General features: G+C 40.0%; 2 protein-coding genes and 3 non-coding genes across 5 annotated transcripts; 1 reads left to right on the forward strand and 4 right to left on the reverse strand.

The window, feature by feature from the left end:
* Positions 1 to 32633: 32633 nt before the first annotated feature.
* LOC141607323 (uncharacterized) lies at positions 32634 to 37203 on the forward strand. The gene is made up of 8 exons (XM_074426680.1): positions 32634 to 33107; positions 33731 to 33809; positions 35352 to 35401; positions 35489 to 35628; positions 35739 to 35856; positions 36249 to 36432; positions 36528 to 36649; positions 36831 to 37203. The coding sequence occupies exons 3-8, from the start codon at positions 35359 to 35361 to the stop codon at positions 36935 to 36937; spliced, it is 714 nt and encodes a 237-aa protein (XP_074282781.1). The 5' UTR covers positions 32634 to 33107; positions 33731 to 33809; positions 35352 to 35358; the 3' UTR covers positions 36938 to 37203.
* Positions 37204 to 37363: 160 nt separating this feature from the next.
* Positions 37364 to 41462, reverse strand: LOC141607329 (dolichol-phosphate mannose synthase subunit 3). The gene is given in 3 exon segments (XM_074426686.1): positions 37364 to 37654; positions 38008 to 38115; positions 38226 to 41462. Coding segments are annotated over 3 exon segments (270 nt in total). The 5' UTR covers positions 38328 to 41462; the 3' UTR covers positions 37364 to 37594.
* Positions 39115 to 39208, reverse strand: LOC141622601 (small nucleolar RNA Z161/Z228). Its single transcript, XR_012533031.1, has one exon. It is a non-coding gene; the product is annotated as a small nucleolar RNA Z161/Z228 (small nucleolar RNA).
* On the reverse strand, positions 40135 to 40229 carry LOC141622614 (small nucleolar RNA Z161/Z228). Its single transcript, XR_012533035.1, has one exon. It is a non-coding gene; the product is annotated as a small nucleolar RNA Z161/Z228 (small nucleolar RNA).
* LOC141622606 (small nucleolar RNA Z161/Z228) lies at positions 40696 to 40790 on the reverse strand. Its single transcript, XR_012533033.1, has one exon. It is a non-coding gene; the product is annotated as a small nucleolar RNA Z161/Z228 (small nucleolar RNA).
* Positions 41463 to 72089: the final 30627 nt, after the last annotated feature.

Here is a 72089-nt window from a genome sequence, read left to right on the forward strand (position 1 = left end):
CTTCTTAGCACTTTGAATGGTTTTTGGTTGTTTTTTTTTTTTTTTTTTTTTGTAAGGTAGGTGACCAGCTTTTAGTATGGTTTTCCCCACAGACGGCGCCAATTGTTTCGGGTGTAATTCCGGAGCAGAGTTGTGACCACGTAAGCTTGTTGAATGATGTCTTTGCTTGTCTCTTCCTTTCGCTCTTTCCTGTTTAAGATGAACAAACTGAGGGCTCGGCTTGGTACCGAGCGTACTCACTCCGACGCTCAAGTCAGTAAACTTAAAGAGATTAAGTTGTGTGTTACTTGGCAAAGTATATTGTAGAGAGATAAGGGAGTTTATACCAGATTAATAGTGAGTTTTAGGATGAATTGTGGATCGTTTTCTCAATGAGGATTGAGGAGTATTTATAGACTTTCACCTTTTGTCACGTAGTGGCCAAGTGGCCAAGTGGCAGAGCAGGTGGAAAAGACTGTTCTACCCTCGGCCGAGGGTCCCATGGCAGGCCGGCTGGCCTGGTTGACTCCATGCCGAGGGGACCGGATGTGAGTACGCGGATGTGCTTCTCGGCCGGCTAGGTGCCGGGACCGAGACCCAAGTGACAGGCCGACAGGCTGCGTCGGTTAGGCTGTCTAATACGTTGACTTGATGTGGATATCTTTGACCTTGCTCAATATGTTGACTCGGTCAGCGGGTGTAGAATATGCCCCATCAGGTAACAAATCATTAATTACTTATTACTGATCATTATATTTTACAATTATGATTATAATAATAACAATAATAATTAAATTGATTATTCTTTATGGTAATATTACATAAACTCTTTTATATTCATGACACATGGTAATAACACGTGGCAACGTATAAGATAACCGGTTTCAGTTTTAATATAATATATGATATGAAATGGGTAAGGATAACTGGGTAATGTTGTGGGCCAAATAAGGCATGTTACCTTTGGTGTGAATCGTCCGTTTTAGGTAAGTGTTACCTTTGGTGTGGATCGGAGGGAGTATAAATTTTTTTTTGGCAGCAATGAAACAATACAATGAACAAACTTCATTAAATTGTTTTCTAGATGATCGGGTCCCTTCCATGTTTGTTCATCCATCACAAGAGTACACGACCCTTCAAATTCTATTGATCAAGTCATTTCTTCCATTCACCAAAAATCTCGCAGGATACTATTGATCAAGTAATCAAATTAGAGATGTAGACTTGGTTATGAAGGTATAGAAGTGATGAAGCAATTTATGAGGCGGTTGTATAATGCTCTTATATAACTGGTTATTGGATAGTACTTGTGGTGATGAAGTGACTTATGAGGTCGGACCAGCAGCGGGCACCATCAACAACGCCATAACACCCAAAAGTTCAACCCATACTCAAAAACAAAACATACTAACTCAAACATGACACAACAACGCAACTAAAACTCAAAACAAAACTCCCACCCATAACTCAAACCGACTCAAAGCGACTACTAACTGTACCAAAATTAACATAAACCATACTAAAACCTTATGCGATCACCTCCTACCTCCCTAAAAGAAACATGGTTACGTCCCCGTAACCACATATACCTGATCAAAAAGAGACTGATACCGCTCGCTCATAGCCTCTTCCGCCTCCCAAGTAGCTTCCTCAACCTCATGATTAGACCATAGAACCTTAAGCAGCACCGTTTCCCCGGACTTAGTTTTCCGAACCTTGCGATCAAGAATCTGTTTTGGCACCTCAAGATAAGACAAAGACTCATCCAACTCAATGTTCTCCACCTCTAGCACATGAGAGGGAACACTCACATACTTCCGTAACTGAGACACATGAAACACATTATGCACACGATCCAAAGCCGCTGGTAACGCTAACCGGTAAGCAACCTCTCCCACACGATCCAAAATCTCATATGGTCCGATGAACTTTTGGCTCAGCTTCCCTTTCTTACCGAACCTCATAACGCCACGCATAGGAGACACTTTCAGAAGAACCTTGTCTCCAACCTGAAACTCTATGTCACGGCGATGTAGGTTTACATAACTCTTTTGTCGATCCTGGGCCGCTTTCATCTTTTGTCTAATCATCTTAACCTGTTCTATCATCTCCTGTACCATCTGTGGTCCTAAAACCACTGCCTCAGCTCTATCATCCCAGCAAATCGGACTCCTACACCTCCTCCCATACAAAGCCTCAAACGGTGCCATCCCAATACTCGTATGATAGCTTTTTTATTTTATTTTTTGGCAGCCATATAAAAAGGTTCCTTATGCAAAGCACACCTGCATCTCTAAGTCATGTGCAAAACTACATTATTATTACAAAAACTTAAATTAGAGGTGAGGGTTCTTAAAAAACGGGGTTTCTTCAAAGAGTCGCTGGAGTAGTACACTGGGGATGCCATGTATTTTCTTTTTTTTTTTTGTTATTTGAGCTTTAGGAGAGTACCTATAACAAGACACACTTACGTCACGAGGACGTAGAAATTTATGGGAGAGAGATCTACTTTTGGAGGAAGTAGATAAATTGTGTCTCGGAGATTCATTCCCTTGGCTATGATTCTTCTTGGAAATGGCTATTCTCCATTTCTCATGCACCTGATGAGCAGAGGGGTACCTGCAAAGTAGAGGGGTAAAATGGGTGCATGATGGTTTATCAAACGAGTAAGTCTTACACTTCTTAGGACGAGCTGAAAAAAATGAAAGGCTGATGGTCATTAGAATCCTTGAGGGCTAGAGAGCAAATAAAAGTAGCCTTATCATTCACCGGAGGGACAGGGACACTTGGATCATTATCAGCACCCTTAAGGTTATCTTGAGGGATATGAGTGTCCAAAAGAGAAAAATTGTCACATATTGAAGACGCACTTGAAGTCACGGATTCTATAGAGGACACGTTTAAACTTCCGCTAGAAAAGGCAGGTTTCACATTGATAATATCAGAAAGAGTCATGTCTTTCATTGCCCCCATCATCTTAGATTTCCACTTTTTAGGCCTTCTTCTTCTTCTTCTTCTTCTTCTTCTTCTTCTTATTCTTCTTCTTCTTCTCACTACGTTCTCTTATACTGTCTCTATCCTTAGTAGCCTCACCCTTAAGAATCCGAATTATTATAGTTGACAAATCACATTTACGGTAAAATCTCACCCTTTTACCATCCAACAACTTTTCATAATATTGTGCAGGGATCCTTAGACGGGAACTACCACCTCCCTTTTTGGAGAACTCAAGAACTGACTTTTTAGCACAAGTATTTTGAGCCTCCGTCACCTCCATACTCATACTCTCATATTCCTTAATACTCACATCACTATGATTTTCTATCACCTCCGTGATCACGCTTTCCCTATCTTTTATACCCACATCAGATGCCAAGATATGAACAGATTTCTTATTGTTCCCATCCATGCCATCTTCAGGAGCAACCTCCAACACTCTTTTACCATTTTCCTTGATGAGAAGGTGACCTTTTACCACATCTAATTCCCTTAACACATCCTTATTACCAGGTTCAACAGCTAAGGCCTCAACCAAATCCAATTGAGCTAACGGAAACCTTTTCAACTTCATATAAGAAACCGCCCTTCGTAAAAGTGCCTTAACATTACGAGGAAATGTGTCCAAAGTCATGGAGCACATACCCGCAACAGCTTTGTATTCCCGGAGTTTCAACGCACAGGCAGCCATATTAGAAATAAGGGAAACATCAAGGTTAGATAAAGATTGAATATCTTCATCTCCAATATTTCCCAAGCTCAAATTAAGCAATTTACAAGCTTCATCGTAACACGCTGCGGCAATAACAAAGTCATTTTGCCTAAAATAACCGTTTCCCTTATCATTAAGCTCCCTCACCTCAGCTAAGGCTAACCAGGCCGACCCCTGCACTTTCATAAAATAGCCTAACATCCTATCCCCATCATTCTCCATAAACTCATCGCTAACACGGGCACAAGCAAAAGCTTCAAGAAATTTATAGTGACCGGTAGAAGAAGACATAATAGCTACAACCGAGGAAGCAAAATCGAGTACACCTTTAACCCCGATTTAAACAAAATAGTGATGTATGAACACTAGTTCAAAATCCCAGCAAAACAAAGAAAACCAGTACCTCACAACTGAACACTAGAGAAAAAACTTAGAGCAAACTGACTATGCAACGGAACAACAAAGGCAGGAAAAAAGGGGACACTATAAACCAAACAATCCACCACATGGATTCAATCACGATAGGGATGGCAATGGGTCGGATTGGATCGGGTTTTGCAAGATCCAAACCCGATCCACTTACGTATTGGATCACAGATCCATATCCATACCCGATCCATATCCAAAATTTTAAAATCCATATCCGATCCACTATACTTTTTTCAAACCCATACCCACTCCAAATCCATACCCGATGTAATACTCCGTATTTATGGTCTTGGGGGTACTCTATCGAGTAGCCCTTACTCTGTCGAGTAAGGGGTGTGTCGCAGAATAGAATAGTTTCTGACCTGATGGGTACTCGATCGAGTAGCTGGGGCACTCGATCGAGTAGGGGGGTACTCGATCGAGTACCTTGGGTACTCGATCGAGTGTCCGGTTTTACGGGGGAGTTTTCTCGGGTTTTGTTAATTACGCGATTAAGGTATTTAAACCAATTCGTCTTTATTCTAAATCACTTTTACCAAAACCTAAAACCTGTTTAAGAGAGAAAGCGGTCATCATCTTCCTAATCGCGTCCTTAACAATTCCCGAGATCGGACGGTCGGATTGCATCGTAGTTTGTGTCGTTGGATTCGTTGCGTCGAGGGTAAGCTTCTAGCATAATTTTTATAACGTTTTGATAAGATTAGTGAAACCCTAATTTTAGTAATTGGGGGTTTTTGTGAATAAGTGATTGAATAGTAGTATTCGTATGTTTATGTTAGGAGGAGAGTTCATAGAAGAGGCGTTTTGAGACAGCTGTAGATACCGTCTGCTTGTGTGCTTTCCAGGTAGGATTTCCTACTCAGTATTAGTCCCATAATGGGATATTGGTGATGTCTTTGTAATTAGTTAATTGATTTGTTGATTGTAATTGTGATTGTGATTGTGGTTGTGTTTGTGATGGTTCTCGAGATGCGTTCTCGGCTGAGTGGGGTCACTTGCGGGAGTGATCTCACGCCCTAGTTTCGCCTTCTGTGGAACCCGCCACAGAAGGGATGTGCACATTAATGAGCAGGGTTATCGCTCGTACGATGAGCGGGGCTTAGGTGGGAACGGCTGCGGTCCCCCATCGGCGGTAGTCGGTCCAAAGGACGATCGATGATTGAGACGGTTGGTTGGATGTGGTTGTGTGTGTGTGACATTCAAATTGTCTATTTGTCTTATTGTTGTTATTTATTTTGATTGTGTGATTAGTACTGACCCCGGTGTTGTTTTGAAAACCTGCGGTGATCCATTCGGGGATGGTGAGCAGATATTGAGCAGTATAGAGATGATACGGGATAGTGGGATGGCCACGACGTGACAATAGAGTCTTCCGCCGTAGTTTAGCTTTATTTACATTTCATTTGAGTAACAGATTTGGAATAATGTATTTTACTATCGATTTGGGTTTCAAGGATTGTATTCATTCATTGAATGATTAATAATAAATGTTGTTTCTTTATCGTTGTTGTTTGATTATCATACCTCGGGCAACCGAGATGGTGATGTCTTCATACCTGAGTGGTCCCGGTAAGGCACTCGGAGTATGGGGGTGTTACAAATGGTATCAGAGCGACGATCCTGAAACCTGTAACCAATGAACTTAATGAACGTAGAGAGTCAATTAAAATGAACCCGGGGTAAAAGTTGTAGGAGCTAGTGCAAAGGCTTGGGAGACGTCCTAAAGTCGCAAGGGGTCGCCCTACAACTTTGAACCGGTCACGTGGGGGAAAATGTGTTTGAGTCATGTATGTGCTTAGTGACTTGTGCAATAAAGTGATGAAGTGTGATGAATGTTTGGTGTTGAAATAGGAAGTTGAGCGTGTGAAAGAAAATAATGATATGTGGAACATGTTAATGAAATGATAACATGTTGGATGTTTATAATGTGGCTTTAATAGCATGATGAATTGATTTCGTTGATTAGTAGAATAGATGCGTAGCCTATTTGTTAGAATATAATGAGGTTTGATAAAGTTGGCATGTTAGTATACGAATAACATGCGGGTAGCTTGTACGTATTGGGGGTACTTGATCGAGTGAGACTAACTCGATCGGGTAGGTTTTTGCGATTTTGAGTCCGAAACGAGTTTTGGGACACTCGATCGAGTAACTAGGGGTACTCGATCGAGTAGAAAATCACTCGATCGAGTAGCCTAGATACTCGATCGAGTGGGTTAGAGATCAGAAGGTCTGTTTGGTTCTGGAGTTTGGGTACTCGATCGAGTACATGGGGGCACTCGATCGAGTAGCCCGTTACTCGATCGAGTGGGTTTGGATACTCGATCGAGTGGGTTCTGGGCAACGCGTGTTCGTGTTTTGAGGATTAGTACGCGTGTTTATGTTTATCCCTTTCTTCTATAGCTTCAAGATGCCGCCCAAGAGAAACGCTTTGTACGCGAGAGCTGAGGTTATGACTACGGATGACATCGTTAAAATGTTGGAACACCAGGACGCTCTTACAGAGACCCTGAAGAGAGTGAATGAGGACAAGGACAAGAGTAAGGAGAAGGAGGTTGACCATGCTAAAGTCAGCCTCTATATCGCGAGGTTTAACCCGAAGGAGTACAAGGGAGTTGAGGAGCCTAACCACCTTGATAGTTGGCTGAGGGAGATGGAGAACATACTGGATTTAGTTCGCTGTCCGGATGAGATGAGAGTGGATCAGCCGCATTCTATCCGAGGGAGGCAAAAATGGCAAGTGGTGGGATTCCGTGAAAGTGAGTGCCAAGGAGATGTATACCAACCAGGGGTTACCTGCTATACCTTGGGAGGAGTTTCGTAGAGCTGTGAGGAAGGAGTTCGTGCCAGAGCATGTAAGGAGTAAGTTGAGGGAGGAGTTCGACAAGTTCAAGATGACGGCTGAGATGTCTGTGGCTGAGTACTACAGGCAGTTTAATGAGAAATCTAGATATGCTGAGGACATGGGTTTGAGTGATGAGAATTTGGCTTTGAGGTTTGAGAGTGGACTAACCACGAAGATTATGGATAAGTTACCCGTGGGAGTCCTCACTGATGTGAAGGAAGCATATGAGAGGGCTGGGAGAGCTGAGAGACTAGTGGAGATGGCTCAGGAGAGGTCTGGTGGAGAGAAGAGGAAGTCGGAGAGCGAGGGTGGTGGCCAATCTAATTACAAGAAAGGCAACCACAATCAATCTAAGGGATTTTCTTCTGGTTCTGGGTTTAGTGCTGGAACTTCCTTTGGGCGAGGTCGTGGGAGTGTGAGCAACAGCTGGGGAGTGACCTGCTTTGGTTGTGGTGGCGTAGGCCACAAGAGACATGAGTGCACGAGCGCACCGAGATCTTTTCAGAGACCTGCACAGAGCTTTGCGAGCAACAGACCAGCTGGATCATGGCCAAACAGGGGAGGTCAGAGCTATCAGAGTGGAGGCAACCGCAACGGCGGTAATTCTTATCAGAAGACACCGATGAACAACAACAACAACAATCAAGGGTCGGGTGCTAAGCCGACCGCATCAGCTAGTACTGTCCAGGGAGGTGGGCAGAAGACCAGTGGCAAGTTGTTCATGATGGACAAGAAGGCAGCTGAGGAGGATGCGCACGTTATCACCGGTACATTCCTTGTTAATGGTATTCCTACGTTTGTTTTGTTTGATTCGGGGGCTTCTCAGTCGTTTGTGTCTTCGAGTCATGTAAAACAGTTGGGTTTGAGAGTATATGAGTCTGTTAGGGAGCAAGTTTTCATACCTTCGGGTGAGTCTGTATCGTGTGGGAGGTTGTTTAGAGATGTATCTTTGATAGTTGGGCAAGTCGATTTCCCTGTAGACTTGCTAGAGTTTCCTTTTAATGGTTTTGAAATGATAGTTGGGATGGATTGGTTAGGGAAGTATAAGGCTAAGATAGACTGTCATCAGAAGAGAGTGTCGCTAAGAGGTCCTAAGGGTGTAAGTGTGTCTTATCGTGGGTTTCTAGTCAAACCCAAAGTTAAGTTGATTGCAATTTGTCACTTTGAAGTCGTATCTGAGGAAGGGATGTCCTCTGATTTTGTGCCACGTGAGAGACGACCGGATAGAGAGCCCGGCATTGAGGAGATACCAGGTGGTGGGAGAGTATGCGAGATGTCTTTCCGAAGAGATTCCGGGTTGCCACCGAAGAGGGAGATAGATTTCACCGTTGAGTTGAAGCCAGGGACGGGGCCAATCTCTAAGGCACCGTACCGCATGGGTCCTAAGGAGATGGAGGAACTTAGGAAGCAGTTGGATGATTTGATAGAGAAGGGATACATTAGGCCAAGTGTATCGCCTTGGGAGCACCGATTACTGTTCGTGAAGAAGAAAGATGGGAGTTTGAGGTCAGTGCATAGATTACGGAGTCCGAACCGTGTGACGACAAAGAACAAGTATCCTTTGCCAAGGATAGATGACCTGTTTGATCAGTTGAGTGGTGCAACGGTCTTTTCTAAGATCGATTTGAGATCGGGATACCATCGGTGAAGATTAGAGATGTGGACATACCGAAGACAGCTTTCACGTCGAGGTATGGCCATTATGAGTATGTGGTGATGCCATTTGGGTTGTCCAATGCGCCGGCGGTGTTTATGGATTTGATGAATAGGATCTTCGACGTTCTTGGATCGTTCGTAGTAGTGTTTATCGATGATATCTTAGTCTACTCTAAGACTAAGGAGGAGCATGAGGAGCATCCGAGGATCGTGTTGCAGACGTTGAGAGATCATGAGCTGTATGCTAAGTTGTCTAAGTGTGAGTTTTGGTTGGAGAAAGTTGCTTTTAAGGGCATGTAATCTCTAAAGATGGGGTAGCCGTGGATCCGGCGAAGATTGAGGCGGTGACAAAGTGGGAAGCACCAAGAATGTCGCCGAGGTAAGGAGTTTCTTGGGTTTAGCCGGGTACTACAAAGCGGTTTGTGAAGGATTTCTCCAAGATAGCTAGACCGATGACAGCGTTGATGAGGAAAGAGAATAGGTTTCGTTGGGATGAGAGTTGTGAGAAGGCGTTCCAAACCTTAAAGGAGCGTTTAACCACAGCTCTCCCGTCTTGGCATTGCTGAAGGGAGCGAGAATTTTGAGGTTTATACCGATGCTTCAAGAATGGGTTGGGATGTGTGTTGATGCGAATGGTAAGGTGATCGCCTATGCTTCTAGGCAGTTGAAGCCTTATGAGGAGAACTACCCTACTCATGACCTGGAGTTGGGTGCAGTGGTGTTTGCTCTCAAGATTTGGAGGCACTACCTTTATGGAGCAATCTTTAAGGTATTTTCGGATCACAAGAGTCTCAAGTACATCTACACGCAGAAGGAGTTGAACATGAGACAGAGGAGGTGGATGGAGCTGATTGGCGACTACGACATGGAAACCATCTACCATGAAGGAAAGGCCAATGTGGTTGCTGATGCTTTGAGTAGGAAGAGTGTACATTCCTTGTGTACAGCTCTATCCTTGATGAGGTTGAGAGAGGAAGTAGCGAGCTTTGGGATTCATATGATGCAGAAAGGAGATACCATGAGTGATATGACAGTACAGCTTGAGTTTTATGATGACATTCGGGATAAGCGCTTTGGATCCTAAGATAGTGGAGTGGAGAGTCGGAGTAGAGAAAGGGACAGTGTCCCGGTTTTCCATTCATACAGATGGTAGCTTGAGGTTTGATGGTAGGTGGTGTGTTCCTAATGATGAGGAGTTGAAAAAGACAATCATGACAGAAGCGCATTGCACACCATATTCAGTTCATCCAGGTGGAGACAAGCTTTACAAAGATCTGAAGAAAACGTTTTGGTGGCCTGGAATGAAGAAAGAGACAGCTGAGTTTGTGTCCCGTTGTTTGACATGCCAGAGAGTTAAAGGGGAACAGAGAAGACCACAAGGTAAGGTTCAGTCCTTGGAGGTGCCTGAATGGAAGTGGGAATCCATTTCCATGGATTTTATTGTGGGTTTACCTAAGAGTCAACAAGGTAACAATATGATTTGGGTGATAGTGGATCGGTTGACCAAGTTAGCTCACTTTGTTCCAATGAAAGATACATGGACTAAGGCACAACTGGCTATGGCCTATCGAAAGAACGTGCTTAAGTTACATGGAGTCCCTAAGGACATAGTGTCTGACAGAGATGCGAGGTTTATCTCAAGGTTTTGGAAGGAGTTGCAGGAATCGTTGGGAACAGCTTTGAAGATGAGTACAGCATTTCATCCTGCGACAGATGGGCAGACTGAGAGAACAATCAAGACTCTTGAGGATATGTTGCGAGCTTGTGTGATGGATTTTGGTGGTAGCTGGGAGCAGAGGTTGGACTTGATAGAGTTTTCTTACAACAACAGCTATCACACTAGTATAGGTATGGCACCGTTTGAGGCTTTGTATGGGAGGAGATGTAGGAGTCCAATCTGTTGGGACGATAGTCTTTGAGGCAAAGGCTTTAGGACCAGAGATGGTACATGAGATGATGGAACAGATTAAGATGATCGGGAACGGATGAGAGCACTCGGGATCGACAGAAGAGTTATGCAGATCTACATCGTCGGGACATAGAGTTTCAGGTTGGGGACAAGGTTCTTCTGAAAGTGTCTCCTATGCGTGGAGTTATGAGATTTGGGAAGAGAGGCAAGCTAAGTCAGAAGTTTATAGGGCCTTATGAGATCTTAGAGCGAGTTGGGGAAGTGGCTTATCGTTTGGCTTTACCGGCTGCTTTGGAGAGAGTGCATAATGTGTTTCATGTATAGCAGCTGCGGAAGTATGTGAGTGACCCGTCGCATGTGTTGGAGGCAGAGAGCTTAGAGCTGGATGAGTCTTTATCATACCTTGAGGTGCCTAAGCGGATCCTAGACCGAAAAGTTAGAAAGACCAGGAGTGGTGAGACAGTGTTGCTTAAGATCCTTTGGTTTAACCATGAGACCGAGGAAGCTACATGGGAGGCGGAGGATATCATGAAAGAGCGTTACCCTTTCCTTTTTGATCAGGTATGTATGGTTACGAGGACGTAACCTTGTTTCTTTTAGGGGGGTAGGAGGTGATCGCGAGAGTTTTTAAGAGTTTTTACACCCTCTTGTTTATGTTGTGTCGGTATGTTTGTCGGGATAAGTGGGTTAGTAGCATGTTTTACGTTGTGTTTATTTTTGACCTTCGAGTCGGGAAGCTTATGGGAGTACCTTAGTTTGGTAGTGGTTTGAACTTCGGGGACGAAGTTCCTTTTAAGGAGGGAAGACTGTAATACTCCGTATTTATGGTCTTGGGGGTACTCTATCGAGTAGCCCTTACTCTGTCGAGTAAGGGGTGTGTCGCAGAATAGAATAGTTTCTGACCTGATGGGTACTCGATCGAGTAGCTGGGGCACTCGATCGAGTAGGGGGGTACTCGATCGAGTACCTTGGGTACTCGATCGAGTGTCCTATTTTTTACGGGGAGTTTTCTCGGGTTTTGTTAATTACGCGATTAAGGTATTTAAACCAATTCGTCTTTATTCTAAATCACTTTTACCAAAACCTAAAACCTGTTTAAGAGAGAAAGCGATCGATCATCTTCCTAATCGCGTCCTTAACAATTCCCGGAGAGATCGGGGCGGTCGGATTGCATCGTAGTTTGTGTCGTTGGATTCGTTGCGTCGAGGGTAAGCTTCTAGCATAATTTTTATAACGTTTTGATAAGATTAGTGAAACCCTAATTTTAGTAATTGGGGGTTTTTGTGAATAAGTGATTGAATAGTAGTATTCGTATGTTTATGTTAGGAGGAGAGTTCATAGAAGAGGCGTTTTGAGACAAACAGATACCGTCCTTGTGTGCTTTCCGGGTAGGATTTCTACTCGGTATTAGTCCCATAATGGGATATTGGTGATGTCTTGTAATTAGTTAATTGATTTGTTGATTGTAATTGTGATTGTGATTGTGGTTGTGTTTGTGATGGTTCTCGAGATGCGTTCTCGGGTGAGTGGGGTCACTTGCGGGAGTGATCTCACGCCCTAGTTTCGCCTTCATGGAACCCGCCACGAAAGGGGATGTGCACATTAATGAGCGGGGTTATCGCTCGTACGATGAGCGGGGCTTAGGTGGGAACGGCTGCGGTCCCCCATCGCGGGTGGTCCAATGGACGATCGGTGATTGAGACGGTTGGTTGGATGTGGTTGTGTGTGTGTGACAGATTCACCGCTTGTCTATTTGTCTTATTGTTGTTATTTATTTTGATTGTGTGATTAGTACTTGACCCGGTGTTGTTTTGAAAACTGCGGTGATCCATTCGGGGATGGTGAGCGATATTGAGCGGTATAGAGATGATACGGGATAGCTGGGATGGCCACGACGTGACAATAGAGTCTTCCGCTGTAGTTTAGCTTTATTTACATTTCAGTTTGAGTAACAGTTTGGAATAATGTATTTTACTATCAGTTTGGGTTTCAAGGATTGTATTCATTCATTGAATGATTAATAATAAATGTTGTTTCTTTATCGCTGTTGTTTGATTATCATACCTCGGGCAACCGAGATGGTGATGTCTCCATACCTGAGTGGTCCTGGTAAGGCACTCGGAGTATGGGGGTGTTACACCCGATCCATCATATAATCCAAAACCCAAATCCGAATCTTGATTTGACTACATAAAAAAATTAATTATATAAGAAAATTGAAATTTCAAGTTTAATAACGCATAAAATTTCAAAAATGTCCGATTGGATCGGGTTCGGGTATGAATGGATCGGGTTTGGATTTGGTTCGGGTTTTCGAATAGTGGATATGGATATGGATTTTTAAATAGTGGATCGGGGATGGGTTTTTAAAGGGTGGGTTTGGATCGAACTTTTCCCTTCGGTTCGATTCGGATTCGGTTCGGTTTGGGCCATAATTGCCATCCCTAAATCACGATCCACCATCGATCAAAAGCCCCCAAACAACAAAGCCAACTGGAAATCAATTACCACCCCAAACAAATGACATAAAAAACAGAAACTTATTAAGCTAAAAAAAACGATAATTAATAACCAAAAACCACAATGAAAGGGAGACGGAATCACCGACTGTGTTGCACGGAGCGCTAATCCCATCAGAAACAACGCTCAAGGAAGTCGCACCAAATGATGGTATCCGCGACTATTGATCGATAAAACAATGCTCCTTGAAAGCAAACAATCAGAACGACGATCAATCAAAACCCTTTTTATTTCAACTACGAGAAAACTCGCGATTAATGACAGAGAGGAACAAGAATACGGTTGAATACACCTCGCTGGCGACCTAAAGAGGCGACCGGAGTAGTCGCCGGCGAGGAGGTGGTCGGTTTTTAGGGTTGTTTTGATTTGGGGATTTTTTTGATTATTTTCTCTCATTGTCGGGCATGTGTGTTCTTGATGATGGCTCTTTTTAACCAGGCCACTTCTTTTAACAGTAAACTTCCGTTATTCCAAAATAATACACTCTTCTTCCTCAAAAAAAAAAGTGAATTTTGTAAATAACCCCCATTTATGTTCTAACTTTTACAAATAACCCCCACGTATGTCCGTTTTTACAAATTACCACCTTAAATATCACTTAATCCCAAAAATTACCACCAAATGTTGATTACGCTAACGACTTTTATAAAACCCGATCTATATACGACATTCCGTCTTAAACTTTTACAATATACCTAAACTACCCTTATTATCTATTAACTCCCTCTCCCCCAAACTAACAGCAATCCTTCTTCATCAAAAATCCCCAAATGAAAATATGAACCCTAATTGAATTTCATTTACTTCCTCACCCAAATCTAATCGACAAACCCGACGCCCAAATCAATTGTTCATCCCTCTCTTTATCACATGTATTTAACTCATTTACAACTCGAATTTCTTCTGCGTTTTCCCCAATTTAATACCTAATTTCAATTTCTAGCATTGTAAACCTTAGAAAATAAGCATCGTTCAATAAAATCTTGCTTCTTTTTGGTGACCATCGTTCAATAAAATCTCCAGCAGCATTCACAGATTCGTCGAGATTTTCACACGCCTTCCATAAATTTGAATATGAATCTATCTTTTCATCATCAATATCATCTAGAAGAGGTTTCAGGTGTTTCAACAGAGCAGCCATGCTTTTGAGGTATTGAGTAGGCATAGATTTCCATGTTTGACATGACATTAAATGAATGAATCGAGATAAGCTGTTGGTCAAACATCTCACAGAGTTCGTCTCCATTTGACCCGTGTCTGCAATATATGGATTACATTAGATTTTGAATTTCGCCATCATCAGAAACAAAAGCATCACTAATACCAATTCCTGACCAACCGGCAACCACACATATGTTTCTCGCAAAATTTTATATTGTTGGGATTTTAGTTAGCTTGCAGTAAGAAATTTTTGCTTATTTTCTAAGGTTTACAATGCTAGAAATTGTTTCTAGCATTGTAAACCTTAGAAAATAAGCAAAAATTTCTTACTGCAAGCTAACTAAAATCCCAACAATATAAAATTTTGCGAGAAACATATGTGTGGTTGCCGGTTGGTCAGGAATTGGTATTAGTGATGCTTTTGTTTCTGATGATGGCGAAATTCAAAATCTAATGTAATCCATATATTGCAGACACGGGTCAAATGGAGACGAACTCTGTGAGATGTTTGACCAACAGCTTATCTCGATTCATTCATTTAATGTCATGTCAAACATGGAAATCTATGCCTACTCAATACCTCAAAAGCATGGCTGCTCTGTTGAAACACCTGAAACCTCTTCTAGATGATATTGATGATGAAAAGATAGATTCATATTCAAATTTATGGAAGGCGTGTGAAAATCTCGACGAATCTGTGAATGCTGCTGGAGATTTTATTGAACGATGGTCACCAAAAAGAAGCAAGATTTTATTGAACGATGCTTATTTTCTAAGGTTTACAATGCTAGAAATTGAAATTAGGTATTAAATTGGGGAAAACGCAGAAGAAATTCGAGTTGTAAATGAGTTAAATACATGTGATAAAGAGAGGGATGAACAATTGATTTGGGCGTCGGGTTTGTCGATTAGATTTGGGTGAGGAAGTAAATGAAATTCAATTAGGGTTCATATTTTCATTTGGGGATTTTTGATGAAGAAGGATTGCTGTTAGTTTGGGGGAGAGGGAGTTAATAGATAATAAGGGTAGTTTAGGTATATTGTAAAAGTTTAAGACGGAATGTCGTATATAGATCGGGTTTTATAAAAGTCGTTAGCGTAATCAACATTTGGTGGTAATTTTTGGGATTAAGTGATATTTAAGGTGGTAATTTGTAAAAACGGACATAAGTGGGGGTTATTTGTAAAAGTTAGAACATAAATGGGGGTTATTTACAAAATTCACAAAAAAAAATAATACACTCTTCAATAATCCTCGTATGATAGCTGTTGTTATAAGAAAACTCAATCAGATCAACCTATCCTCGATCGAGTAACCTCTACTCTATCGAGTACCACTCATCCTCATACCCTAACAAGACACTAATCATCTCTGGCACGCATTCCCAAGAAGCTTCACCTGCTCCCGAAGGTCGGTCAACGTCGGTCAACGGGTCTCTCAAAGGGCGGGTATCTGGACTATAATAAGGGTACCATATGGACTAGCTGGATTAGGAAATATATCATTACAAACTGTACAATCTGGGACCTCGAGATTAAAGAGCAACAGCCTAAGGGTGTGTTTGGATAACAAAAGCGGAGGGAAAGGGAGGGGAGGGGGAAGGAGGGAAGAGAAAGGGAGGGAAGGGGAGGGGAAATGGGGTGTTGGTGTTTGGATACAATTTCTCTCCAAATCTTGCCTATTGTGAAGAGATTTTGATTTGCTTTAAAGGAGGGAAAATAGATCCCCCAAATCTTTCCCCCTTCATTTCCCCCCACCCTTATTTGCTATCCAAACAAGGGATTTTAAATCCCCTACTCTCCCTCCCTTTCTTTTCCTTCCAAATCCCTCAATCCAAACACACCCTAAGTATCTTCGGGGTATTCTCCAAGTCAGAGATGTATGTATATCAAAAATGAGGACTGCACAAGCTGTTCAGGGTTTCTTAGAAAGTTGTGCTGCCCAGGACCATTTTTCCGTCACCAAAGCTTATTAGCGGATCAGAAGAAATCATCCTGTTCAGCCTGTTTTCAAAGCAATTCAGCAAGGGGCAATGGTACCAAGACATCAAATTGGGATTATGCTAGCAGTCCATAAGAAGATGACAATGCAACTGTGGACCAGCTAGTAGCAAGAGGTTTTCACTTGGTAAATAGATGTAACATGTGTAAACAGGAGGCAGAAAGTGTGCAGCATCTTTTTTTCAATTGCAGATACACTAAGGAACTGCTGAATGGCATTAAACTATGGACTAAGATGAATACTAATAGTTGTGACATGCAATCCCTCATTCTTTGGTCCAGTCAGAGGGCTAAAAAAAGGCATTGGAGGAGCAAATGGGTAAGTTGTAGTATGGGGAACCTGGAGTACACAATCTGGCATGAAAGGAACCTAAGAATTCTTGAAGGCAGGGAGAGATCATCTCAAATATTGCTAAGGGAACTCCATCAGGTCAATGAACAAAGCTACTATATGGAAGTGATTAAGGCTCTTAACAGCTGATCTTTCATACAGATTTTTGATAAATATTTTTTATCAAATTGTATAGATAGTGGATATATACTTTGTAAGAACCCATATAATCCTTTTTTTCTGGAATATATGAGAAATACCTTCTTGCAAAAAAAAAAAAAAATTAAAAAAAAAATAGAGAGGAATAGAGGATCCAGTCAGTTTCCTCTCTCAGTGGCTCAAACTGATAGAATTACAAAAACACTCGAGTGTTTTATAGTCATGGATCTTACGGTAAGTACAAAGTAGGTTGTCTGTGGATTGGGTTGTTTTTAAGCCCAAGTTAACACAATTTAGTGCTTCAATAACTCCAGTAAATTGCGGAATAGGGTTAGATTTAAGTTGCCCTAGTGCCCTAGTGTTAAGGACACAATAAGGTTGTTTTCCAATTAATGTTATCAGTATCGGGCTTCTACTTTGGATCGATAGAGTAGGTAGAATCGAATTGGTAGAATCGGATCGCGATAAGATTCTACAAACTAACTAAATACTCCCTCCTATTCTAGATAAACCCCTCTATTCATGGGGGGCACTAGAATTAAGGAGAGGAATTAAAATAAGGTAAAGTATTGTAGTGGGGTTTGGTAATTGGAGAGATGGAAGGTATTGTGGGGTATTATTGTGGGTGGGGTGATTAAAATAAGTATTGTTGTGGGATAAGTTGATTAAAATAAGTATTGTTGAGGGGTGAAGTGGGATATTGTTGTGGGGTAAGGGGATTAAAATAAGTATAAAACTTTACTAAATAAGGAAATAGGGAAGATATTGTAGAAAGATGAAAAAGGAAATAAGGAAGTTTATGTAGAATATGAGGGAGTATAGTTTTTTATTTGGTAAGATTCTACAACCATAATAGAATCGTAAAATTTGGGATTAGACAAGCGTTTTTGGATCGTAAATAGTAGGATCGAATCGAGATTTTGACAACAATGTTCCCAATGATCCAATACGTATAGCGGTCATAACTGCATCTAAAGAATGCTACTTCCCAATAAGAAAATGAATATGCAACCATTTTAATGACCCTTTTCGCTTTATTCCATCATAATTCAGAATTCAAAATAACGTTTATTTGGCTCTAATAGGACACGGAAACACTTTTACTTAACACGACTAAAAAAAAATTGTGAAAATTAAATATTTGGATCAAATTCAAATTCATGTGGAGTATCCTTGTTTTATTCATCCCTTCCAAAAATCCAAAGTGGTAAACACGGTATGAGAGGACATCCCCATCCATCAAGCATCAAACCAATAAGTCGTCGGTGTAAGGTTTGTCACATACAATTGCCCTGTGTTTCATAGAGCATGTAATGTAATGTTAATTGAGTAAATAGCTACCAACCTAACCTTAATCATTGAATCTTGCTCATTTTCATTGGATAATTATTCACGTACGCACCCTTAGAGAAGAGCCGGTCTTCTTCAAAACTACACTATCCGTTTTAAACTTAATACGGATTGTTGGGTTCCTTATGGTTGATGATGACGTGCCCATTTGATTTGTGCTATCTTAGTTTACCTTTTCAGGATTAATGATTAAATCAAGCATGGATTAAGAAGTGTTGAAGTTGTTAATCATCCCATTGTATTGAGTCTTAGTGTCATCTAATGTACAAGCGAGAAAGTAGAGTATCTTAGAGTAATAGAAACAGTCAAGTCAACTGTTGCTTTCATTAGTAAACAGCTGCTTGGATTGTTGCCACAATTCGTAACACTTGAAGCTTTTTATCTTTCAAAAATCTCTTCACGTGTCTCTTATTTTTCAAAGATAAAACTTCAGATTTTATTAGGAGTTGGTCTTCAATAAAGAGTGGTTTGAATTATTATTAATTTCAAAATATTTCCTCTTTATGCAAATTCAACTCTTTGGTCTTTTTGAAAACAAAAAATGCTTTTTGCCATATTTGTGTTAACTTGTCATCATGTGACTTGTCTCACATCCTTTGTTTTCTGAATTTGCATGAGCTTTTAAGGTTATCTTTCAAACACTCTTTCTCTATTCTTGCCTTTGCAAAAGAGCCCTATTTGGTGCAAGTTTTGGGTGGTTGCAAATATCCTTCACATGTGTGGTCTTTGACCCTTCAAAACCCTAGCAACCTCCTCACCCATTTCCTCTATAAAAGGCGAGCCATCCTCCTCATAAGATCCCAAGACTTTTCTGAAATAATTTTTCCAACTTTGCAAATTGTTTTCTAAAGCTTAAAAATCGTGTGTCTTTGCAAAAACCTTTAAAAGTTTTCAAGTTGTTACAGTCGTGGCTACTGTTACTTTATAATACTAAACTCTCTTGCTTAAGAATTGTTGATCTTGTAAAAGTTGTTCATCTCTATTCTTTGCTAAGAATATGTTAGTGGAAACTTGATCCTATAACATTCTAAGTGTGTTAGTAGAGTTTAGGACGGAGTAGTCTTTAACTCTTGGCAACCAAGTGCGAGTTAGCTTGTCATAAGAACGGAGTAGTTCTTGTACTAGCTTTACAACCGGAGTAGGTTGGTGTCTTTTATTGTAAGGGTCTTTTAGTTGTCGGAGTAGATCACTAAAAGAAAGCAATAAAAAGGTAGATTGGACGTAGGCACTTGAGTTTCTTGCCGAACCAATTCAAAAATCTCGTGTTCCATTGTCTTACTTTATTTCCGCTGCAATTTATGTTGTTTGTTTATCGTGCTTTGCTTAAACCTTCAAGTAACATTCATCATATTTGTCACATTTGGTCTCAGATCCGTATTCCACAAACCGAGACAAATAGCTACGATCGAACGATTGTTACTTTCATACTTCAGCAAACATTCATCGTGATACTTGTTTAGTCTTTCAATATTATTCAAAGTATCTTCTCATCTCTTTTGTCCTCGTAACTCACTTTAATTCAATAAAGTTGAAGTTATAAATTTTTAAATAGTACATAATTCACCCCCTCCCCCTCTTAGGTACTTGAATCCATAAACTCAACAATTGGTATCAGAGCCTCGTGCTCTTGATCGAGGCTAATCGCCTTAGAGTTTGATTCGTGGGTAATGGATTCCGAGAAACACTCCAAGATCCCGGTCATTACCGGTTCGAATTTTGGATGGTGGAAACTCAAAATGGAACATTACATCAAAAGTATTGATTATCAATGTTGGAACATCATCCAAAATGGACCTCTTGCCATTGAGGAAACCGATATTCGAAACGGTTTCACCAAGACAAAAGAGGAAAGAAATTACAATGAAAACGACTTCAAGCTTGCCGAAAAGAATTCCAAAGCAATGTCGATTCTTCAACGTTGTGTTGGTGAGGGGGAAGTTAGTCGAATCTCCGGATGTCCTACGGAAAAATCTATTTGGGATTCCCTTGTACTTGCCTATGAAGGGACGTCCCAAGTAAGAAAACACCGTATTGACCTTCTCATGTAACAATATGAGATGTTTAGAATGTCAAAAAACGAGTCCTTAAATAGTTTCTCTTCACGTTTTTCTTGTATTATTAATGAGCTTAAAAGTCTAGGAAGGAATTTCGAGTCCGAGGACATCATTCGAAAAATCCTTCGTAGTCTAACCCCTAAATGGCAACCTAAAGTCACCGCCATAGAGGAAGCTAAAGACTTGTCAACCCTATCTCTTAATGAACTAATGGGATCACTAATGGCTCACGAGTTTAACCTCGATAAGCATTCTAGTGAGTCATCAAAGGGAAAGAGTCTCGCCCTCACATCCTCTCCAAGTGATGGAGAAGATGAGGAGGAAGACGAGTTTGCTATGTTCACAAGGAATCTAGCCGGGTTGGTCAATGGACAAGGAAACAAAAGGTTCACTAATAATTACTCGAAAAAACGCTTTCCTAAGAAATGACATAACTCCACCGTGGGATGCTTTAAATGTGGTGATAAAACTCACCAAATTAAAGAATGTCCCAAGTGGGAAGAAATCAAATCAAAGGAAAGAAGAGAAAAGGTTAAAAAGGACTATAAACATAGAGTCACGAGTGCTATTTGGGGAATGTCCGACTCCGAGGAAGATGAGGAACTCATCGAGGAGGAACTTGAGGCTAAAATGTGTCTTGCAAATCATGGTAAAGAAAAAGTCTCAAAAACCTCAAAACTTGAACACTTAAGATGCCTCATGGCTAACCCCGACGATTCCGACTCCGATTCCGACAACGAGGTAAATCATCTAAAGGCCAAGGCTAGAACTTACTCCAAAGAGAAAGTATGTAAGCTTCTTGACCAACTCTTTGATAATTGTCGGTTTCAAAATGATAAACTCGAGGTAATGCAAAATGAGATTGAGGAAATTGCTCAAGAGAACTTTAATCTGAAAAATGAACTGAAAGCAACAGACAGCGTCACTGTCACCTCTAAGGCATATGATGAAGTTAAAAGAGTCAACAAGTTAAACAAACATTTGACTAAAGAACTAGAGCGTCTTAGGTTGACACCCACGGACGTCTCTGACCTTGAAAATGTCAACACTACCTTGGTGATGCAAGTTTCCTCACTAACCAAGGAACGTGATGATCTTTTGAAGGACAAAGATGCTCTTGAGAATGAGATCTATGACCTTGTAGTTGAAGTTGTAGACTTAAGAGAAACAGTGTCTAAGACTGTTGCTTCTGACAAGGATTTAGACAAGTCTAAAGAAAAGATTGAATGTTTTGAAAATGAACACACGTGTTTTAAGGGTGAGGTTGTTTGTCTCAAGAATGAAATAGAAGTCCTCCATGATAGGCTTACTTTCTTTCAAAAAGGTCTGCCCGAATGTAGCACTTCTAGGTCTTCTCCTCATCATAGATCCGATGAAATCGTTGATCTAAACCAAAGACTTGACGAGATGACATCTAAATATGAAGAGTCCAAAGAAAGAATCATATATCTCGTGTCTAAACTCAATAACCACACCCATGACTTCATTATTGAGAAAAGATTGTCCATAGAAAGTGTTAACAATGATGAACTCAAGAGAGAAAAATAAAAGAATTTGCATCTCCTCTCACGTGTCAATGACTTGACCAATGAACTTGTTAATGCTAAGAATGATGCGTGTCATTTATATGATGTTTTACATCCCGTTTTACACGCATTTCAGAGCTCATTCTTGTAGTTTATGCTACATTTCTCTCTATTTCCGTCTACTTCCGTATTTTGTACTTTATTGCAGAAATGTGAAGAATTCAACGGGAAATCAAGCCAAATCCGCCCCCGAGTAATCTGCATTGCAAATGACGTAAAGGAACTGCTTAAGGAACGAGCTTGGTGCGCAATCCAAGGCCCAAAGACGAATCCACGAGAATAAAGAAGTCAATTAGCAGCTCAAGCAGTCGATCGACTATACCAATCAGTCGATCGACCAACTATCGGGTTCCAGAAGCTACTGCTTGCTGACAGGCAGTCGATCGACTAGTTCCAGCAGTCGATCGACCAGATTTCTATCCCAGACGGGAATTAAAAGATCGTGAATCTTGAAGCCCGTGAAGTTTAGGTTTTGGAATAAATTGTTACGCTTATTTGCTATATAACGTAACACAAACAATCAAGTCTTTTATTCAGAGTTTTACATTAAGTTTTACATTAAGTTTTCATTCAAGTTCTTTATCGAATAGTTAGGGTTTGGGATTATTGTGAGCATCGGAATTTCGGTTCTTAATAATCAATCTTTCCCCTGCAATTCGGTATTCCTCCTGTTTACTTTCAGTTCATTTATTTTGCTAATAGATTAGAATTGCTAGTAGATTCCCGAAACCATCTTTATTATTGCATGTTAATTATTTGTTTTACCGCTTTAATCATGAATTCAGTACCTTATTGCCCTAGTATTATTGTTGTTATCACTTTCATCATGAGTAGCTAAATAGTTAGTGCTAGGATGTAGGGGAATTGTAGCATAGGCGGCACTAGATTGAACACGGCCTGTACCCGCGTGTTGGTCGATCGACTGACAATGTTAGTCGATCGACTGACCTAGTGAGGTTTCTCTTCGTTTTAATTGAATTTAATCTTGTATTTAACGAATCGAATGCATGCGACCAGTTAGATACCTTTTTCGTGACTGACCCATTAGATCGAAAGGTAGGGGAGGTTATTAGACCATCAATTAAATCGACTAAACTGTGCTGAGATCGAAAGATAGGTATAGTTTAGACCGTTAGTCACTTTTCAGGACGAAAGTTAATATTAGTGACATTAGGGACCTATAGCGAGATCGAAAGATGCTATTTGTTAGGAGTGGACCGAGAGGACCTCTTATTTCCCGCCTCACATGTGTTCAATTCAGACCGACTTAGTTTGCTGCCGCCGAAGCTATAATGAACCGATCATCCTAGTACCCTTTCTTTTATCTGTTTAAATCGTTATTTTAGTTTACTGTCTTAGTCATAGACCAATTCGAATCAACCCCTACAATAGTTACCTCAGACTTTTATTAGACAACTAAAATTTACAACTGCCTCCTTGTGGTTCGACCCTGTTACCACTGGCCTAGGTTAGTCTTAATAGGAAATATAAATTTTATCTTTGATACTCACAACGACGGGTATCAAAGAACATCACTGAAAAATGGGAAGGAAGTCAAACCGTGTTAAACTTCCTCAAATCAAACCGAGAAATGTGATAAAGTTGCTGGTTTGGGCTTCAAATGGAACAGTCAGATCGATTGCATCCGTGAGCCTAAAACCGATTCTAGAGGAAGGAAATACGTGGGTCTTCCCGAATACATCATTTGCAATTATTGTGGTGACAATGGTCATGTTTTCAATGGATGTACAAAACGGTTTGATGACATTGACAAGAATACCAAAACATTAAAGCAAATGAGCATTAAGAAAGACACCACAAGTTATGTTGATCACAAAAAGGGACCCAAATTCATTTGGGTTCCTAAACTCAAAAACTAATTTTGTGTAGGGCTTGGTGAGTGGCGGCCGCAATTGGTACTTGGATAGTGGATGCTCTCGTCACATGACGGGTGATAGAAGCCAATTCCTCTCACTTAAAGCGTATGATGGTGGCACGGTAAGGTTTGGTGACAACAAGAAAGGTGAAGTAATTGGCATTGGAAAAGTTGGTAAGTCATCCTTACTTTGTGTCGACAATGTGCGGCTTGTCAAAGGTTTGAAACATAATCTCCTTAGCATCTCTCAACTTTGTGATAAGGGTAATTTTGTTGAATTTAGTGCTAATATGTGTCGAATATTTGATGCCACTACTAATGAACTAATACTCGAAGGAAGACGTGTCAAAGATGTTTACTTAACTAATTTGAACTCTCTATCCGGTCACACCATGTCTTTCATGAGTGTAATGAACAATGATCCTTGGTTATGGCATAAAAGATTTGGTCATGTTAGTACAAAAACTCTTAATACCCTTAAAAGACTTGACTTAGTTGAAGGCATTCCTAATATAAAGTTTGATTTTGATAAAGTATGTGATGAATGTGCTAGAGGTAAACATGTTAGAAGTTCCTTTAAATCCAAAAGAATTATGAGTACATCTCAACCTTTGCAACTTTTACATATCGACTTGTGTGGACCAATGAGAACTAGAAGTAGAGGTGGTAGTCGTTATGTGTGTGTCATTGTTGATGATTACTCTAGGTTCGTTTGGGCACTCTTCCTAAGCTCTAAGGATGAGACATTTGATGAGTTTCTAATTTGGTTAAGAAAGATTCAAAATAAACTTGGTTTAAAACTTGTTTCAATGAGAATCGATCACGGAACCGAATTCGAAAACTCATCATTTGGTGCTTATTGTGATGACAATGGTGTAGACCATAACTTCTCGGCTCCTAGAACCCCACAACAAAATGGTGTTGTTGAAAGGATGAATAGAACCCTTGAAGGAATGGCTAAAACAATGTTATTATCTAGTAAGTTGCCTAAGAACTTTTGGGCCGAAGCGGTAAATACCGCTTGCTACATTCATAATCGTGTCATGATAAGGAGTATATTGAATAAAACTCCCTATGAATCGCTACGTGGAAGAAAACCCAACATTTCATATTTTAGATGTTTTGGAAGCAAATGTTTTGTTCATAACAATGGTAAAAACAATTTGGGTAAGTTCGATCCACGTAGTGATGAAGGAGTATTTATTGGGTACTCTGATCATAGCAAGGCCTATAAAGTTTACAATAAACGAACCTTGTTAATTGAAGAAAGAATCCATGTCATTTTTGATGAATCTAGTGTGCTTGGACAGGTACAAAACATGGATGATGATGATGATGAGGATGAGGATGATGAGTTTGAGATTGGTCTTGTTCGAAAGACCTTCGTGTTCGCGGATGAAGAAGCTCCCAGCACTGAATTGCAACAGACACGAGACCACACCTTCAAAGGAGATCAGCAACTCGGGGGAACACGTAGCACCTCTCGCTCTCGTTTCTTCTCTGGAAGCAACAGACCCAACGATCGTTGCCTCCACCTCCGAATCAAGCAATCCAAAACAAAGTGAGGATGAAGATCCTTCCAGGCCAAAAGAAACAATCCATGTGGATCGATGTTGTTGAGGGGGAACAAGAAACCATTGTTCCAAAGAAGTGGAAACATCAAAGCTCTCATCCACTCACTAATCTTACAAGTGATCTCAACTCGGGAATTCGAACAAGATCATCCCTCAACAATCTCGCTCATCTCAATGAGTATTGTGCCCACAATGCCTTCCTTTCTCAAATTGAACCTTCAAATGTAATAGTCGCTCTGACTGATGCATACTGGTTGCTTGCCATGCAAGAAGAACTCAATCAATTCAAGAGAAACGAGGTATGGCACTTAGTCCCTAGACCGCCTAATCGTACCGTCATTGGTACTAGGTGGGTCTTTCGCAATAAGCTTGATGACTCGGGAGAAATTGTAAGGAACAAGGCTAGACTAGTGGTGCAAGGTTATAACCAACAAGAGGGTATTGATTACGATGAAACCTATGCACCGGTAGCTAGACTTGAGGCCATACGATTGCTTATAGCTTTTGCGGTTCACAAAGGCATTAAACTCTTCCAAATGGATGTTAAAACCGCTTTCTTAAATGGATATTTGGAAGAAGATGTCTTTGTAGAGCAACCACCGGGTTTTGAGAACAATGACTTGCCTAACCATGTTTTCAAACTAGACAAAGCTCTTTACGGTTTAAAACAAGCACCAAGGTGTTGGTATGATAGATTGTCTAAATTTCTTATTGAAAATGGTTTTAAAAGAGGCTCCGTTGACAAAACATTGTTCTTAAAGCAACAGTCCAGTGAACTGTTGATTGTACCAAGTATATGTTGATGACATTATATTTGGTGCAACAAATGAACTCCTTTACTTATATTTTTCGGAACTAATGAAATCGGAGTTTGAAATGAGCATGATAGGTGAGCTAGGATTTTTCCTTGGGCTCCAAATTAAGCAATCAAAAGATGGAATCATGATCCATCAACAAAAGTATATTAAGGAAATGCTTAAGAAATTTGGGATGACTAATGGTAAGCCTCATGATACACCTATGGTAGCCGGGTCCAAATTGGACAAAGATGAACTCGGTAAGAATGTTAGTGATAAGGTGTATAGAGGTATGATAGGCTCACTTCTCTACTTGACCGCAAGTCGTCCCGACATTCTCTTTAGTGTTTGTTTATGTGCTAGGTTCCAAGCAAATCCGAAAGAATCACATTTTAAAGCCGTTAAACGAATTCTTCGGTATTTGATTGGAACACAAAATCTTTACTTATGGTACCCTTTACATTGTCCTTTTGATCTCATAGGCTTTTCGGATGCGGACTATGCGGGTGCACGGTGGATAGAAAGAGTACCTCCGGAATTGCAACGTTCTTGGGTCCTTGCTTGACTTCTTGGGGCTCAAAGAAACAAAACACGGTAGCTCTTTCTACGGCCGAAAGTGAGTATGTTAGTGCGGCACATTGTTGTTCTCAACTCCTTTGGGTAAAACAACAACTCTTGGATTTTGGTATTATTTTTGACTCCATTCCCTTAATGTGTGATAATACGAGTGCAATAAATATTTCCAAAAATCTTATTCAACACTCTAAAACCAAACATATTGATATTCGTCACCATTTTATTCGTGATCATGTGGAAAAAGGACATATTAAACTTATCTTTTGTAAAACCGAAAATCAAATTACCGATATTTTCACTAAGCCACTTGCAAGAGAACATTTTGAGAAATTTAGACTAGAAATTTTGTTAATTAATTGCTTGTGATTTTTAGTGTGAGTTTTATAAATTTCCTTAATTGATTAAATTAAAATTGGATATATGTCATTAAGTATTCTAAGTGCATTGACATCATGTTTAGACCAAAAATTGACACCGTATTTGTGAGTCGGTAATCACTCAACCTCATATCTAAATTTACGTTTATTATATGCTACATTGCGTTTTTATTTCGAGTGATTAAATATGTTTAGTTGGGCCAACTACCTCACCTCCCTCATTTATTGGGCCATTTACTTCATTCAACCCACTTCCTATCTCCAAACCTTCTAACCCACCATCTCTTCATCTCCCTAATCTTACCAAATCACCTACCCACTAACCTACCCTAACCCACCATGGTAAAAACATCCTTTAACACAACCATACCCATCAAACCTACAAGAATGACCTCACCACCCGTCACATCTGACCCACCAACATCAACAACTCAAACCATGCCTTCACCCAAAATCTCCCATGCCTTTCCTCCACAAACCTCAAACACGATTCCTTCACCTAACCCAGATCCACCAAACCCACAACCATCACCGCTCTCCACTGTTTCATCATCACCAGACGACATCCCTATCTCCACCATGGTAGGACGTCGCACTCGAGGAGGTCGGAAGAAGAGCACTGCTGTCCCAAGCTCTTCCTCTGAACCGGTTACGGTGGATGTCGAGGATTTTGAAGAGACTGAGTTCGATTTGAATGAAAACCCAACCAAGTCCGCCGAGTCTGATCAGATTCCGGCGAAGAAAAACAACAAAAGGAAAGAAAAAGCCTCTTCATCCCAATTACCCCCCATTTCTGAAAATGTCGAGCAAAGCAACATTGAAAACCCTACTGTTGATCCTCCTGCTGAAACTCCCAGTGAACCACCCTTGAAAAAATCGAAACCCTTAAAGAAGAAACTTGTGTACCTTTCTCCCTCAGATCCGGTTTCCCTAATCTCTAAATGGGATTTGGCTCTTGTTTGGGATCACGTTGAAAGCATCGATCTCCTACCTCCATCTACAAAAATTGTGAGAGGTTGATGAATCCCAAAGCCATCCATTCTCCTCGGGTTTACAACCAAACTTGGTTCGAGCCTCCCGCCTTTCACACTGTCCGAGACATGATCTTAGCTCAAGGTTGGGAAAAATTGTTGGAAATGCGTGAACCGGTCTTTGTGAGTGAGGTGATTCAATTCTTTGCAACCGTTCGTATTGACAAATCGGGTGAATTTCTCACGGCTAAGGTGAATGGTAAGCCTCTAAAACTTTATCAATCTGATTTTGCTACCGCCCTTGATATACCAACCGGAGGTTATGACAAACTCCCCTCCGAAACATGGGTTGCTTTACCTTATGCCTCACCCCTTAATGTTGCTCAAGTCGTGTGTCCCAAAGCCGTCACTTGTGGTCCTGTGAGTAATACCCAAATACCCCCTCCTCTTCGAATCATTTTTAATATGCTGTGTCGATCAATTTATCCCTCGGGTGATCGGGGAAAACTCACCATAGGCCAACAATATTTAATCTATCATATTGCAACTCACAAAAAGGTGAACTTAGTTGGGTTAATGTTTAAGCGCTTTCACCTTATCTCGACCAAACTTCGTAGACCCTCTTCTAGCATGATTCACTTGCCCTATGGAATGTGGTTGTCGGTTGTGCTCAAGGCACATGGGGTACTAGTGAGTACTAGCTTGGGGTCATTAGACATGTGTGACATTATGAGTGATGGTCAAATGGGGAAAATGCTTATCAAAGTTGAAAATGATGAATTAATCTCGGTGAAAATTAAGAAGGATCCGGAGGGTGGGTCATTTAGTCAAGTGAATACGGGTAGTATGCGGGAAGTTCTTCAAGCCGTGGCTGAGTTGAGTGCTTGGCTTAAGCAAGATGCTCATCAAAAGGATTTAGCCATCTCGGCCCTTGCTTCCACAGTGGACCTCATCCGTGGTGAGGTGGATATCATCTACACCCTCGTGTCAACAAAGGAAATTGGTGATGATGCTCATGTGGATGATGATCCTTTGGGTAGTGGCTCGGATGGTGAACAAGCTTCCTCCCCTTAGCCTATCCCTCTCCTCTCGGCCCTCTTGTCTTTGCCCGTGCCCTTTTTTCATTTTGTCCCACCATGATTGTGCCCTTCTAAGACATTATTTTCTTTACTTGTTATGTTAATGCTTGGTGGTGTGTTTTTAAACTCTATTTAGCCATGGTGAACTATGGTGAACTTATGTTTAAACCATATGTTTATGTTGACTTTGTTACCTTGTCACGCTTACATGTGTCTTCTTGCGTTTTCTTATGATTATTTGCACTCTAATGCTTTTGACATCCCTATCCGTTTGATGATGTCAAGAGGGGGAAAAGGTAAACTCATGCTCTTAATCTCTTTGCATATTGATTAACTAATGTCTTGTCTAACCTTCTTAGTCTTGAATCTTGTTTTGGGGCAATGTAAAATTGTCATGGCTAGTTTGATTTTAGCTCTTGCCTTAGGTAAGGTAATATTGTCCCTTCTCTCATTTGATCTTGCTTGTTTAAAATCTTGAATTAAGGTGTTTACATTGCTTATACATTCGTTTGGGGCTTGTCATCATAAGAGGGGGAATTTGTTGGGTTCCTTATGGTTGATGATGACATGCCCATTTGATTTGTGCTATCTTAGTTTACCTTTTCAGGATTAATGATTAAATCAAGCATGGATTAAGAAGTGTTGAAGTTGTTAATCATCCCATTGTATTGAGTCTTAGTGTCATCTAATGTACAAGCGAGAAAGTAGAGTATCTTAGAGTAATAGAAACAGTCAAGTCGACTGTTGCTTTCATTAGTAAACAGCTGCTTGGATTGTTGCCACAATTCGTAACACTTGAAGCTTTTTATCTTTCAAAAATCTCTTCACGTGTCTCTTATTTTTCAAAGATAAAACTTCAGATTTTATTAGGAGTTGGTCTTCAATAAAGAGTGGTTTGAATTATTATTAATTTCAAAATATTTCCTCTTTATGCAAATTCAACTCTTTGGTCTTTTTGAAAACAAAAAATGCTTTTTGCCATATTTGTGTTAACTTGTCATCATGTGACTTGTCTCACATCCTTTGTTTTCTGAATTTGCATGAGCTTTTAAGGTTATCTTTCAAACACTCTTTCTCTATTCTTGCCTTTGCAAAAGAGCCCTATTTGGTGCAAGTTTTGGGTGGTTGCAAATATCCTTCACATGTGTGGTCTTTGACCCTTCAAAACCCTAGCAACCTCCTCACCCATTTCCTCTATAAAAGGCGAGCCATCCTCCTCATAAGATCCCAAGACTTTTCTGAAATAATTTTTCCAACTTTGCAAATTGTTTTCTAAAGCTTAAAAATCGTGTGTCTTTGCAAAAACCTTTAAAAGTCTTCAAGTTGTTACAGTCGTGGCTATCTCTCACATTTTTATAATACTAAACTCTCTTGCTTAAGAATTGTTGATCTTGTAAAAGTTGTTCATCTCTATTCTTTGCTAAGAATATGTTAGTGGAAACTTGATCCTATAACATTCTAAGTGTGTTAGTAGAGTTTAGGACGGAGTAGTCTTTAACTCTTGGCAACCAAGTGCGAGTTAGCTTGTCATAAGAACGGAGTAGTTCTTGTACTAGCTTTACAACCGGAGTAGGTTGGTGTCTTTTATTGTAAGGGTCTTTTAGTTGTCGGAGTAGATCACTAAAAGAAAGCAATAAAAAGGTAGATTGGACGTAGGCACTTGAGTTTCTTGCCGAACCAATTCAAAAATCTCGTGTTCCATTGTCTTACTTTATTTCCGCTGCAATTTATGTTGTTTGTTTATCGTGCTTTGCTTAAACCTTCAAGTAATTCATCATCTTGTCACATTTGGTCTGCATCCGTATTCCACAAACTGAGACAAATAGCTACAGTCAGAACGATTGTTACTTTCATACTTCAGCAAACATTCATCGTGATACTTGTTTAGTCTTTCAATATTATTCAAAGTGTCTTCTCATCTCTTTTGTCTTCGTAACTCACTTTAATTCAATAAAGTTGAAGTTATAAATTTTTAAATAGTACCTAATTTTTAAATAGTACCTAATTTATAAATTTTTAAATAGTTACATAGTTGCATGTCACATATAGCAAACATAAATGGATAATGAAATAGTATTGCATTAATCTATTTGTATCACTAAAAGTGTAATTGCTTTCATTTTCAGTTCCGCGGTTCCGCCCTTGTACATAGCATTGGGTTTGTCAAAATAATTATTAAGTTCTTAGATTATTATAAATTTAAAAAAAGTAACATAAATTGTTTGGGAGAAAATTAAGGCTCCGTTTGACAAGGCATTTCAGATACCTGATTTGGTCAAAGTAGCTTATTTGACCAAAATTTCAGGTACCATATTTTTTTATACGCGTTTGACAAGTAGCTTATTTAACCAAATAAGCTACCTGAAATGAAATGCTACCTAGAGTAGCATTTGAGATTTCGGGTACCTGTTATGATTTAATTTTCCGTTTTTACCCATTAAATTTATACTATTAAATAATTATCATATCCTTTTACGTCATTTCATCAAAATCAGTTACTTTTTCAGTTAGTTTGCCAAATACTTTTTTATATAATCAGCTACCTTATCAGTTCATAGTTTTCAGCTACCTAATCAGTTACTTTTTCAGGTATTAGTTACTTTTTCAGTTTCCAGCTACCTTCTCAGGTTTCAGCTACCTTTTCAGTTAGTTTTACCAAACAAAGCTAATAGTGAGTCTCATTTGAAAACAAAGTAAAAAGTATTTCCATTATCACACAAATATTATTATGGGAGAAATTGAATCGTGATATGAAAATATAAATGAATAGGCTCTGTTCTTTCTAGCTTAATTTTAGCTCATTTTAGTTCAGTTCAGTTTTATTTAGTTCAATTTAGCTCACCTCTTCACAAGTTAACTATTAATTCAACTCTATTCAGTTCCGAAAAAATAAGAAAACTAAATTTGAAAGGATCTCAAATGTGCTCAAGTTAAGGAAAAAGTCCATAAAAATTTGTACCAAATTAAATTGGCGATCAACTACGAGTCTACTCCGTACAATATAGACGAGAAACACTAATAATGATGAAAGAGTACTAGCACAAGCATACGTTCCAGCTGCTCTAACTCATCGATAACAAATTTTACAAAATCTCATTTGTGACGGCATGTATCCGTCACTTTGGAGTGACGGATACCATTTTCCCTCACAAATGACCCAAATAGAGGAGAGAGAGAAGCACATGGGGTTGCCCCCACCTTATCCCCCTATTCGTTTTGTGAGTGACATTATCCGTCACTTGCTCCGACCCGTCTCCAGCAAGACTAATTGAACAAATTTTCACCATAGGCGAGAGATATCCGTTTATAGTATAGACGGACTAAATATCCACCCACTATAAGCATAAGACAAGTAACAAGTTGAATAATGAAACCCAAAAATATCTCCACTTAAAACATACTCCGTATTTGACAATCTTTCACTTTAAACCCAAAAATATCTCCATTCAACTCCACAAGGCCCTTTTCTTTTTTCACGTTTGTCAACGCGTGTTTTACGCGGTAAATATCGTTAGCTACGTATTTGCAAAAATTATAAAAGTTAGATATTTTTAATGTACTCATAAAGACGAATCAAACAAGATCCAACATAAATATATTTTCATTTACGTATTGAGAAAAAAGTGCGTCAAATATCATATATGTCGATTCTCACGTACTATTTGTGTTCTTCTCTCCCCCTACCCTAATTATTTTCCTTCTCTATCCCCAACAAAAACACTCTAAAAACCACCCTAATTTCTTTTAATCCGTTTTATTTAATTATAAATTATAATTATTATACTATAATATATTTTTCGATCCTACGGAATATTCATTTATTTACTTTTTATATTCTTTACCAGAAATATTTTGATAAGGTAAATAATTTAGGAAAACAAACGGATCATTAATTAATAATATTAAAACTATATCATCATATATATATGAAAAAACTATTTGTACTCCGTATGTATATGTAGAAGGTGGTAGATGCATGAACACCAACAACTCTTATCTCTCTCTCTCTAATTCTATTTGCCACCTTCCTACTACCATTCTCTTTTTATTATTATTTTTAATTAACTTTCTTCTTGTTACTGCCTTTAACCTTCTGAATTAATTACTCTTTTTTTTTTGAAATTCTGAATTAATTACTCTTGGATCATCACAAATTTTACTGCCGCACGTAAGTTTCTTTTTTAATTTCTTCTTTTAGTTTTATGGTAATTTCCATGAATTTTCTATACACTCTTCATAATGTATTTTATGGTAGTTTTATTATGTGCATTGCCTTAATTATGGTTCTATACAAACTCTTCCTATTGTATTTTGTGATTCCTTAATTTTTTAGGTATAAATTATCGATTCCTGAACCTGTAGCGAAATATTACAACTAGTTAAAGTTGTTTTTCACAACCCAACTTAGAAAACTAAATAGTTCAAGAATAGGTAAGACCGACTAGTAATTTCTAGTACTTCGTATAAAGTTATAATCTTGATTTTTGATTGATATACTTCTTACTTCTTAATTATTTGTTTATCTCTAATATTCTGTGATGAAATAAGTATATTTAATTAGCAATTTGTCTTTTAATTAGAAATAAATAAATGATTAGTTGGAGGAGTACAAATACTATCCCATGAATGTGTAAAGTTCAATTTTTTACACAAATTTATCGTATTTAATAATCACCTATTTTTGTATAGGTACTTGTTGTTATTTTATTCATTTAATAATGATTTTTGGGCTTTGCATTAATATGAAGTGGTTATATTATTGAGAGAAATTTGTGCTGTTTGTTTCATCAGTCACTGTGGCATGAAAAGGTGGTAGGTTGGATGCTTTGACTCCCAACAACACTTGGAATTTTCTTCTGAAGTCAATTCGGTAAATCTCACTTACTATTACCATATATTTACCACAGTATATTTTCTCAAAATACTCCGATATGTTTTCATTCTTTTTAGGCAAGTCTCCTAATCTTTTATTTTACGGAAATTTCTATTGAAAAATTCTTAGGTCCTCCTGGAGGACAATAAATGCGTCCTCCTTAATCAATAAGAAGATTTATTTCCATTATAAATGCTATAAATATAAAGGTAAATGTTAGGAAATAACGGAAATGAAGCTTTTTATTGGCTAAGGAGGACGCATTTATTGTCCTCCAGGAGGATCCAAAAATTTTTCAATTTCTAATAGTACCTTTTAATTTTGTAAAATTAAGAATATATCCATAGTTATCTATACTTCTAAAGAATTGATTCCAGTTTTACGCCCATGATACCCCTTAACTTAATGGTTGTTACGGGGCGTTAAGAGTTTTTGATGACGTGACAATAATTAGTCATGGATTAACTTTGTAGAAAATCGAGTTAATATAAATTATTTCCTCTGTTCCGGTTATTTGTAGTTTTTTTCCATATTGAGGTGTTTCGGTGAGTTGTTATCTTTTCTATATTAAGAATGAACTTAATGAACAATTTGATTATTTACACTCAATTTGTTCCACTTGTTATTGATGACTGACCTCTCCCTCCTTCCTTGGTCTTTATGCCAAAATCAAAGGACAATTGGAGGAAGTATTTATTAAGGGAAAAAAAAAAGTTAGAGTTTGAATATTTCCATGAGAACATTGATTTACAACAAAAGAAGCACCAACGTTTGGTTCAGAGTATTGGAATGGTATGGAATGGATTATGATACTATAGTGGTATGGAGTTAGAACCCATACTTGCTCATGAGTGTTTGGTTCGACCTTGGAATGGATATAGAGGTAGTAATAATATGGAATGGAGTTAGAAACTTGAGTAGAAACATGGGTATGGGAATCCAAGGGGTTGGAATGGAGTTAGAATCCATTGGGTATCTAACTCCATTCCAAAAATCTCCAACCAAACATTAGAATGGATTGAATCCATTCCAATTCATTCCAAAAGCCCCAACCAAACACCCCCTTAATATAAAAATAAACAAATTCATCCAGATAAGATGAAATATTCATAAGAATTAAATTTTATACTCTTTATAAATTACGAGTAGCAAATTATGTGAAATAAGTGAAAGTTGTTTTGTTAAGATGGTACAAGGTTAGGTAAGTGATATTTTACATTTATTAAAAGTTCTATTTCTTATGAATTTGACAACCAAATAAGTTGTCATTTTGTCAATTTCGGAAATATAATGGAATCAATGTCAATGATTGTCTATTGTTGACTTGTATTTCAATTTTCAACGTAACTAATGACTTGTTATTCTTCGGTTCTCGACGAAATCCTTTAAAGTGGTTTATTTGTAAGTAACATTTTTTACTCTTTGTGTTGTTAATACAGGAGTATAGTTGCATACATCCCCTTATCCCCGCAAATTTGCGGGAACTATTAAGTCATTAGAGTAATATTATTATTGTTTACTGTAATGCTTGTTTTTCAGATAAACCATGGTGAGCTTAAGAAGGCGTAGGCTTCTGGGACTTTGCTCAGGTAAGTTTTATTTGCAGTAAATCATAATCTTTTAGTTTTAGCCTAATTAAACTATGAACATTATAAATTATGTGCAAAAATTTGTAGGTGTTCAAAATTCAGGCGTTGGTTCACTGGAAATGTCGTTGGACAATGCAAATACTGCTGCAAATGACGGCATCATTAGCTCAAACACAACCATTGCACCTCGCATGCTTCTTGATGATCTAAATTTGCCTCCTAGAGAGGCAAGTATTATTATTATTATTATTACAAGCTTCATCTTTCTTTTTATACGAGTACCTCTTTAATGTATACCCTTAAAAAGCACGTTGGATAAAAATGACAATTTCATCAGATGGATGATCCAATGGAAGCTTGTGGTTCCCCCCGATTCTTCGATCCGCGACTAGACGAGCAAACTAAGCAACAAAATTTGTGTTGTTCAAGCTCATCAGCAAAAGAGCCCACACAAGGTTTGTGTCTCAACTTCTATCCAAACATATCAATATTCGGAATGAAGTAGTAACAATTGTGGATAATATTAAAAACGTAAATTCTTGTTTAAGACGAATATATCCGGTCTAGAAATGAATGCGACAAAAAGGAGACTATTATGACAAACTCTATCTTTTCCCATCAACCTATGTAGGATAGTATTTGACTCATTTTACACTTAAAAAACGGATATAACTGTCTTAAAGGAGATCATCAGTTGAACAATACTAACGGAGTTGTAATGACCTTAAGTTTGAAATATTCACTAGCCATCGATTGAATAACCTTGATAGTAGGGACAGGGCCAAACTCCCTCTCAACAACACGAAAATCAACTTCAATACTGAATTGGGCATGTCATATAATGCAGTAGAAGATGTAGTAGTAGTGAAGCGGAGAAAGCAATATCGTAGAAAAAATGCAGGAAAAATCGAGCCGAGGATAGGGGTTTACAATAAGAATGAGAAGTGGCAAGCTGCTATCAAAGTTGATAAGAAACAAATCCATTTGGGAACATTCAACTCCCAACAAGAAGCTGTTCAACTCTATGACAGGTACTACTTGAACGTCTTACGCCTCATGTATGATGTTATCGTATAACCTAATTAATGAGAATACGGTAAACATTAATGATACTCCCATTATGCAGAGCTGCGTTCTTGTGTGGAAGGGAGCCCAATTTCGAGTTATCACAAGAGGAGAAGGAAAAACTTCGAAAACTCAAATGGGATGATTTCCTAGCTACCACTCGTAGCACTATAACCACCAAAGGTACTAGTCTCGATTATGTTTCGTATGATTTTATTCGGTAGGGTGGATCTAGTATGCATACACCATTCACATCCGCTTGTATTTTTTTCTTTAAGAAATAAACGTCCAAAATCAAACGTGTAATATTCGAGTGATACAAGGTACTATTTTAAATTTAATTTGTCGATGAATTGTGTATCAGGAACCAAAAGAAGGCATGTCGTAGGAACAACCGTGCATTCAGTGCAGAGTTCCAGTGATGAAGCAGCTGAGGCTGCTGTCTCTACTTCAGATGATGCCGAAAGATAGATCAACGCCATCACCCTGTTGACTGAAGGCGGTCTTCTTGAAAAACATATATTAATGGGATTAACTAGGAGATAACTAACTTTGGTTAAAACTTACAAGCAGATGTTAATACTTTAAGCAATTAGGATCATATATAATCAGACCAAATTCCAGTGGCAGTAAGCGGGGCTAGTAAGGATAATCGTCCTCAGATCTCAACAAATCAACGGAACATTTTATTTATCATGTCACCAAAAATAATCATTTTATCTTCTTGTATTACTAATTCACTGTACTAACTTCAAATACAACTCCAGCACTGTCGAATTTCAGTCGATTTCAAGATTATTCGACAGTCTAGCCACGTTGACAGTAATTAAACACATCATGAATTAGGATATAAATAGAGTGCTTTAATTGGTTAAGATCGTAATCATAATGAAGGAATACTACATAAGCAGGCAATGAAAGATCGCACAAACCAAACAATGGAGCTAGCAACAATGTTACTTCTCAAGAAATTGGGAAAGAAATCACTTGTTTGTTAGATAGTTGCAACAAGCCCAGGGAAAGCAAAAAAAGAACTATGAAAAAATAATGGTACAAATTCTTCCTCGGAAATAAATAAAATCCTAATCTTCATACAATCTCCCGATGGGACTCCTCGATCCATAAGGATTAGTCGGAACCAATGTCAACTCCTTTAAGCCTAAGAAAGTCTTTTGCTTCAACAACGTCCTACATGAACATTATGTGATTTATCATCCATTATCAAGTAATAAACCAACCGCCGAGTAGAACCAAAAGGAGCAGTTGGCACAAAAAGCCTTTGATAGAAAATAAATGACCATGCAGACAATGCATGCATAGTTTATAAAAATGAAAGATTGCATTTGCGACCATTAAACATGTAGATTAATCGAAGTGGAAGGCTAGGGAGATAAGGAGGAGCACATATATTGTTGTAGAACAACTTACAAAGGGTTTGAAAAATGAAAGCAATGTATTCAGAGACGTTGACTATCAAAACTTGCACAGCGCCTCATAAGAGGTTGGAAACTAGACAAGTATACGAAAGAGGGAATAAATACCTGCTGCAGCAACACTGCTTCTTCCGGACATGTTGGAAATTGCATCAAACCTAAGCCAACCATTAATAGCCCGTAACATCCCAAGGATACAATCAAGTAGACAGGAAGCTGAGCAAAATTCTACTTTAGTGGGACATGATACTAAACGTGCAAAGCTTTAAAAGACGTCAGAAAATAGAGTAATTGTACACAGGGTGCCGAACAAAAGAGAGGCTCACCAGCCAGGCCTCGCTATGTGAAACAATTGAGGTCCGCAGAAGGCCTATCTAGAATGCATTGATGGCTATCAGCGTTGTCAAAATCTTCATAATATGCTTCATTTAACAATAACGAAACAGCGCCGTACAGCTGAAAGATTACGTTGCAAGCAGAATGAATAAAGCACGTCGAAACTACGTCAGACTTTTGTTAGTGGATGGATAGACATTTTCATTTAACAGCTGGCAAGCAGCATAAGACTTCACTGGAAACTGTCACCCGAGTGAAGGACCCCAGAAGTTCAACCAATGACCCATACAGCAGCCTATACTTAATTAAAAAGATATCACGAACTAAGCAGTGGGGTCTGGGGATATATTTAATGCCTATAACGGAAGAAAAAATTAAGATTTTCTTCAATGAAATATGCTGTAGAGTTGGGATCACACAAAGCATCCGGAACAACATTTGTATGCTTAAAAAGCTAACGGGAGAAACTATAGTTTTCATGAGTAACAAATTATATGACAGTACAAAAATGGTAACTTGGAAGTGGAAAAATTCAAAAATATATTTTTTGTGAACGAATTATTGGTTGAAATGTGGGATTATATCTAAAAGGGTTGCACACAGCAGATATTACAAAATTAGCCTTTCCTTGTGATTACTGATAAAGTACAAATAATCAGAAATTGGATGGACTCGTTAACATAACAATACACATTAGTGACGCATACAACCATCCTGAAAAATAGATATTAACAAAATCATGTGTTTTGTAAAAGTTCAGCTGTAAGCAGTATCATGCTCATCTTACACTGAAGTGTTTCATTGAACCAGAAATAAAAACACCGGGGAGTTTCAAACAGTGAAGTTAAAATTCTTTAATTTCTCGGAAAAATGAGAAGCAATCATCAGAAATTTGGATACTTAACATCAAGGACACACATTTGTGCCTCAGACGACCGTCGTGAGAATTAATCCAATATCATCATCTGAGATTATTTAATTATCATCTATTCCCTCCATCCCAATCATATGTTTTAATGTTTTCAATCAAAGGAAAACAAATGAATGGGACGGAGGCCGAAACAAAATTGCTTGCTGCCATCAGAAGGTGATACATATACAATGTCTTTTCATAGCTTCATAAACTAATGAGCTCAAAGCCCTTGCGCAAAAGTGTATTATTCATCATTTGGCAGCTCCTAATATCACTACGACACCGTATATCACTCCAACTGTTTCAATCAAATGTTTAAATTTGATTAAAATACCCCTTACAAAGAATATATACAAGTAAACTAATGACTGAGACGGAGGGAGTACTAAATTATTCGTAACTCTACCAGGTTCCGAAAACAACTCCATATTCACGACGAAAAGGATTATTACTTACAAATGCTTAGTAAAATCATGCATTATTTTGATTGAGGGTAAATATTATCTTCAATCCACGGCAAAAAGTTCAACTATATTCGACAAATTACAACTCAGAAACACACAGTATATAAAGATGCTAGATGTCTTACTAGATGGATTATGCAATTGAGATCAGAAACACACAGTATGTCAATGGAAAACCCTAAATCACGATTTTATTATCTTCTATTCCCTCTGTTCCCGATTGATTGCTTTTAATCAAATATAAACAAATACAAATAACTGGGACGGAGGCAAAAACAATTGGTTGCTGGCTTGCTGCAATCAAAAGCTGATACATATACAATGTATTTTCATAGCTTCATAAACTAATGAGCTCAAAGCCCTTGCGCAAAAGTTTACCCCCTCCCTCCCAATAATTTGTGTAGCTTTGATTAAAATACCCCTCACACATGATAAAAATGGTAAACAATGAATGGGGTGGGACAGAGGGAGTATTATCCATCATTTGGCAGCTCCTAATATCGCTACGACACCGTAAATTACAATCATAAGAAATTTGGATATTTAACATCAATTATGCACACATTAGTGCCTCAGACGACCGTCGTGAGATTTAATCCAATATCATCATCTGACATTACAAAAAAAACCTCCTCAATTCCCAATTTAATGAACTTCTACTCCCTCCATCCGAATCAATTGTTTTTAATCAAAGGTAAACAAATGATTGGGACGTTGACTGAAACAAAATTGCTTGCTGCCATCAGAAGTTGATACAAATATAATGTCTTTTCATAGCTTCATAAACTAATAAGCTCAAAGCCCTTGCGCAAAAGTGTATTATTCATCATTTGGCAGCTCATAATATCACTACGAAACCATAAATTTACTAAATTATTTCACAACCAAAAGGAACATTACTTACAAATGCTTACTCAAGTCATGCATTAATTTGATTAAGAGCAAATGTTACCTTCAATCAGCATTCAAAAGTTCAACTAGAAATTATAAGACTTCGGTTGTAAGCAAGATATGCTCATCTTACACTAAAGAGTTTCAAACAGCATTGTTAAAGTTCTTAAATTTCTTTTGAAAATGAGAAGCAATCATCAGAAATTTGGATATTTATCATCAACGACGCACAAATGAGTGCCTCAGACGACCGTCGTGAGAATTAATCCAATATCATCATCTGACATTTAAAAAAAACCAATTTAACTCTATCTTCTACCCCGGCGTCCCAATCAGATGGAGGACGAAACAAAATTGGTTGCTGCCATCAGTGGCTGGTACAAATACAATGTCTTTTCACAGCTTCATAAACTAATGAGCTCAAAGCCCTTGCGCAAAAGTGTACTCCTACCGTCCCAATAATTTGTTTAGCTTTGATTAAAATACCCCTCACAAAGAATTTTATTGTAAAGGATGATTCATGTCAGCGACCCCAAATCATTTTGAGATTAAGGCTCTGATGTTGTTGTTATAAAGAATAAATCTGGTAAACAAATGAATGGGACGGCGAGAGAATTACTCATCATTTGGCAGCTCCAAATATGTCGCTATGACACCGTAAATTTCCAAGTTATTCGTAACTCTACCGGGTTCCGAAAACAACACCATTTTCACAACCAAAAGAATCATTACTTACAAATGCCTAATCAAATCATGCATCATTTTGATTGAGGGCAAATGTTACCTTCAATCAACAGCGAAAACTTCAACTATAATTTATAAATTACAATGTATTATGAAAACAGTGCAATACATATAAAGTAACAAAAAAAAAAAAATTATCGACGATGTAAGAACATGAAATTTAACATGATTGAAATTAAAGAATTTGAGAAACATAATTCATAGTTTATGAAATGTATAAAGATAGACAGATAGTAGATGTCTTACTAAATGGAGTATGCGACTGAGATCGGAAAGTATGTCGATGGCGAAATCGATAGAAAACCCTAAATTGCGATTTCCTGTTTCTAGGGTTTCGGTTGATGATTTTGGACTTGGGTTTTGACAATATATAAAGGGTTAAAGGGGTTGGGGACTTGGGGTCTTTAGAACAAAGCCCACCATTTGGTCCAAGCGCTATATAAACCCGATAAGTCTTCTATGAGACGGTCTTATCCTAATACGAATTATTTTTTCACATACGAACTTTAGTCTTTCACATACATTTTTTCATTAACTTTCCATATCATACCCTTTCTACTAAACCTAAACAAATTAACCCTAAAATTTACATTTTTCCGTAAAATCGAATCTAATTACTCCAAAAATTTCAACAATGGATCATAAATTTTCAATTGGTGAAACATCGTGTTGCTTATCAATTATTAATAGATTGAGAGGTTGCCTATCTGTGAGTCAATTGTAATCGGTTTCTACTTTGAGAATTATTTAGCGTAGACTCCAATAGTAGGCCTTTTATTTCTAGTGTTCCATGTGATAATCAATTACAATAATTTTCAATGAAAAAACACCAATTACAGTAATGGTATACGTGAACAATGGGGATTTTGATTTGTCTTTCGATCTGTTTCTTGTTAAACCATTGAGAAGCACTTGTAATTTCTTACTAAAATGGTGTAAACGGGAAGTAGAATGGTAGCCGAGGAAGGGGTAAGGTCGACCGGAGCAAGGGTCGACCTGATGTCGGAGGGTGGGTTACCGGAGGTTAGGTTGTCGGAGGTGAAGGGGAGGGAGATGAAAAAAATAATTGGGCAAGGAAGAAAAAAAATGACAAGGGTAATATCGTAAAAGACGTATGTGAAAGAGTAAAATCCGTATGTGAAAAAGTACTTCTCATTCTAATTTACTCTGTTTGTATTTCTTTTTTCACTAATTTTTGTATAAGACTACTCTTACAGTCTTACTATAAGACAAGCCCAACTAAACAAACCCCACCTTTTTTTTAAAGAGTAGATGGATAAATAACAAATGGAAGAGAGAGAAAGTTAGAGAGATAAAATTCTCTGATTTTTAGGATTCCTTGTTTCAAAGCAATGGCTAAGAAACGTAATAATCATTCTCCTCCTAAATATCCCACTCAAATTAATAATTCTCAAAAAATTCAAATAATAATAATACTAGTTCATTGATTATTAATAATAGTACTAATAATTCTAATAACCTAAATCATAATTCTTCTAGTATCAAAAACAGATTGTAGCAGATGGTCATGTTGAAACTATTGATGAGGAAATTGAGGATGCGAGGCGTGAAGTGGATCAGATGTTACAAGCGGATGAAGAAATTGATACTGATTTGATTGATGGATTGGTTCTTTTGGATGATCCTCAGGACTGGCAGGAGGTGCCGTCACGGAAATATGGGGCTCGGTTAGATCCAATTGTTGAATGTGACAATGAGGAAGGTGAGTGTTCTAAGTCTATCCTGGAATTAACTGTTGAAGATGTAAAGGATGAAATTGAGTATTGGAAATTGGCGATTTATGGATATGTTATGGGGGCTAATCCGCCGAGGGAGGTCTTAGATGGCTACTTGCGAAGGATCTGGTCTGCACATGAGATTGCTCAGATTTCGTTCCTGCCTAATGGCCTCTTTGTGGTAAGCTTTGCTAAAGGTGAACACCATAAATTAGTCTTAGCAAATAGTATGTTCCTCTTTGATGGTAAGCCTATTATACTGAAACCATGGGATTCTTCTGTCAGAATTTCCAAGGTTTCTGTTAAGAAGGTTTCAGTTTGAGTTAAGTTAGTGGGTTTAGATTTGAAGTTTTGGGGTGCAAAGTGTTTGGAGAAGTTAGTTGGTCTAGTGGGACGTTTTGTGCGTATAAATGATTCTACTCTTGAGAAATCTCTGCTTGGTTTTGCTGGAGTCATGATGGAGGTTGAACTGGATCATAGTTTCCCTTCTCGTATTTTGTTTGAAGATGAATTAGGATCTTAAGTGTCTGCAGCTATTGAATATGACTAGATTCCTATTACTTGTCAAAAATGTAAGGGTATTGGTCACCAAACTAATGCTTGTAGAAAGAGAGACATAGGGATTAGAAGGATTGTAGCACAACAGCCTGTGAGACAAGTTTGGAAACCAAAGGTACCTGGAACTGGTGTTCAGGTGGATCCTAAAGAATTCCCTCCTCTAGGCCCACTTAAGGAGACAGTACCTGTTGTTAATCCAGAAATTGTTCCTCCTACCTCTGTTGTTTTGGCTACTCCTACTGTTACCCCAGCTCTTGTCAGTCATGGGCCTATTTTTACTCCTGCTAAGGTAATTACACGAATAACTAGACATGAGTCTCGTGTGATTGATGGTAGGGATGGTGAGTTCACTGTGAATTTTTAATGCTGAGTTAGCTGAAGCATCTGATGGAGGGGTGGAGGATAAACCCTCCCAATGATTAGAATTGGAGTATGGAATGTTAGGGACCTAAATAGTAATACTAAACAGAAGGGTATAAAGTGGTTTCTACATCAAAATGATTTGGACCTTGTAGAGACCTCGTTTCTACACCTCCCGCCAACCACCAAGTGATAATTGGGCCGCATGTTTAATCACGCGAAGCGATTTATGACATTTCATAAGTTCGTCGACACGTGATAGCTCAAACAGTCGAGTCAACCTCATGATCGTCATCCACGCGCCGATACAGTCGTTTTGACAGTAATTTGAGTACATTTGGAATCCGAGCCAAACACCATTTTCATTTTCTAAAACCGTCTTAAAACCGAGTCGGAATATTCTCGAATTTTCTGGATTGTCTATTCCTAAATTTTATCTTTTATCACGGAAATATCTTCTTTGCGGAATAAGAAAGCATACATCTTCCCTAATTCCCAATTTTAACCACGGAAATCTTTCTTGCTAAGGAGGAAACCACCCAAGAGAAAACGCAGCAGGAGCTGCGCCTCTTTGAAAGGTCGCAGTTCCTGCTGCGCCTCTTCGTGGGCCGGTTTTTTCCCAGTTTCCAGATTTCTTCCGGATTTCTTTCCTAATCCCACTTTTACCCAAATTCTTTCACGTGATTAGTATAAATGGAGGCCTCCGCCTCACATATTTTCCACGCGAGTGCCCGCCCTTCTCTTCTCCCTTTGCATTCTAAGACCGCGCTCTTGCTTTTCGACGCCTACATGCTTACTCTACGCGACCACGTAAGCTCATATCATTCTGAGTACCAGTCACGTTGCATAGACCGACCAATTTGACCAACTCCACCTAATCAATCTAATCAATATGTTTTAAGTATCTTTTAAGGGCACTTTCATTCATACATCGAGTCGAGCAATCACTAAACGACAACTTAGCCAATCTCGTTCATCAAACATATAAGTTTGAGGGTATAAATCTCAATTTTATTTATCTTATTTTTTCTGTATAAAACATATGTAAGAATTTATCATTTATAAGCTTAAACCGTCTCTTAAAATTATCTTTTAAAACCCTTTTGACGGAAACAGTAGAGAAACGATGTGGAGAAGAATCGCATCAACTGATGCGCCTTCTGGAAAGGCCGCAGTATTTGTTGCGCCTCTTCCAGAGGCTGCTTTCAGTTGCTACACTTCTTCTTCCTCGGGTTTCTGTTCCTTTCGTCTTTTATTTTCTTTCTTCATTTTCTTCATCTTATTTCGTCTAATAATTTTCAAATTAGTTTCCATAAATCTTTTTCAATAATTTTTCGACTTAAATCCCTTATAATAAATATTTGCGGGTTTTCGTAATAAATTCAAACCGAATTTAAGAGGCTCGATTCATCCATATGGAGTCCCTGGAATTCGTCTTTTGTACACGTTTCTCTTTATTTTATAGATTCCGTTCTATTTTATTCTTGTTTTAACCGTCTTAAACTCGAGTTTTGTATATAAAATCGTTTCATTCCGACACTGTATCTTTTTAAATCGCCGTAATAAATCAGTTAATTTTTCCATAATCTAACTTGTGACGATATTAATATAAATAAACATGTTAAATCACTTCTACTCGAGTCATACATCAATAATCGACATAATCAACCAAAGAACATTAACTAATCCACGGGTCTGACTTTCACAGTCAGAACCCATCTCTTGAGCAGCCGCAAAAAATGATGCGCCTCTTCCAGAGGATGCAGCAGTTGCAGCATCTGTTGTGAGATGTTTTCTGCCTCTAAACTCGTTCTCGTTTTGACGTAGGTTTCTAATTAAGTTTCTAATCGACTATTATTCATATTATCGCTTATAATTCGACATATTTCATAATTCAATTTATTCACTTTTTTTATTTATTTTCTTATTTTACTTCTTTTTGAGCATGTTTATAAAGTTAATTCGATATTCTTTTCTAATATATATTATTTATTCACTTCTTGTATGATTTATTTACTTGGCAATTCACACGTAAATATGTAATCAACCTAAATTCCAACTTTGACCCCTTTGAATGCTAAATTGTGTGTTCACCGACATAGTATAATCTCACATGTTAGGATTAATATGTGGATGTTGCATAACATGCATTACAACTGACAACATATCGAGTATAAATAACTTCCCTGGTCATTAGTAGATGCCGCTATCGAAGCGGACAAGATAGGTGTTCAAATAAAAGAGCTTCCTAATACGTACCCTCACCCCTTACTCAAGATCTCTGTGAACATCCGTGTTCATTGGCATCACGAGAGTTATTCTAGATATAGAGTGCTAAGGGTAACGAATTTCTTAATGTTTATGTCATTACTTTGTGTCTTGACATGATATGAAGTATTCGAACAGTTCCAAACCTTTCACAAATGCAGGCTTGTCAAACCTTTCACCGGTTTCAATGCCTTATAAATCGGTAACGACCCATGACGTGCTTTAGCTCGCGCCGGAGTTCCGTGGGAGAAGTTCCGCCGCCTCGAAACCAACGCGTAGGTGCGCGCGGCGCGGGTTGTTGTGCCCACAGACCTATTGGGCTCCTTGAGAAAAGGTGAAACCTATGTCTATTGTTGGAGTTTTGTCACTAATACTTCTATGCATTCTATGCATTATGGGAGAAGAGTATGGATCCTCTGGAAAGCAAATAAGATTAACCTTGATGTAATTGAAATGGATGCACAGTACATTCATGTGAGAATTAAGGTGCAACAGACTGGGCAAATTTTTGTAGCTACTTTTGTTTATGCTTTTAATCAAATTGAAGAAAGAATCCTTTTATGGAATGCTCTTATTAGGTTAAGTGTGGGTGGCCCTTGGATTGTGCTAGGAGACTTTAATAATGTTATGTATTCAAATGAAAGGTTAGGGAAACTTGTTAAAGATGATGAGATGGTGCCCTTTCAATCTACAATGAGTGTGTGTGATTTGCAGGATATGAAAACCACTGGTTCATTTTTCACTTAGAATAATAAACACCCAAGTGAGACTAAGATCTTTAGTAGAATTGATAGGGTGCTTGTGAATGGAGATTGGTTGAGTTTATGGCCTGACTGGAGTGCTCATTATCATCCTGAAGGTTATTTTGATCACTTCCTCTGTATCATTTCCTATGGTAATAGTGGTGGGGGCAAGAAGAAACCCATCAAATTTTTCAATATGTGGACTAAAGTTGACGAGTTTAATACCACTGTGAGTCAGGTGTGGCAGCTTCCTATTGCTGGGAATCCTATGTTTAGAGTGGTTAAGAAATTAAAACTTCTAAAACTTGAGCTTAAGGGACTGAATCAGGAATTGTTCTCTAATATTGAAAGGAATGCAGATGTGGCCTATAATTTACTTTTGGATTGTCAATTGCAGCTTCAAAAGGATCCTTCTAACCTCATGGTGATGGTTAAGGAAAGGCAGGTTAGAGAGTCTTATCATCTTCTAGCAACGGCAAGAGAGGATTTCCTTCATCAAAAAGCTAAGTGTGAGTGGGCAAGAGAAGGAGATGCAAATACCACTATGTTCCATCATGCTATTAGACAGAGACAATTAGATAATAAGGTGTTCCATATTGAAAATAGTGATGGAGTAGAATGTAAAGATCCAAATGAGATACTGCATGCTTTTGTGGATTATTATTATGAGAATTTGTTAGGCACCAGTGCTCAGACTTCAGATTTTTACAGTCATATTGTGACACATGGGCAAAAAGTGGATGAGAATGACTGGAGTATATGTGTGCCATACCAAATGAGGATGAAATTAGGTAGGTTCTCTTCTCAATCCCCAATGACAAGAGCCCGGGTCCTGATGTAATACTCCGTATTTTATAATTATATAATAATAATATTATGTTATATTTTATACGAATTATGTATGAGACGGAATAATAAAATAATAGTAGTAATAATAAGTTATAATAATAATAATAATAATAATAATAATAATAATAATAATAATAATAATAATAATAATAATAATAATAATAATGATAATACGATATACTATACGTGTATTATATACGTATACTGCACTCACATTATATATACCCTATCTTATCCACCCCAACCCTATCCTATTTTAATCCCACAAAATCCACCATACAATGCAAGAGAGAAAAGAGGAGATGAGAGGAAGATAAAAGAGAAGGAGATTTCGTCACCTCGCCTCGAGACCATAAGATAATACCGTCTTTTTATATTATTTAATTTATACCGTGACCCGCCTTGACCTTGACCCACCCTAGTCCGTCGTTGACCAACCAAGTAATCACCGTTGACAGTCCCAAAAATGGGTTTGACCGAAGTAGATCTAAGTTTTTTGTGGTTGTGTGACTCGGTTTAGGGCTAGGGATTTTACCCCCAAACCGTGACTGACCGGTTCTGAACCTTGGTTGGTTGTGTCGTGGGTTGAGTGAGGGTGACAGTGGTGGTCAGTGGTGGCGGTAGATGGTGAAAATGGGCGTTAAAGGAGGGTACACGGGTTGGGTATTGTGGGTTTTGTTGGTTGTTGTCGTGGTTGTTGTCGTTGTTGTTGTCGTTGTTGTTGCCGTCGAGGGTGTTGGCTGCTGGGTCCACCGTGGTCAGGGGAGACCACGATGGTGGCCGACGTTAACAGTGGTGGTGACTGGTGGCGTTATGATGGTGGGTTGCTTGAGCGTGTGTGGATTGGGGCTGTGGTTTGCGGTGGTTGTGGCGGTTGTTTTGCTGTGGAGGCCGTGGTTGGTGGAGGTCGTGTGTAGTGGCAGTGATGGCCGGTGGTGGATGGCCATCGTGGTGGCGGCGTCGGGCTATGCTGGTATAGCTATGGGTTGTTTAGTTAAGACGGGATTTGAATAGTTAAGACGAGTTTTATTTAATTAATTAATTCGTATTTAATTAGATTAGATTAGTTAATAATTAATTAATTATATTTAATTAACTATAGGTGATGGTTTTTGTGGAAGATTATTTTATTCGGATTGCTTATTGAGATTTGCTAAAAGGTAGGTTAATCCTACTCAGTTTTAATATATGTTTGAATGGTCATGTGAGTCGTATTTTAGCGGTCATTGCATTATAACATGATATTGGTTAAGGCAATTGGATGAGTCGGTAATTGTTGTGTTGTGTGATATCTTGCATTTATTGTGTTGTCTTGTATGTCAGAGGATATGGTGGCTTACTTGTTGTTATGGAGACGTAAGGCGGTTGGGAGACCGCCTTACGCTTAAGTCGCCTCTTGGAGCTTCTCACTCCAAGAGGGATGGGCACATTAATGTCTTGAGTTATGGAGGGACTCGTGTGGTTGAGGCACAATGTCTGGCAGGGGATCCGGTTGGCTTCCAGACCCGGTACGTCTGGGCGTGTCCCGGTACCTGTTTGTGGTTGTTGGTATGTCTGAGCGTGTCCCAGTACGAGTATGGTTGTCGGTATGTCTGGGCGTGTCCCGGTACCGTCGTGGTGGTAATTTAATAGTATGTTATCCATATCATAATCATGTTGCATATTCACACAATCGAGTATGTCACACTTGAGTTGTGTCACACTTTCTTTTATCGTTACTAACGTTTGTGTGTCTGTGTTTGTCACCTATCTCTTTTGGGGTGGCCTGTGTCGATCCTTATGATATCCTTTGGTCATATAGGGAGCAGGTTAAGTACATATTGTTTGGATAGCACGCGGGAGACGGGACGAACTTGATGAATCACGAGACGAGTCAAGTTGATTAGAAGAGTATAGATGTCATGAGTTGTACTTTCATCCATTTGTTTACGTTTATGTAATCATTAAACATTATGTTCATTTATAAAATGTTCTTTTATCGGAGTTTTGAACAATACCTCGGGAAACCGAGATGGTAACGCTTCAATTATCTTGGCTGAATAGTTGGGGTGTTACACCTGATGGCTATACTAGCTGCTTTATCAAAGCCAGTTGGGAAATTGTTCAGAAGGACATTTGTGATGCAGTCAAAGATTTGTTGGGAAATGTGTCCTCAACAATAGTGCGATCACATGATTTAAATATCATAATTAAATCTCAAATTAAGAATACGTGAGGGATGATTCTTTATACAGTCGACTGACCGTCATTAATCGGTAATGATTGGCTAACTAGAGTTTGACATTACTGTCGTGTGACGGTGGTGGTCAGTTGATCCCTTTAGGTCACACCTATAGGATGAAGCCCAAATAGATATATAATTAATTGTATGCGATACAGATTAATTAATTCCTTAATTATGGGAGTGCAATTTTGCGTCTTATTTTAATGTGATTAAATAAAGATTAAATTTAGTAATTAAGTGTTATATTACTAAATTAGTTGAGGTATTAATATAAGTTTTGAGGTAGAGGTAATTAGTTATTTAAAGTTACAAGAAGTTGTAATTTTAACTAACTAGTAATTATGGGACCCATTATATGATGATATAATGGTAGTATACTACTCAAAAAGTGGAGTGTATATTATATTATTAATTGTAATATTTAAGTGTTAAATGATTACATTAATAATAAAATATGTAAGATAGTTAAACATATGACTTATAAGCATTTGTGGGACAAATGACAAAAGGCAAAAATGGACCAAATAAGGACCAATATTTCGGCCAAATGAAGAGTACAAAAGATTCTCTTTTGTCTTTTGTTTGTGTTGGTTATAGTGTGATTGAGACATATCACACAAGCTTTTGTCATACTACTTCTTACACCTTTGTTCCCTACACTCAACCAAAACTAAACAAGAGAATAAAAACAAAAGCAAATTGATTCCCTAAATGGGAGAGTGGCCACCGGTTTTTGGCACTCTAAATAGAGCATTAGTTGCTCATTTTTAGATGTTGGCTTTTGCTTGTTTTTCCTCTAATTTTCCCTCACATGCAATTGCTAAAAATCTCTCTTCAATACTAATACTCTCCAATCTATTACTAGAAGTAGTAATACTAGATATATTAGTAATATTAAGGGAACATTTCTACTACATATCTAGTTAATATTAGTAGGAATTTTTGGGATTAATCTTGGGTGCAATTTATTGGAGTGGCTTCTATACTTGGAGTCTTAGGAGGATCATCCATCATTATAAGCTCAAGAACAAGTGAAGGAAGGTGACCTTACTTGTGCCCATAATTTCGAACCATTTGACAATGTAAGGAACATTGTTTTTCTTATAAATCTTTCATTTTGTTATGCATGCACTAGATCTAAAGAACAAATAATTAACAAGTTAATTAGTTCACTATTAGAGGAGTCTAATAATAGGTATATGAACCTTACAAGATTATTTTGAAAATAGGAGATTACTCAGGCAAATTAATAGCACTACTTTGGTTCTCATTCCTAAGGTGGATTATCCTAAATCAGTGAAGGAGTTCAGGCCAATTGCCTGCTGTAATATTCTTTACAAGGTGATATCTAAACTAATCTGCAATAGAATCAGTGGTTGTTTACCAAAAAATTTTAATCTTGCTCAGTGTGCTTTCATTCAAGGAAGGAGCATTCTTGGTAACATTTTGATTAGTCAAGACTTAGTCAGATTGTATACTAGGAAGTGTATCTCTCCTAGATGCCTAATGAAGGTGGATCTAATGAAGGCCTATGACTCAATAGAGTGAGTTTTTGTGGAGCAAATGCTGACTGGCATAAACTTTCTTCCAAAGATGATTAAGTTGATTATGCAGTGTGTGAGTACTACATGTAATACTACGGTTTTATGAGTCTCTGGTACTCTATCGAGTGGGCCTTACTCTGTTGAGTAAGGGTGTGTTGCGTTTTAAAATAGTTTCTGACCTGTTGGGTACTCGATCGAGTAACCTGGATACTCGATCGAGTAGGAGGCACTCGATCGAGTATGTAAGCTACTCGATCGAGTAGCCGGTTTACGGAGGGATGATTTGTCGGGTTTTGTTAATAATGCGATTTAGTATATAATCACTTCCGTCACTTTCTTAATACACTTTACAAACCTAAATACTTTCAAAAGAGAAAACAATCTACGTTCTTCGCATCAATCGCATTGTTGGCAAATCCCAGAGCTTGGAAGGTCGGAATTCGTCTTTCTTTATACCTTTGTAATCCTTGCGTCGAGGGTAAGATCTACGTACTGTTTTTATAGTATTTCGTTAAAGTTAGTTAAACCCTAATTTAGGGATTTGGGGGTTTTATTGTGTTTCTTGATTGGTAGTAATTATATGATTGTATGTTAGGAGGAGGATTCGTAGAAGAGGCTTTTTGATAACAGCTGTTGAGATCTGTGGACAGCGGGCCGCCCACGGGGGCGCTTGGTGAGAAACGAGACAAGCGTTTGCATTTTGTATGGAGTCGCCACCAATTTTTATGGGAAATTGGAACCGTTCGAATACCTCATGTCATGTCAAGACATAAAGTAGTGACATGAACACTAAGCAATCGTTACCCTTAGCATTCCATGTCTAGAATGACTCTCGTGGATGCCAATGAACACGGGTGCTCACGGAGATCTGGAGTAAGGGGTGAGGGTACGTATTAGGAAGCTCTTTTGATCGAACACCTAATCCCGCCCGCCTCGATAGCGGCCTCTACTAATGATTAGGGAGTTTATTCATACTTGATATATCGTCGGTTATATGCATGCAATGCAACATCCATTGAATTAATCCTAGCATGTGAGAATTAGACTAAGTCGGTAGACAATTAATTAGCAAACAATTGATGTCGAAGTAGGATTTAATGTCAATTTACATGTGGAAACATACAAATAATAAAAGCGATACAATAATTATAAATTTCAATAAGGAAAATTACAATAATTACATTGAGATAGGCGATTTATGTCGAAAATACCTTTAAAACGGATGATTTGAGAAAAGAAAACAAAAGAATAAATTAAAGGATAAAATTAAAGAAACAAACGAACAGAAATTAGCGATAATACGGGTATTAGTTAATTAATATGTAACCTAATTAAACTACGTCAAGGCAGAAAAGGAGTTCGGGGACGAAAATCACCCTGAACAGCAAGCGCAAGAAACATCGCGCCCTTTGGAAGAGGCGCGGCGATTCTTTGCGTCTGTTCCAAGGGTGAGTTCTGGCTGTGAAGCTGGAACTGCAGATTGTTAACGTTTGATTGATAAATTAATGGATTGGTTACGACAATTGACTCGGATGAAAGTGATTTAATGTATTATTTACATATGATTGTGTCATAAAAGCAGTAAACGGAAATTAGACGGATTAATTATGTGAAGGGACGATGTTAATGGTTAATTAAACTAACTAAACGAACTAATCAATTACTAAACATGATGAATGACGAATTAATAACTAAACAGGATGCAAATATATCAACAATGAATCCCAGAAACTCAACGTGATGAAATTGAACTTCTAAAACTCGAATTGAACATTAATGACGAAAACCCGCAAATATTGATTATTTAGGATTTAAGTCGGATGAATGACAATTAAACATGTTAATGATGATGGTTAATATATACATATGAATTATTAATGATAAATAATTATACGGACGAATTGAAGAACAAATAAAAGAAAACAAATAAAACAAAAGACGAATTTACAGAGGACGAGGAAGAAGAAAAGAAGCAGGAACTGCGGCAGCCTCACGAAGAGGCGCAGCAGAGTCGCGCTCCTTCAAGAGGCGCAGCGATTCTTTGCGTCCTTTCTCGACGTCCGCCCACCGGAAATCGAAAAAAAAAAAGGTTTTGAAGACGGTTTTAGAAATCAGTTTTAATGAGGTACTTTCGACATAAACCTTACAATTGTTATACAATAATTAAAATACAATAAATAAAAGAGAGATTAATACACCCTCAGACTTACATGTTGACGAAACGAGAAGAACTAAGAAGATCGATTAGTGATGCTCGACGCGAATGCAAGGAAAGAGTGCCCTCGAAAGAGGAAAACGATTTAACAAATTGATTAATTAGATTGATTAAGTGTAGTGGTCAAATTGGTCGGTCATGCAACGGAGAGGCTGGTACCCGGAAAGATCCGAGCTTACGTGGTCGGAAGTCCAAGCACGTAGGCGCCAATTAGTAAGAACAAAGTCTAGAATGCAAAGGGAGAAGAGAAGGGCGGACACTCGCGTGAGAAATATGAGGAGCGAAAGCTCCTATTTATACTAATCACACGGAGGAATAGGGTTTCAGAGACTCTTTGGAAGTGAATCTCGGAAAGATATGAAAAAGATACGTAAATCATGCAAAGAAGGGCCTGGGAAGAGGCGCGGCGACCACCGCGTCTCTTGGAAGAGGCGCAAAGACTGGGCTGCGCGTCTATTCCCAGGGGGTTTCCTCCTGTTTAAGAAAGATTTCCGTGTTTAAGTTATGGTAGGACGGAATTGATTCGATTATCTTTTGAATATTACGGGATATTATTTGCCAAAAGATAAAATTTGAGAAATATGGAATAGAAATATCCTAACATTCCAAACATTCGACCGGATTTAACAAATATCGAGAAAATGGAGACGGTTTTTGACCCGGACTCCGAATGTACTCTAATTACTGTCAAAACGACCGTATCGGTACGTAGATGACAACTAAGAGGTTGACATTAATTTTTGAGCAATCACTTGACGATAATCTTACGAATTGTCACCAATCGTTCCGCGAATCAAACATGCGGCCCAATCATCACCGGGTGGTTTGCGAGGGTGCGAAAACGAGGTGTCTCTGAGCCCCCACTTTGACTGAGGCTTGGACAAGGCGAAAGTCAAAGTATAGCCATCAGGTCAATCGAAGATTACAACCTGACGACTATGGCGACGCGAGGCGGCTCAAGGGGTCTGAACCAATGACCTGTCGTCGGGAACATTTTAGAGTCTGCCGACTATCGGGGAGGGTCGTTTAAAGTCCATTAGACTACGTAAGGAAGCTCGCCAGCCATAAGAAGAGACCATACCTGAGACACCCCTGGGTGAAGCGGGACTGAAGACGCTTCGGCAAAATTCTTTGGTCTGAAGATAACTTGGTGTCTGAAGGCATTAGGGGTCACAGGGATTCTGAAGAAACTTCTTAACACTTTCGAAGGCTAACTCTGAAGGCTACCTCTCACTGGAGGAAGGATGAAGGATAATTCACTCTAAAGGGAAGGCTGAAGGATACTTCTCTCTAAAGGATTGAAAGGGAACCTAACTGGGGGGAATCTGCCTGTCTCTGTCCTCAAGCAAACTCTCACTGGGGAATGAAATGATGATTTTGGGGAATCTGCCTGTCTCTGTCCTCAAGCAAACTCTCGTTGGGCGATTATTTCGACGATTAGGAGCATCTTGATCGTCATGGGAGAAACTTCAAGTGAGCAGTACTGCAAAATACTACTGCGCTGAAACAAAATGAGCAATACTGCAAAATACTGCTGCGAGGGATAAAATGGGTTTGGACGATACTGCAAAATATTGTCGCGCTTAGATAAAAATGTGGGCCGGAACGAAGAAATCGTCGAAACGGACCAAAATGATACAAATGTCATCGAGGAAGAGGCGCACCAAAGATGGGCCCACAAATAACGAACTCATAACGAATTTTCGAAAATTCGTAAGGAGGGAACAAAAGGAAGAGGCGCAGCAAGAGCTGCGTCTCTTGGAAGAGGCGCAGCGCCTGCTGCGTCCTTTCCCCAATTCGGCAATTCTTGCGTAAAAACGCGAAATCAGAAGGGTTTTAATTCATTATTTCGAAACACAAATTCTCCAATTTCTCTCTCAAATCTTCACCATTTCCGTCAAGGTTAGATTCAAAAGTTTGCTTGAAATATGACCAATCGAGGTATGTGTTTTAATCTTGCATTAATCATCCGTATTTGTTGAATTTTGAGCTGCAATAATTAGGGTTTTCGACCCATTTATTCGAAAATTTGGGGCTTTTCCCCCAAATGGATTTGTCTTGCCAAATTGATGCTAGAAATGGATAGTAGGCAATGTTAGGAACATAACCATGTATTCACTTTGAATTTTCATCGAGTTTTGAGCCCTTGAGCGAATTTTGAGACGGTTTCACAGCTAGATCGATGATTGCTTCGAAAACGGCCTTAGGATTGCCCATTTGTGATGAAATTTGATATTTGGGACCCTTGGGTGATGGGTAAACTTCCTGTCATCCCGGAATTTTGGTTGGTGACAACTTTTGCAGGGCACCTTTTAGGGCATAACCGCCATTATAGCGAAATGCTGCCGAATTTTCGACTCGAACCCGGAACCAGGCTTTGATTTTGACTTGACTTGACCCAATTTGTCACATGAGTGATTGAATTGGTGAGAACATGGCCAAGGATGGCCAGAAAGGATAGTTTCCAGGGCTCCGGAGGCTCGAAAACTTCTTAATCAAAGGCTCGCCGTCACGTGACGCGGCCTGAACTTGTTTTAATGTTGTAGGTGATGACGCTTCCACTTCCGGGAGGACTCCCATGGAGGTAGACGCCAGTGCGGTTGAGGAGGCTTTGGAGCAGGCTTTCACCGACGCGGTGATGGCTGCTGCGCAGACGAGGTTCCCGAGGAGGAGGCCGAGGAGGAGATTCCGCGACGGGCCCACCTCGGACGAGGGGTCGTCACCGAGAGGAGCTCCGCGTGGGCCGAGACCTGGGAGAGTAGGCACCTTGTGTGGGCTGCAGAGGGTCACTTGTCCTACAGGACGGTGAAGAGCTTGGTAAATAGGAATTCCCTAACTCATTACTTATCCTCTTTCTGTTTTTTGTTCAAATTTCCTTCAAATTTACTTCAAAATTAAAGATAGCTTTATTTCGAATTATAATAGGAGGCCGGGAATATCCGGTCATTCTCGGGGTACACGACGGCGATGGAGCACTACGAGCGGCTGTCGGAGGAGGAGAGGGCCATGATCGAGCGTGGAGCGTTCGGTCCTCTGGTTCAGGTCTGGAGGGATATCGTGAAGAGGAAGTTGCGGGCCAACCTTAGCCTGGTCCGCGCTTTCTTGGATCGATTTTGGGATACGACTTCCACGTTTCACCTGCCTTTTGGTGAGGTGGGAGTCACCTTGGAGGATTACGGCATGATTTACGCAGTGCAGTGCGGGGGCCGAGGAGATGGTGTGGCGGAGGGTGGCATGAGAGCGGATTCGGCCGAGGCGAGGAGGCGATCGGCCGGAACCCGTCGCCGAAGGCTGTTGCGTCTTGGGTTTGGTACCCAGTACCTATGTTCGAGATTACTTCGCGGGGAAGACCCCAGATCGGTGGTGATCGACGGGAGGGAGACGTTCCTCCTCCTTGTACAAATGAGCGGAGGGCTCGTCTGTGGCTTTGGTGGTTCTTGTCTTCGATTTACCTCGGAGACAAAGGTGAGAGGTCAGTCGACGAAGCTTCTTCCCTTTCTTGCCGACTGAGCTCCCTAGGGCGTTGGGATTGGGTCATCTTGGTTTTGCGGTCCTCATCCGCTTCATGAGGGCCATGGTTCGTCCGGAGTTGATGGAGAAGGGGACTTCTCCTGGCGCTGTCGGACCTGGGCTACTGTTGGAGGTATGAACCTTCCTTTAGACCAAAATAAATTCCTTTCTTTTATCAAAGATCGAAAGATCGTCATTGACTATTCCGTTTTACAGGCGTGGGTGTACTCTTACTTCCCGGGCCTCGCGCCCAAGAGGACGGAGCCGTTGGAGAGGGCCTATCCCGTGGTGAGGGATTGGGTCATGTGCCGGACGAAGAGCAAGCGTTCTTCTCACAATGTCTACCGGCGGGACGTGAACGCTCTTCAGCTGAGCAGCGTGAGTATCCTACTTGTATGCATTTATACTTCTTTCCTTTCATCTGATCACAGGAATGATCTCTGTCTTTATCTTGTTGCAGTGGGTGCCCAGACCTTGGGCGGAGTACGCTGAGGCGCCTCCTTTTGTTGCTGAGGTCCTTCGACCTAGGAGTTCGAGTCGGCTGTTGTTGTGGACGTCGATGGGTCCTGTGTGGTACTTAGGCGAGCGTTTGGCTCGTCAGTGCTCTCGGGGTGCATTGACGGTTCCCGTTGATCCTCCTAGGACGATGTTCAGGGAGCCTTCCGAGGCTGAGAGGGAGGCGGACTTGGCCGGTGCCAGTGGGGACGACCTTCTTCTGCCTGGTGAGGATTACTCGGCGTTCCTCTACGGGAGGTTGGCGTACTGGCCGGTAGTGGTGAGTATCCTTTGCTTTCTTTGATTGACTTTGGGAATTTCGATGAAAGATCACCGATTAATGAGAGTCGTTCGTCTTTGCAGGAGGTTGAGGCGGCGGGCATCGAGCCCCCAGTGTATCCCGAGACTCTCGAGTACACCGACGCGACCGGGAGGACGACGATCTCCGAGTTGCGTGATTTTGACGTGGCTGTGACGGATGCTGGCCTCGACGACTGGCAGCATCTGATTCGGAGGGTGAGCCTCCAGCTTATATTCCTTTCGTGTAAGAACACATTCGATTAAACTTGTTTAATTTGCTGAGGATTTTTCTTGAAAATGCAGGTCGCGCCATCTCGGTTCGTGGCACTATGGAGGGTGGCCAACCGGCTACGGGCTACCGCTATCGAGGCACTCGTCGGTGGTCGAGGTCGTCAGGTATGAACCTTATTTGATTTCTTTTGATTGATTTTTTTTGTTTTATTCTTTTTTTTTGTTTGAATCGATTGACATGAGCCAATTTGCTGCTGTTCTCAGGCCGATCGTGAGCTGGAGCGAGAGTTAGCCCAGTCCCGGGAGGAGACGGCTCGTTTGTCGAGGGAGCTCGAGTTTCGGGATGCCGAGATTGCCGCTCTTATGGCGAGGGTTGCCGAGCTGGAGGGTGCCTAGCAGTAGTCTGCGTGGTCTTTGTAGTCTTGATTTTGAACATTTTGGACCTGTTTTGGGGCGAAGCCCCCAGTTTATTTAGACTTGGATTTGTTTGGGCGAAGCCCCCCCGCACATCTGGATTTGTTTGGGGCGAAGCCCCGATTACTGTATATTTGCTTTTTGTTGTATATACGACGGCCTGAGTGCCTTTTGATGCTGGGTTGTGTTGTTTGTACCTGCAGGTTAGCTTTTGGACAAGTTTGGTAGACAGTGGTTTGCATCGTCATGCTACCGAAGTTCACATAGAAAAAAAAACACATTCATTTACATTTTTATATACACATAAGGCCTTTAACTAGTGCAAAAAAAAGAAAAATGAGACTCGAAAAGAACGCGAAAATGCAAAAATTTTGTCGGAAATGACCGGACGGTCGGGAGGGTTACCCCGCAAAAAAAAGAAAAAAAGAAATATATAAGTTAGAAAATGAAGAAAATAGAAATGAACTGACTAAATAAAAGTGAAAATGAAAAAGAAAGAATTAAAGAAAAGGAATTAGAATGAGAACTAAACATAAAAAATGGCCGAAAACGTTGACGTCGCCTCGAAATGCGCGTTCCTAGATCAAGGAAACCTGAAGCATGGTAAATTTCGCGGATTTACCAAAATAAAATCCCGTAGGAATAGGAAATTATTTGTTATAGAATTAGGAAAGATCCAAACGCGGAAATCACGTGATGCTAGGGAAGAGGCGCAGAAGAGTCGCTGCGTCCCTTTGAAGAGGCGCGCGAGTGCCGCGCTGTTCCCAAGCGGTCGGTTCGACGATTTTTGGAAACAGCAATTAGTATAAATAGAATCGTCGATGAAGCTTTAAATCATATAATTCTTCCGTCTTTTCTTCGTCGATTCACATAAAAAACTCCCCATAAATTTTCAAGAGAAAATTATCATCATGAATACCCTAGAAATTCGCTTGAAGGAATGGACTAACGAGTTTTCGAATATTGAGAAACATGACATGGGTGCTTACAACCTTGGATCTTTGTTGAGTTTGAAACTCATTAAGGTAGTAAAGCCGTTCTTGGATGCTTGTCTTGATTATTGGGATCCAAATTATCATGTTTTCGCGTTCCCAGGAGGTGATATTTGTCCTTTTCCGGAGGAAATTGTCGCTATTGGCGGGTGGGACCCCGAACATCTACCTGCCATCCCTTCTACTGCTCAGGGGTATAAGAGTAAGTTTAGAGATTTGCTTGGACTGACCAGACTCGAGGTAGATCGTCTTGTTACTTCGAAAGGCGTGCGGATGTTGGATTTCATAGATCGATTCATCAACAGGGCCGACCCTACTGTCTCTTATGTTGCTAGAAGGAGAGCATTCGGTTTCTGTTTGCTTCACGTTTATGTCTTTCAGGGACATGTTGATGAAGATTTGCGAGGTGATCCCCGTCTATTGGGTCTCGTTGAGCAAATGGAGCTGCGCAGGAGCCCAGCTTGCTTGTGTTTGGGGGAGATTATCTTGGGCTTGGATAACAGGAAATCCAATCGCGATCTTCCGTTCTTGGGGAGTCCCGTCATTTTACGGTAAAAAACGACCTTTTTCTTTTCTTTTTCTTTTTTTCTTTTTTTTTTTTTTTTTTTTTTTTTTTTTTTTTTTTTTTTTTTTTTTTTTTTTTTTTTTTTTTTTTTTTTTTTTTTTTTTTTTTTTTTTTTTTTTTTTTTTTTTTTTGGTGTCTAATACCTGTTTTGGTAGGTTTGGCTTATGGAACGTCTCCGATTGCTCGAGCCCCCGGTTCATGCACTTTCCTATCATGCCCGTATGATTTCGATGAGGACACTACCAGTACATGGTGGACTTCACCCGGGTCTGTGACTATTGGAAGAACAAGCTGAAGAACGACGATGGCCCCTTGATCAGGTGGATTGTACCGTGGTGGCATCTCAAGTCTGTCACTGGAGTGTCTTCTTTGGATCCTACTAGGTCCGTGCGCATCCCTGGATTGGAGTTTATGGTATGCCTCTTTCCTGAGAGGTTGATGAGGCAAGTCGGGTTGAAGCAGATGATTCCTAGGCTTGACACCGTCCCGCAGACTGCCATGGCATTGACTACCGAGAGCCGAAGAGAGTGGGCTATGAAGTGGGCCCAAAGGAATATGTGGTTCCTGAGTTTCTCCTCCAATGCCTTGTGGGTGTCGGATTCTTATCTGAGATGGAGGAAGGCCGCAACTTCGGAAGAGCGTGAAAGACTGAGGAAGCGTGAGCCCGTTGACTACAAGGTGCGTGAAGGAGAGAAAGAGAAGGAGAAGCATCTGACTGAAGGAGAAGAAGAAGCCGGCTTTCAAGTCATTCATCCTTCGAAGAAATCGAAGACTACTCCTGTCGCAGAGGTGGTGGTTGGCAAGAACGGAAGAGTCAGGCCTCGAGAAAGACCGTTGGTGATTAGGTCTGAAGTGGTGCAGGAGCGCCCGGCTCGAGGTCGTGACCAGAAATATGACAAGAACGACAAGGGCAAGGGAAAGATGGAAGAATAGCCCAAGTCTTATTTATTATTTGATTATTATTATTATTGTTGTAATAAAAGGAGGGATTTTTAGAATCCTAGCCTAATCTATTTTTATTATTTGTCGTATTATTATTATTAGAAATTGAATGAAATAAAAAAGGTTAAGTGGTTACGAAACCGTTGTTATTTTCTTTTAATTATTCTTGTCGAATTTCAAATGCAATGCAGATGTCCTTCTATTTACATTTTAAATAAAATGGTGGGTTGAATCCCGTGAAGGATTGCCTACGTATTCACTTAAAAAAAGCGAAATCAAACCCTTGCGCGTAGTTCGAGTAAATGTAAAAGAATAATTGTTCGAAGCAAGAGCTTGTAATGAACATAGAAAACAAGCATGAGCTTTTGCTTACTCGGGAGGTGCGAATTTAGTTTGTTTGATGATATGAGGATGACAAGTTTGCCAAGATGCAAGAGCACAGTGACATTCAGGGCCAGGGGCCGTTTATTTAGTGCCACAAGAGCGACACGTAGGTTTACGCGAGGCGCGTTTTTGTCCTATTCTAGGCATAGTACCGTTTCAGTTGGTCGAGATTTGTGGGGTTTGAGAATTCATTCCCATCTAGGTCTGTGATTCTAACCGCACCCCCTGGGAGTATTGATTTGACTAGATATGGTCCGGCCCAGTTAGGTTTGAATTTTCCCCTTGGGTCGACAGGTAAAAGAGCTCTGACCGATTTGAGAACTAAATCTCCTTCTTTGATGTTTCTTGGCCTAACCCTTTTGTTGAAAGCTCGTTTGATACGTGCTTGATATGTTTGGACATTATGTAAGGCACGAAGCCTACGTTCATCCAAGAGGATGAGTTCTTCATACCTATCCCTCTTCCAATCGGCTTCAGGGATTTGACTTTCGAGTAGAATACGTAAGGATGGTATTTCTAGCTCGACAGGTTGTACGGCTTCCATGCCGTAGGTCAAATAGAAAGGAGTGGCCCCAGTGGGTGTCCTGACGGATGTTCGATACCCCCACAAAGCGAAGGGTATTTTGCTTGGCCAATCTCTGTAATTGTCAGTCATTTTCTTGAGGATTGTGACGACGTTCTTGTTAGCCGCTTCTACCGCGCCGTTAGTCTGTGGTCTATAGGGCGATGAGTGGTGATGCTTGATCTTGTATTTGGCTAGCAATTGTTCGGTTTCGGCTTGGAAGTGGGACCCGTTATCACTGATGATCTCATGTGGGCAACCATATCGGCAGATGATGTTATTTTGTATGAACTTGGCTACATTTTTTGGCTGTGAGAGCGGTGTAGGAAGCCGCTTCTACCCATTTGGTGAAGTAGTCAATTGCTACCAGGATGAAACAGTGACCTCCCTGTTCTGCCGGGGTTATTTTCCCAATTATGTCGATTCCCCACGCGGAGAATGGCCAAGGAGATGTCATTGTATAGAGCAACGAAGGAGGGACGTGTTGTACATTCCCGAAGATTTGACAGTTGTGGCAATGCCTCACATATTTGATGCAATCGGATTCCATTGTGGTCCAATAGTACCCTAGACGTGTGATTTTCTTTGCCATCATAGGTCCACTCATATGAGGACCGCACTCTCCATCGTGGACTTCTTCCATCACTTTTCGTGCCTGTGAATGATCAAGGCAACGTAGGACTACACCAAGAGGTGTTCTTTTGTATAATTCTCCTTGCATGAGGACGTATTGTGAAGCTAGTAGGCGTATAGCTCGTTGTCCCCTCTTATCCATATCCGGCGGATAGGTACCATTGAGCTTGAAGTTCAGGATTGCTTGGAACCAGGGTTCCGGTGCGATTTCTTCTTCATTGGTAATTTGATGGACATAAGCCGGCTCTGACCGTCGTTCGATACACAAAGGCATTTCCATCATGTAATCTGGCATGTTTATCAAAGATGCAAGTTTCGCAAGAGCGTCTGCAAATTGATTTTCCTCCCGAGGTAAGTGCAAGTAGGTTACGTGATCAAAGAATTGAGCGACTTGGTCAATCCTAGCTTGATAGGGTGCTAGGCTTTCGCCGGATTTTCCAGGATCCTGTAACTTGGTTGATGATTAGTGACGAATCTCCATGCACTCGGAGGTTTTTGATGCCTAAGCTTACTGCCGCTTGTAGTCCAATTAAACAAGCCTCATACTCTGCGGCGTTGTTTGTCACCTCGAAGTCGAGTTTGACAGCGATCGGTGTATGCTCACCTTCAGGAGAAATGAGCAACACTCCTATCCCAAATCCTCTTAGGTTTGATGCTCCATCAAAGTATAGGTCCCAGGAGTCTACATCTGTTTGAAGTATATCCTCGTCGGGAAATGACCAAGTATCTATGGCTTGTGCGTCGTTGATGGGATTTTCTCGCGAAGAATTCGCAACGACGCGACCCTTTATTACTTTTAGTGGCACATATTTGAGGTCAAATTCTGAGAGCATCATGGTCCATCTTGCTAGGCGTCCATTGAGGACGGGTTTCTCGAAGAGGTATTTGACTGGATCCATCTTGGAGAATATTTTGACGGAGTAGCTAAGCATGTAGTGGCGTAGCTTCTTTGTTGCCCACACAAGAGCGAGGCATGTCTTTTCGAGTTGCGAGTATTTGCACTCGTATTCCAAGAACTTCTTACTTAGATAGTAAATAGCTCTTTCTTCACTTCCTACGGTTTGAGCCAGCATAGCACCCATGGCGGTTTCAGTTACCGTGAGATACAAACCAAGAGGTTGATCTTGTTGTGGTGGCATGAGCACTGGTGGTTTAGCTAAAATCTCCTTGATTCGGTCAAACGCCTTTTGACAATCATCATCCCACATGGTGTGGTCTGTTTTCTTGAGTTTCTTGAAGATAGGCTCGCAAATCATCGTAAGTTTCGATATGAATCGGCTTATGTATTGGACTTTTCCCGTGAATCCTCGACTTCCTTTTCTCGTTTGAGGTTGTGGCATTTCAATCAGAGCTTTGATTTTCGAGGGATCTATTTCTATACCTCGTTGGCTAACGACGTATCCTAGGAGTTTGCCAGACGTTACCCCAAATGTGCATTTTTGAGGATTGAGCCTCATGTTGTACTTCCGTAGCCTTGCGAAGAACTTGCGAAGGTTCGCAATATGTCCCTCTCTCTCTTTGGATTTGACGATCATGTCATCTACATATACCTCAACTTCTTTGTGCATCATGTCATGTAAGAGTGTAGTTGCGGTGCGTTGGTATGTAGCTCCAGCGTTGATCAATCCGAACGGCATTACTGTATAGCAATAGGTTCCCCATTGGGTGACGAACGCGGTCTTGTGCATGTCTTCCATGGCCATTTTGATTTGGTTATAACCCGCATATCCGTCCATGAAGGATAGTAATGCGTGGTCTGCAGTATTGTCCACTAATATGTCGATGTGGGGTAGAGGAAAGTCGTCTTTCGGACTTGCTTTGTTCGAATCTCTAAAGTCAACACAAACTCGAATTCTCCCATCCTTTTTGGGTACGGGCACTATGTTAGCCACCCAGTCAGAATACTCGGAAACTTTGATGAACCCGGCTTTGAATTGCTTATCCACTTCTTCCTTGATCTTTAGGGCCCATTCTGTTCTCATCCGTCGAAGCTTCTGTTTTACAGGCTTGAAGCCTGGCTTAATCGGAATTCTATGTTCGGCAATGTCCCTGTCGATCCCTGGCATGTCTTTGTAGGACCAAGCGAAAACGTCTTTGAATTCATTTAGGAGGTCTATGAAGTCGGCCCGTTCGGTAGAGCTCAAGGTAGTCCCTATCCTAAGTTCTTGGGGTTCTAGTTCAGTTCCTACATTGATGGGTTCGGTGTCCTCAATTACTGGTCCCCCTTCCCTTTCCTGTAGTATTTCTTTGGCTACGTAGGGAGGTATTTCGGTCAAGTCTAGGTTTTGGTCATCCTTAGTATCATCATAAACAGAATTGCACTCAAGATAACGCAAAGAGTAAGCAGAACCTGATTTATTCATATTAAGATTTGAGTAAAGTTGAAACAAAGAAGCCAACTGATCCATGGTCACATGGCGGCAAAAAGGAACGATAGTTGGGGCATTTCCCGAACTACTGTGACTACTTGAAAGTAAGCTAGGAGAAACGAAAGGAGTGGGGGTGACGACAGGAGTAGACTCTCTAATGACTTCTCTAGACTCTGACTCTGACTCCGACTCCGACTCTGATTCGAACTCGTCGTCTCCTGGCTCTTCCTTGAACATCTCTCCTTCTCCAGTGGTGAGCTTGAAGAGTCTTCCTTGATTGTTGGTCCATTTGATTGATTTTCTCCATCCTTTCTGCTGCTTTGTGTCGATTTCTGTGATTAAAGCGGTGGGGTTAAAGCGATCGTCTTGAAGTATCGTAGTAATGATCTCATCTGCGCGCCCTAACAAATCGGTCCTCTCCAAATAGGAGGCTAACAGCTTGTTCGTCTAAGCAAGGTGCTTGACGGGTTTTGACGGTAGGAACCGTTTCTGGAGGGATAAAGTAGCAATCGTGAAAGATCTCGATTCCGGCTAACTTCCTCTCAAGGTAATGCCAAGGTTCAGGAAATCCGTGATAGAGTTCCGAACTTCCTTCTTGAACGAAGTATCCATTTAAGGTGGGGAGATATGGCTTCATTTGGACTCCTACATACTTGCGATTTTGGACTTGAGCAAGCATTTCGAGAACTTCTTCTGCTTGTGGGTTTGTACCCCGGTCAAGTGGTATTCTTGATGAGTTGCCTTTCTTGTATGGCGCGAAGGTGTTCTTCCGAATTGGGTTCAAAGGCATTCCAGGGAAGTATCCCTGATTTTTGAGTATGTGATTGACCACTAGGTTAGAGTAGGGATTATAGTACAAGGGTGCCAACTCGCTTTCTATGACACTTACACTTTGGAAGCCCCCAAGTTCGTATATGGGATCCGCAAGGACTTGATTGCTTGATTGTTTTTCGATTATTGCCTTGATAGGCGGCAAAGTGATTGTCACAACTTTGCCATTGAGTGGGATCTTGATCTTTTGGTGAAGGGTGGATGTTCTTTGCTTTGGAAGCATGAATCCAAGGCCTTCCCAGAAGTATGTTGAATGAAGCTTCGATGTCCACTATTTGGAAGTTGACCTTTCGCTCGATCGGTCCCGTAGCTATGGTTAGGCTAGCAAGTCCAACCACTTTTCGTCGCGTACCGTCATATGCGCGTACGCCTTGACTTGTAGGGGTCCAATCCGACTCTTTCATGCCCAGTTTATATGCCGTTTTGAGGGGTATGACGTTGACCGCGGAGCCATCATCTACCAAGGTCATTGGCACATTTTTCTTTAGACAGATAACAGTGATGTATAGAGCAAGGTTGTGACTAGCGCCAAAAGGTGGCAAATCTTCGTCTGAGAAAGTAATAGGATTACTTAACTTCGGTGATTCTTGGAAGACCAAGTTGACTACATCTTCGGGAGTAGAGTTATGTGCCACATTCAATTTGGCCAAAGCTTGCAGTAAAGCTTGGCGGTGTGGAAATGAGCTTGCCACTAGTTGCCAGACCGAAAGATCAGCCTTGGTTCTTTGTAATTGCTTGAGCAAATGGTCAGTGGGATCGTCTTCGTTGTCATTTGGTGTGATGACATTGGTTGGACTGCTTTGAGTAGTACTCTGGTATGGACGGCCCGAGCGAGTTAGGTGATCCACATCTTGGTCTTCGCCATTTTGGACTATCTCTTTGACTAAAGAGTTTTCGATGAGATATTCGTCTTCATCGTCATCGGCCCAAACCCCATTAATTGCAGCTAGTTCCTTCATCCTCATGATGTCACTTTCTAGTTGTATGATTTGGTCGACTAGCTTATCGACCACGGCGACTACTTCTTGCATAGTGGCATTTTGAGAGAAGGTCAATGGTATGCGTTCTTTAGGCGTTGCCTTGGGATCGCGTAAGATTATTACCATGTTTTCTAGTTCCCACACTTGTCTATCTACACTCCTTGCCCATGCGATGAAGTCGGAAGTGGTAGGGGAGATGATAGAGTAGAGTCTTTCCTTCTCAATTGCATGAATTTCATTTTCGGTGGGAGAAATGAGATGTGAGCAATCTAAGGTAGATTCGTCACTTGTAATCACTAGAACTCCAAGAGGATTCTGAGTGTTGTTGGGCTTACCTCCCGGTGGAATTGGAAGCCGACCATCTTCGATCATATCCTGAAGCACGTGTTTCAATTTGTAGCATTTTTCTGTGTCGTGCCCCTTGCCCCTATGGTATTCACAGTAAGAGTTTTCATCCCAAAACTTGGACTTCCTTTCGGGTTCGGGAGTAGGTCCAATGGGTTGGAGTTTGCCTTGCTTCATTAGCCTTTTTAGAGCATTGGAGTACGTATCCCCAAGGTTTGTGAACTTCCTTGGTGGGCTAGTTTTCTTGGATGGCTCGAGAAGGTTAACTTCGTCGGTCTTGCTAGTAGAGCCGTATGAACGACTTGTGGACCCTTGATATCCTCGACCTACCGTTTTGGATAAGAGCCCTTTGCGGATGTCATCTTCAATTCGTGTCCCCAACACGGTTAAATCTTTGAAAGTCTTGATGTTTTGATATCTCAAATGGTTGGCATATATGGGTTTGAGATTGTCCACGAACTTCTCCACAAGAGTGGCCTCATCTGGACGTTCTACTAGTTGAGTACTAGTCTTCCTCCACCTACTTAGGAAGTCGGTGAATCCTTCTTTGTCATTTTGGGTAAGAACCTCTAGAGTGCGCATGTTGACTTGGATCTCGGCATTATCCGCGTATTGTTTCGAGAACTCAATGGCGGCGTCCTCCCAAGTAGCGACCTTTTTGTGATCTAAAGTGTAGAACCATTGCTTTGGGATAGTGTCAAGAGATGAAGGAAAGATCCTTAAGAACATCTCGGGTTTGATGCCTTTGATAGACATATAGTCCTTGAAGGCGCGGATGTGGTTCAAAGGATTCTCATGTCCTTTAAACTTAGGGATATCCGTCATGCTAAAGTTAGTGGGTAATTTGGAATTGACGGCTTCATACTTACGATTGTTCTCCCTGTAAATGTCATCCCCCTTAAGGTACATCAATTGCTCTTCTAGGTATTGGAGTCTTTTCTCAGCTGCGGTTGTCCCCATGAGAGGATTCTCATCTTTGGACTCGTCATCGGAAAAACCTAGTACTTCACTTTTAATGGGAGGTAGCTTTCCCTCTACATCAAAGATGCGGCCTTCGATGAGCTCAAGGCGGTCATAGGTTTGTTCTTGAGTGAGTTGCATTTGGGTTATCGCGGCCAGGATTCGATCATTACTCTCTTGAATTTGCTGGAGGTTCGTATCATCACTTGACCCAGGCATCTTGGAAACTGGATAAGAGACCGGCGACGAATCAAAACACGATCGACCATTCTATCACATTTGCTAAAAGAGGAAAAGTTTTGACTTGTGAAGTGGGTGTGTGCCACTTGTGTTGAGTGAGTTTTTGAAGAAAGACAAGGTCTTTGAAAATGTGTGTCCTAGCCAACTGTAGTGTAGTTGTAGGAGTGGACTCGAAGTGAGGTTTTGAAATGGGCTTGTGGCCCGAATTTTGACTTGACAGACGGACAGAGTTTTGACCGGACTTTGTACTAATTAAAGGCCCTATTTTCGAAATTTTTGATTGAAAACGGGTTTTGATTTTTTTTTTGAAAATTCGTCATGATTTGTTTTGAAATGGTGGTCACATAAGGTTTTGCATATTTATACAAGCATTATAACGGGATGCTGAGTGCATTTAGAAGGGTTTTGGTTTAAAGGGTGGGTTGCCATACCGAACCATCAAACCCGAAGTCTGTGGAGAGGCTCGTGCCAAACAAGAGTAAGGCCGATTCCTAGTCCATTTCCTCAAGTAGTGAAAGTCCTTGATACAAACAAGAGTAAGCATCATGGTATGGATGACGTCAATCGCTATCCATCCTTAGGCCCAAATAAGAATTAGGACCGTTTAGACGGGACGATTGGTCGAATGGGTTGGGTTGGGCCTAGGAAGGCCGAGTAAAACGGTCTAGGAAGACCGAGTTATGAAAACCGACAATTGTCTTGTACAAACTTATTCCCTAACCTTGTTCAAGTTTCACCCTAGCTACACGTAAGTGTATGTTCCCCAGCGGAGTCGCCAAACTGTGGACAGCGGGCCGCCCACGGGGGCGCTTGGTGAGAAACGAGACAAGCGTTTGCATTTTGTATGGAGTCGCCACCAATTTTTATGGGAAATTGGAACCGTTCGAATACCTCATGTCATGTCAAGACATAAAGTAGTGACATGAACACTAAGCAATCGTTACCCTTAGCATTCCATGTCTAGAATGACTCTCGTGGATGCCAATGAACACGGGTGCTCACGGAGATCTGGAGTAAGGGGTGAGGGTACGTATTAGGAAGCTCTTTTGATCGAACACCTAATCCCGCCCGCCTCGATAGCGGCCTCTACTAATGATTAGGGAGTTTATTCATACTTGATATATCGTCGGTTATATGCATGCAATGCAACATCCATTGAATTAATCCTAGCATGTGAGAATTAGACTAAGTCGGTAGACAATTAATTAGCAAACAATTGATGTCGAAGTAGGATTTAATGTCAATTTACATGTGGAAACATACAAATAATAAAAGCGATACAATAATTATAAATTTCAATAAGGAAAATTACAATAATTACATTGAGATAGGCGATTTATGTCGAAAATACCTTTAAAACGGATGATTTGAGAAAAGAAAACAAAAGAATAAATTAAAGGATAAAATTAAAGAAACAAACGAACAGAAATTAGCGATAATACGGGTATTAGTTAATTAATATGTAACCTAATTAAACTACGTCAAGGCAGAAAAGGAGTTCAGGGACAGAAATCACCCTGGAACAGGCGCAGCAGGCACTGCGCCCTTTGGAAGAGGCGCAGCAGTTGCTGCGTCTGTTCCAAGGGTGAGTTCTGGCTGTGAAGCCGGAACTGCAGATTGTTAACGTTTGATTGATAAATTAATGGATTGGTTACGACAATTGACTCGGATGAAAGTGATTTAATGTATTATTTACATATGATTGTGTCATAAAAGCAGTAAACGGAAATTAGACGGATTAATTATGTGAAGGGACGATGTTAATGGTTAATTAAACTAACTAAACGAACTAATCAATTACTAAACATGATGAATGACGAATTAATAACTAAACAGGATGCAAATATATCAACAATGAATCCCAGAAACTCAACGTGATGAAATTGAACTTCTAAAACTCGAATTGAACATTAATGACGAAAACCCGCAAATATTGATTATTTAGGATTTAAGTCGGATGAATGACAATTAAACATGTTAATGATGATGGTTAATATATACATATGAATTATTAATGATAAATAATTATACGGACGAATTGAAGAACAAATAAAAGAAAACAAATAAAACAAAAGACGAATTTACAGAGGACGAGGAAGAAGAAAAGAAGCAGGAACTGCGGCAGCCTCACGAAGAGGCGCAGCAGGAGCTGCGCTCCTTCGAAGAGGCGCAGCAGTTGCTGCGTCCTTTCTCGACGTCTGCCCACTGGAAATCAGCAAAAAAAAAAGGTTTTGAAGACGGTTTTAGAAATCAGTTTTAATGAGGTACTTTCGACATAAACCTTACAATTGTTATACAATAATTAAAATACAATAAATAAAAGAGAGATTAATACACCCTCAGACTTACATGTTGACGAAACGAGAAGAACTAAGAAGATCGATTAGTGATGCTCGACGCGAATGCAAGGAAAGAGTGCCCTCGAAAGAGGAAAACGATTTAACAAATTGATTAATTAGATTGATTAAGTGTAGTGGTCAAATTGGTCGGTCATGCAACGGAGAGGCTGGTACCCGGAAAGATCCGAGCTTACGTGGTCGGAAGTCCAAGCACGTAGGCGCCAATTAGTAAGAACAAAGTCTAGAATGCAAAGGGAGAAGAGAAGGGCGGACACTCGCGTGAGAAATATGAGGAGCGAAAGCTCCTATTTATACTAATCACACGGAGGAATAGGGTTTCGGAGACTCTTTGGAAGTGAATCTCGGAAAGATATGAAAAAGATACGTAAATCATGCAAAGAAGGGCCTGGGAAGAGGCGCAGCAGCCACCGCGTCTCTTGGAAGAGGCGCAGCACCTGCTGCGTCTATTCCCAGGGGGTTTCCTCCTGTTTAAGAAAGATTTCCGTGTTTAAGTTATGGTAGGACGGAATTGATTCGATTATCTTTTGAATATTACGGGATATTATTTGCCAAAAGATAAAATTTGAGAAATATGGAATAGAAATATCCGGAACATTCCAAACATTCGACCGGGATTTAACAAAACTATCGAAAAAATGGAGACGGTTTTTGACCGGACTCAATGTACTCTAATTATCACAAAACGACCGTATCGGTACGTAGATGACAACTAAGAGGTTGACATTAATTTTTGAGCAATCACTTGACGATAATCTTACGAATTGTCACCAATCGTTCCGCGAATCAAACATGCGGCCCAATCATCACCGGGTGGTTTGCGAGGGGTGCAGAAACGAGGTGTCTACAAGATCGTCTGACTGTGTTGCTTTCCAGGTAGGGTTTCCCTAATCAGTATTAGTCGCAGAATGTGTTGTTGGTGTTTTGTGATTGTTGAATATTATCATACTCGTATTGTGACGATTGTTGGATTTGGTTGTTGATAGTAGTTGTGATTGATTGTATCTGTCTGTGTTCTTCGGGGCGCGTCCCTAGCTGAGTGAAGTCACTTGCGGGAGTGGCTTCACGCCCATTATTCGCCTTCTGTGGAATCCACCACAGAAGGGATGTGCACATTAAGGAATTTGGGTTTATCGCTCGATGGAGATGAACGGGGATTAGGTGGGAACGGCTGCGGTCCCCCACTGGCGGCGTGGAGTGACCTGTTGCGATGGGCACTCTGGCAGGGCTACACA

This window comes from Silene latifolia, chromosome 1 (assembly GCF_048544455.1).
Source record: "Silene latifolia isolate original U9 population chromosome 1, ASM4854445v1, whole genome shotgun sequence".
Taxonomy (NCBI): Eukaryota; Viridiplantae; Streptophyta; class Magnoliopsida; order Caryophyllales; family Caryophyllaceae; genus Silene; species Silene latifolia.

Excerpts from the sequence above, each read along its gene's own strand:
- LOC141607323 (XM_074426680.1), top strand. The coding sequence starts at position 35,359 with ATGGTGAGCTTAAGAAGGCGTAGGCTTCTGGGACTTTGCTCAG. Across the intron at positions 35,629-35,738 it reads TAAATTTGCCTCCTAGAGAG|ATGGATGATCCAATGGAAGC; the intron begins GCAAGTATTATT and ends CAATTTCATCAG. Across the intron at positions 35,857-36,248 it reads AGCAAAAGAGCCCACACAAG|TAGAAGATGTAGTAGTAGTG; the intron begins GTTTGTGTCTCA and ends CATATAATGCAG.